This window comes from Labeo rohita, chromosome 7 (genome assembly GCF_022985175.1).
Source record: "Labeo rohita strain BAU-BD-2019 chromosome 7, IGBB_LRoh.1.0, whole genome shotgun sequence".
In the NCBI taxonomy this organism is placed as follows: domain Eukaryota; kingdom Metazoa; phylum Chordata; class Actinopteri; order Cypriniformes; family Cyprinidae; genus Labeo; species Labeo rohita.
The window spans coordinates 7,674,247-7,746,335 of record NC_066875.1 but is presented as its reverse complement, the minus strand read 5'-3'; the positions used below and the strand labels follow the sequence as shown (position 1 = coordinate 7,746,335).

The 72,089-nt window shown below is 35.6% G+C and overlaps 3 protein-coding genes across 6 annotated transcripts; 1 reads left to right on the top strand and 2 right to left on the bottom strand.

Annotated features, from left to right (window-relative positions):
- Positions 1–19,529: 19,529 nt before the first annotated feature.
- Positions 19,530–50,520, top strand: bmal1b (basic helix-loop-helix ARNT like 1b). Of its 4 annotated transcripts, none has more exons than XM_051114615.1 (21): positions 19,542–19,630; positions 23,626–23,663; positions 29,709–29,773; positions 30,008–30,155; positions 32,567–32,587; positions 32,857–32,925; positions 36,494–36,532; positions 36,917–36,943; positions 37,052–37,209; positions 39,297–39,376; positions 39,459–39,551; positions 39,651–39,768; positions 40,175–40,324; positions 41,931–42,177; positions 43,405–43,511; positions 43,598–43,748; positions 43,836–43,924; positions 47,214–47,310; positions 47,414–47,510; positions 49,129–49,225; positions 49,306–50,520. In XM_051114615.1, exons 4-21 carry the CDS (start codon positions 30,016–30,018, stop codon positions 49,464–49,466), a joined length of 1,941 nt encoding a protein of 646 aa, XP_050970572.1. In that variant the 5' UTR covers positions 19,542–19,630; positions 23,626–23,663; positions 29,709–29,773; positions 30,008–30,015; the 3' UTR covers positions 49,467–50,520. The 4 variants fall into 4 exon arrangements, with proteins under 4 accessions (XP_050970570.1, XP_050970573.1, XP_050970572.1 ...); XM_051114614.1 differs by having other exon boundaries at positions 23,596–23,663; XM_051114613.1 differs by lacking the exon at positions 23,626–23,663 and having other exon boundaries at positions 19,530–19,630.
- Positions 50,521–53,127: 2,607 nt separating this feature from the next.
- btbd10b (BTB (POZ) domain containing 10b) lies at positions 53,128–65,099 on the bottom strand. The gene is made up of 8 exons (XM_051114619.1): positions 64,941–65,099; positions 60,505–60,689; positions 60,129–60,411; positions 58,301–58,403; positions 56,919–57,039; positions 55,787–55,984; positions 54,925–55,035; positions 53,128–54,080 (listed from the first exon to the last, which is right to left on the bottom strand). Exons 2-8 carry the CDS (start codon positions 60,656–60,658, stop codon positions 53,749–53,751), a joined length of 1,302 nt encoding a protein of 433 aa, XP_050970576.1. The 5' UTR covers positions 60,659–60,689; positions 64,941–65,099; the 3' UTR covers positions 53,128–53,748.
- Positions 65,100–65,291: 192 nt separating this feature from the next.
- Positions 65,292–66,251, bottom strand: pth1b (parathyroid hormone 1b). The gene is made up of 3 exons (XM_051114633.1): positions 66,204–66,251; positions 66,018–66,117; positions 65,292–65,919 (listed from the first exon to the last, which is right to left on the bottom strand). The coding sequence occupies exons 2-3, from the start codon at positions 66,107–66,109 to the stop codon at positions 65,712–65,714; spliced, it is 300 nt and encodes a 99-aa protein (XP_050970590.1). The 5' UTR covers positions 66,110–66,117; positions 66,204–66,251; the 3' UTR covers positions 65,292–65,711.
- Positions 66,252–72,089: the final 5,838 nt, after the last annotated feature.

Genomic DNA, 72,089 nt, shown 5'->3' with positions numbered 1-72,089 from the left:
AGGTATTTTTGATTAAATCTGACAGATTTCTGACCCAGACAGCAACACAACTGACACTTTCAAGGCACAGGAAGGTAGTAAAGACATCATTAAAATAGTCCATGTGACTATCAGTGTGATCAGTGGTTCAATCATAATAATATCTGCCAGCTCTTGTGTCAGCAGCACCACACGCATGTGTTGACTGACATGGAAGCGAAAAAACTGTAAATAAATTTATTTTTGTTTTCTTTGTGCATAAAAAATAATTTCATAGCTCCATAAACTTACTTTTGAACCACTGATGTCACATGGACTATTTTAATGATGTTCTTACTACATTCCTGGGCCTTGAACATGTAGTTTTGTTGCTGTCTATGCAGGGTCAGAAAGCTCTCAGATTTCATCAAAAATATCTTGACTTGTGTTCTGAAGATGAACAAAGGTCTTACGGGTTTGGAACAGCATGAAGGTGAGTAATTAATAACAGAATTTTCATTTTTTGGATGAACTGTCTCTTTAAGGCCCAATTCTCACTATTAACTAACTATTAACTAGTTGTTAAGTTTAGTTATGGCGAATGATTAAGTGATGTGCAATATGATCAGGCAAAATATGAGCTTTATAAGTAATAAACAGCCAATATGCTAGACATATGCATGTTAACAAGCAACTAGTTAATAGTGAGAATTGGTCCCTAAACTAAAGTGTTACCAAATGCTGTTCTTGAACTTTCTATTCCCTTAAATTTTCCTGAAAGAATCACAGTTTTCACAAATAATGGTATAACATACATTGGTATATCCAAATAGAAATCACAAATTTTAATATATAATAATAATTTTGCATTATTACAGTTTTTACTGTATTTTTGATCAAATAAATGCAGTCTTGGTGAGTATATAATACAGTTCTTTCAAAAACATAAAAAATCTTACTGCTCCCAAACTTTTGAAAAATAGAGTATATATTTAATTTATCTCTTATGTATAGTATGTGTTTGGGTGAGTTAATTAACCAGTTCATTCACTGTTCAGCTTCATATCCCGTAGCAGAACAATCCCTGACATGATTGACTATGATTGGGTTATGTTAAACAATCTCATTTTAGATTATATTTTATATTAATGCCAAGTTCTGTCATTAAACTCTACATAGCGCAAACCAATGATTTTCACAGGATTAAACTACTTGGCACAAGCTGATAGGTTTATGTTGTATACCCAGCCAATGAGTGGCTGGTTAGCATCCACTAGAGAAACTTCCACCTCCCCAGCTCCACCTGTATAGATCTGCTACAGGTTATTATAAATGCTACTTGTGCAGCGGCAGTAAGTCTTAAATCAGGGGTGCTTAACCCTGTTCCTGGAGATCTACCTTCCTGCAGAGTTAAACTCCAACTCTGACCAAATACACCTGAACCAACTAATTAGGACATGAAGGAGCACTTGATAATTACAGACAGGTGTGTTTGATCAGGGTTGGAACTAAACTCTGCAGGAAAGTTTTTGTTCAATGCATTTTATGCACTTTATTCAACATAGAAGGTGTTAAATGTGAAATGTGTGATTCACTCCTTTCTTAGTGCTTTGTAATGTCTCCCTCCATGGCCCTGCCATTTTTAAAAAAGGTGGAAATCTACCATGGTTGAGACTCTGCTGTCCCACACTGTGAATGGGGTCAAAGTCCACAGCAGGGCCCCACAGGCCTGGTACACCTGTCATTACTCTCATACAGCGACGTCTAATGAGGTGGAGCCCAGCGTAATTCCTGAGGACACTTTGCTGTGTCTCCACAGTGGGCCTCTGATCTTTCTGCTCTCAGAAACAAAGCGTTCGGAAAGCCTCCTGCCTTCAGCTCTAAGGGCCCTGTAACAGTCACTGATTCGGGTGAAGTGTGCTTGAGCAGGTCAGCCCATTGCCATTGCTGATTGGCCCCCTGTAGGACTCTGGTGGTTTGGCAGGGTGTTAATGAAAAGCAGCCCTCTTCAGTGCCCGGCTGTATTAGTGACACAGCAGCAGGTTAGCAAGGCGACAGAGTAAAGTGACACATTCCACAAATTAGCAAAGGCTATTATAATGTCAGGAATGGACTGATGTTACTTGACAAGCAAGGAGAACAAAATTGCATTAAATATGAGTAACTAACTACAAGAGAAAATGCATTTTTTATACTCAGAGACCATGATGCAGAAGCTACAGCAAGCTTCACTGTTCCTACCCTTGCGAAAATGAACTGTAGTAATGCACTTGCAGTATTCTAACAATAAAAGTGCAGTTTTATGTACTAAGATATGTAGTAAATGCAGTGCTACAGTGAAAGTGCTTTAAAAATGTAGTTCTTAGATGTTACTGTAGTGTATTTGCAATTTAGTGATGGAAAGAAAAAAGTTATACATTTGCATTCTCTGCAAATGTATTGCGTTCCCTGAGAAATGCTGTAGTTTTGCAAAATAATTGTGTTTTCTCACAGAAGTATTTCATTCCAAGATAAAATTTCCATTCTTCTGCAAAAACGTGTTCTCTACTGCAAAATATTGCATCCCACCTAGGAACATTTTCTTACAAAATGTACGTTTACTCACAAAAGTATTGTATTCCCAAGAAACTTTGCATTCCCTTGTAAAAGTATTGCATTTCCCCAGTGAAACTTTGCATTCTCTAATAAAACAATTGCATTATCTTGCAAAAGTATTCATTCCCCCCCAAAAACTATTTTTTCCCCTTCTATTCATTAATTAACTCATTTTAATTCATTTACATTATCATGTCCATTTAGGACAGTGGTGTCCAGTCCTGGTCCTGGAAGGCCGGTGTCCTGCAGAGATTAGCTCCAAACCCAAATAAACACACATGAACTAAGTTAGTCAAGGGTCTTCAAGAATACTAGAATCTTTGAAGCAGGTATGTTGGGACAAGATGGAGTTAAACTGTGTAGGACATTTAAAAGGAAAAATGCAGAAAGTTTCCTGTGACAGGTAGGTTTAGGTGTAAGTTTTGGTGTAAAATATGGTTTGTGCAGTATAAAAACCATTACGCCTATGGTGCGTCCTTACAAGGATAACTGACCAGACATGTGTGTGTATGTGTGTGTGTGTGTGTGTGTGAATATTTCATATACAATATACATCCTTCTCAACAATCCCTCTAATATTTGCAAGATTTTGGGTTGCTGATATTCAGGTATTTTCAATGTGCACAGGTACATTCATGTATATCATCTTATAAGCGCCAACTGTGACAATACCATGATACGGGAGCGATATTAGAAGGCAATACCACTGTGCTATAAAATATATGCAATGGCACTGAAGATTATATATCATGGTACTTACAGTGGTGCAGCCAAGAATACAATGGTGCTGTCATGCACTTAAAAAAGGGCGTAGAATTTACTTTGAATCAATTTTCACTCAGAAATTAGTACATTTTTTACAGATAATTACATAAACACTTTGAATTAAATGTGAAACGTTTGAAGGGGGCATGAACTGAGAAATTACAATTCCCTTGATTATTTGACATTTAAAAGGTCATCATACTATACAAACATTATGTAAATTTCAAAACCAAAATTTTGTCATTAGTCTAAAAAAAGCTTATATTGAAGCCAGTCTGAAGACATGAAGACAGGTTATGAAATGTCCCACTCTGTAATGTAATACAGTGGCCAAACATCGCCTCTGCAGAAGAAGATCAACGCCTGCTGCCTGTCTTGGCAAGATCCTTATATAGCCCTATTTGAACAGTAACTGTTTCTCATGGGGACGTAAGTTATTTTCACCATTTACAGGGGGTAGTGGTTTTATTGCCATCTGAATACAAAATGTTGTGTTTATCTCTCACCACCCATGTAAAAATCCTGGCCGAATTACCTACTGTTTTTTGACAAACACCAAAGTCATGTTGTTTATGAGAAGAAATCAATTCAAAATTCAATGTTTAATACTTTTTTAAACACTGCTGAACACCATATGGTAACTGTTGTACTTCACTGTAATTTGCATACATATTTATTTCTGAAATGCTGGAAAGTATTTGAAAGAACAATACTTCATGACTGCTCCACCATAGCAAGTGGGTGCAGAAAGAGAAGAAAAGCATGCAAACGTTCAAAATGGGTCTTTATTATGGCAGCAGCAGGTATAAATGAGTACACCCCCTCTGAACAAGTATAAAAGATGTATTTTCTTAATGATCACTAATATAATTCATGGAAAGATGGCAAAATTGAAATGTATTAAACATATACTGATTAAACATAAACAACAAAATATATGCCAATATTTTCTGTAAAATAAGTGAATTAGCCAATTTTGTTTAAATGAAGGATTGCAGAAATGAGTACACCCTAATTCAGCAAACGTATAATATTCTAGTACTTAGTATGTCCTCGAGACCTTTAAGTATACTGCTCTGACCCTTCTTGGAGTGTACAAGTTCATGACAAATTTTCCACATCTGTCCTGTTTAACTCCTGGAGGACGACCTCCTTAAATCCCCTGGTCTTTAATGGGGAGTTTTGCTCAGCTCGTCTCTACAGAATCCCCCACAGCTGCTCAAGACCGAAGAGTGAAATACATGTTCACTGAAGGATTTTCACCTTGGGAGAATGAATATCATCATTGTCATGCTGAAAAAATGTCCAATAATGCAGGGAATGAGGGGAGAGTAGCATCTGCAGTTTTAGTTTTTTGAATTACATCACACAGTGGTGTGATGTACAACTCCCTCCCACCTTCAGCACTCATACATCCCTATAGAAGAGCTTTACTACCACTGAACGTCACTGTGGGTACCAGGCACTACTCACTGTACTCCTCCTCTAGCAACACCATAACATTTTGGGTGCTTTTGGATCCGAAATGATTGACTTGGTCTCTTGAGACCAGAGTATGGATATATTCCCAGAAGTCTATATTTTGTAAATATGCGCCTTGGAAGAGGTTAAATGAGTTTATTGTGCTTTGGCTACAGTAGGTAATTCTAGTGGTGACAACATGGGTGTCGCTAGGCCATTTTTAGGGGCGCTTCAGTCCCCTTTAAATTTAATTTGGAAATTGCAACAGACTTCGATCAGCTCCTCCCCGTCTTTCAGTGCGTTCTTCAAACCGCAGACCGCGGTGGTGCAGAGCGAAAAACAGAGGTGAGTGTTTATCGATAGATTGTTATAATATCTTCATCTGTGCAGTTTAAATACAGTTTACAAAATGTCACGGGGGAACAATTGGTTCCCCATCTACTGTAGCCTACGTTTTCACTGTGTTCACCCCTCATCACACCACAGCTGTTTCCTCGAGCGAAAATGAAGCACTTATAAATGCATGCTTGATAAAACGATCATGTTGCCATTTTCATTTCATTAACTTTCAAGTTTGCATACTTGAGCTAAGGAAAGAGAGTTGTAGAAATATACATACCTGTTGATCAAAAATAGCCTTAAACCTACACTAGCCTTAAACCTACAACTGTAGCACGTCTATCTTCCTATTTTTAACCAGGAGATTTAAATAATCAACTAATAAATAGGATTATATATTATAAAATATGCCTGGAATAATAAGAATACATTTTACATAATAATACGTGTTTTTAAAATACATTTTACACAATAATATAAATTTAATTTGTTAATAAAATTAATTTTATTTCTTGCAGACAATCATGTGATTGGCCACGTGAGCAGCACATTCCCGGATTATGTTTTTGATTCTGAAAAATCTTGATAACATTGTAAGTGGATCTCAGTGTCACGAATCTGGTCGGTGCTCTGCGGTCCGCTCACCACCAGAGGTCGCTCTCACCCCATCATTACATTCAGACTGTTGCTTTGCACCCCGGACTACTATTCCCATCACCCATCGCACCCATTACGTTGCCTCCGGTAGCCAATCAGGCTCACTATAAAAACCCTGGACTTTCCCCATGAAAATCACGGTTTGTTAGATTATTGTTTGTATTCCATAGTTAGCGTTTCTTAGTTCCTGGTTTTTGTTCTCCTGCCTGGTTTTCTCGTTTTTGACTGTCTAGCCGCCTGCCTTTGGATTTTCGCCTGTCTGACTATTCTCTCGGATCTCCCTTCACGGACGTTGTTCGCTCCCGATTGGATTTACGCCTGATTCACGGATTCCGATTGTGCTTAGCCTACGATATCCCTATCTGCTATGGTGTTTGACCCTGCCCGCTCGACCATGTATCTGTCTCGTCCCTTCAATAAAAGCTCGCATGTGGATCCGCTCGTCTCTCGTCAATCACTCCGTGTTACAGAACAAACCGTCACAACAGGATCCAGCAGCTTCACCCCCGGACATTCAGATACAGACACTGACAGGATTCTATGCCGGATAAAGCAAGGACAACGTTCACTCGAGCAGTACACCCGTGAGTTCTTAGTTTTTGCAAATTATTCCACCCAACCGGACTGTATTATAATTGAGATTTTTTGCGACAGTGCAAACGAGCACTTAAGGGCTAGACTCAGACGCGAGGGTCCGCGCTCATCTCTGGCTGCCTTCTTGAACTTTGCTTTATTGTGTGTGGGCTCGCCGTGTACTGTGAGGGTCGCGAGGAAGGAACGCGACAACGCAGACAAAGCAGCCGCGCACCCCTCTCGCAGATTGGCGGTAACGCCGGATCACGACGCCGCAAACAGGTTTTCCGCCTGGATCGCTCGTGAAATGGCGGCCGTGACGGAGCGTGCTCAAGCTATGGCGGCGTCAGCAGAGCCTGCGCACAAGATGGCGGCCGCGCCGGAACGCGTTAACGCGGTAGCGGCGACAACGGTGCCCGTTCACAAAATGGCGGCCGCGTCGGAGCGCGTCCCACACAATGGCGGCGACGGCGGAGCCCGTTCACAAGATGGCGGCGAGAACAGAGCTCCGTCATGTCACAGCCGCCATACAAGAGCCATTTAAAGCTACAGCTGCATTTCCCGAGTCAAGTCAAGTCTCCAAGTCAAGTCAGATTGCAACTGTGTTTCCTGTGTCAAATCAAGCCAGAACTGCTGTTCCTGTGTTAAGTCAAGTTACAGCCACGCCAGAGCCACTGCACAAGATGGCTGCCACGCCAGAGCCACTGCACAAGATGGCTGCCACGCCAGGGCCACTGCACAAGATGGCTGCCACGCCAGAGCCACTGCACAAGATGGCTGCCACGCCAGAGTCACTGCACAAGATGGCCGCCATCTCCAAGCCACTCCACAAGATGGCTGCCATTCCAGAACCTGTGGTCAGTACCCGGACGCCACCTGTGGTCATGATGGCCTACGTGCTGGACACACCCCTAATGACAGTATGGGCAGCTAAAGTGGCGCTCCTTCATGTCTCGGCAGCTACCCCTGAGTCAAGTCAAGACACAGAGTCAAGCCAGGTCACAGCGGTGCCCCACGAGTCAAGCCAAGTCACAGCTGTTCCCCATGAGTCAAGCCAAGTCACACCTGTTCATCACGAGTCAAGTCACGTTACCGCTGTCGTCCCTGAGCCAAGTCACGTTACCGCTGTCGTCCCTGAGCCAAGTCACGTTACCGCTGTCGTCCCTGAGCCAAGTCACGTTACCGCTGTCGTCCCTGAGCCAAGTCACGTTACAGCTGTTGTTCCTGAAGCAAGCCAGGCCTCAGCAGATCCTCGTGAGTCAAGCATAGTTGTCAGGTCCTGTCATAATGCAGTTTCAGCGTCCAGTCAAGCTTCAGCGTCCAGTCAAGCTTCCAAGTCCAGCAACGTCAAGGCGGTCGTACCTGCGTCAAGCAATGTCAGGGCTGATCTCCAAGAGTCAGAGTCCAGTCACGTCCCGCCCGCCCAGAGCCCAGACGTCCCGCCTGACGGCCCAGAGTCCAGTCACGTCCCGCCTGACGGCCCAGAGTCCAGTCACGTCCCGCCTGACGGCCCCCAGAGTCCCGTCACGTCCCGCCTGACGGCCCAGAGTCCAGACTCAAGCCACGCCACGTCCCGGCCCAGACTCAAGCCACGCCCAGACTCAGAAGCCACGTCTCGTCTGACCGCCCAGACCGCCCAGACGCCCAGAGCCACGTCTCGTCTGACCGCCCAGACTCAAGCCACGTCTCGTCTGACCACCCAGAGCTTTACCATGCCCCGTCTGATGGCCCAGAGCCAGGTCATGCCCAGTCCAACGACCCCAAGTCAAGTCACATCTTGTCTGACATCCCAAGACCATGGCCTATCGGGATAGCCAGCGCACTGGACCCACCACAACCTCCCGCTGCTGCTCTTCCTTTAATGGCGGTTGCCATCTGGTGTGTGTGGGCTGCACACTGTGCTCCAGAGGTCCCGTCTGACCACGAGACAGACCCAGAGGCCTCACCGGTGGGAGAAGCCGCGCCTATGCCTCCTGAGGTGTCAGCTTCGGCTGTGGATCCTCCCATGGAGGCGGCGTCCCTCTACAGACTCTCTGCTTCTCCCCAAATTCTTTCTACCTCTTCTGTCTCTGCCGTTTCCAGATCCCAGGCCATAACGCAGTTTCCTGCTCCTCCCCAGCTCCCGCCTGGTCACAAGTCTGCTCCAGAGCGCCCGCCTAGTCACAAGCCAGCTCCAGAGTTTTCGCCTGGTCACAAGCCTGTTCCAGAGTGCCACTTGGTCGGAGAAGCTGCGCCAATACCTCCAGAGGTGTCAGCCATGGCTGTGGATCCTCCCTTGGAGGTGGCGTCCCCCTACAAGCTCTCTGCTTCTCTCCCTTCTCTGTTTGTCTCCTCTGTCTCTGCTTTCCCCAGGTCCCAGATCGTAAAGCGGGGTCCTGTTCCGCCCCGGAGGGCCGCTCCGCCTCCTGTTCCGCCCCGGAGGGCCGCTCCGCCTCCTGTTCCGCCCCGGAGGGCCGCTCCGCCTTTTCCCCCTATTCTGTCTGCCTCCTCTGTCCCTGCTTTCCCCAGGTCCCAGACCGTGACGCGGATTCCTGTTTCGCCCCAGAGGGCTGCTCCGCTTCCTGTTCCGCCTCGGAGGGCTCATGCTCTGCCTCCGGCCCTGCCCTGGAGGGCTTCTGCTCCGCCTCCGCCCTGGAGGGCCCTTGCGCCTCCTGCTCCGCCTCCGGCCCCGCCTTGGAGGGCTCCTGCGTCTCCTGCTCCGCCTCCGGCCCCGCCCTGGAGGGTATCTGCTCTGTCGGTCCTGCCTCAATCACCGGGCCCTCCACATGGACCTGGCCCTCCAACCCTCGCCCTGTCTCCCTCCCTCCCCACCGCTCCCCTGGACCGTTGTTTCCTTCGAGCGTCTGGAAGCCGCTCCTTGGGGGGGGGCTATGTCACGAATCTGGTCGGTGCTCTGCGGTCCGCTCACCACCAGAGGTCGCTCTCACCCCATCATTACATTCAGACTGTTGCTTTGCACCCCGGACTACTATTCCCATCACCCATCGCACCCATTACGTTGCCTCCGGTAGCCAATCAGGCTCACTATAAAAACCCTGGACTTTCCCCATGAAAATCACGGTTTGTTAGATTATTGTTTGTATTCCATAGTTAGCGTTTCTTAGTTCCTGGTTTTTGTTCTCCTGCCTGGTTTTCTCGTTTTTGACTGTCTAGCCGCCTGCCTTTGGATTTTCGCCTGTCTGACTATTCTCTCGGATCTCCCTTCACGGACGTTGTTCGCTCCCGATTGGACTTACGCCTGATTCACGGATTCCGATTGTGCTTAGCCTACGATATCCCTATCTGCTATGGTGTTTGACCCTGCCCGCTCGACCATGTATCTGTCTCGTCCCTTCAATAAAAGCTCGCATGTGGATCCGCTCGTCTCTCGTCAATCACTCCGTGTTACACTCAGAGAACAGTACAAAATAATAAAAACGGCAGTTAATGAACCCTTTAAGTAAAAAGACTAGTAGTAGATTAGTAGTAGTTCTTGTAAAAGATTTCTTTCTTTCATTCTTTATTTTAACAGTCCAACACCATGTCCATTGTAATACTCAACAAACTTAGCAGTGTTAATTCAGCTTGAATAGAAATGTAAGGTCTTATATGTAGATATAGAGTTAATTTAACACAGCCACTCAACTAAACTAAGCCACTCACTCAACAACACTGAACTCCACAGGGTTGATAGTAGGGAAATAATTGCTTGGTAACCTTCTTAGATGGTATGTATGCACCTCTCTCATTATTGCCTAGAGACACACTCATTAAAGAAATCAATGGGGAATTTCTCTGAGAGGACCCTCGAGATTCCAGCTGATCTCACTGATTCATGGATGAGAACGACTGAAGAACTTGCATGGAGAACACAACCGCTTCATCTGGAGTACAAACTGCCTTATGTGCATGGGAAAGTTGGTATAGAAGAGGCATAAAATAGCTAAAGGACAAACCACAGCACCAAATGTATGTGTGTGTTACACCCAGTTTTGCTTCATTGTTTCTTTTCCTCAAAGCTAGTTCTCAGCTAGTTTCTTTATTCTGTTTGCTTTGTTTAAAATACGCCGGTAGAAACACTTTATGCATGTATCTCCTAACAAGGTCACAGAATGTGATACTCTTATTCCTCCAAAACAGGAATGATATTGGTCTTAGTAATTCCAATTATATCCCAATTTGTAAGGATTATGTTTCTTTTTAAGTGTGTTTGAAAATGTCATGAGCTCTACTGCATTATATGCCGGTTATATACGGCAGTAACAAACTTTCATCTTTACATAATTTTGCAGTGCAGGAGGTGCAGCTTGCTTTTGTTAAACAAATGCCTGTGGGGAGATGACAAAGTAGTGTCAAAAACAACCTCCAAGGAAAATATTACAATACAGATATTTTTGAAGTAGATCATACTTGAAAGTGGTGTATCTTTAGGAATTTAGTTACTGGAAAGTACTAGTATTAAAATGTTTTAGTTTTTCCAATGTAAAAGGTGTATTTTATCCTCTACGTTTTATCCACACAACATGTTCATGTTTCTGTCTTCAGGAAAATGTATTCCAAATTTAAGTTTTATTTAAAAATTATTTATATGATATGTCAGAAAAATACAGTTAGATAGCGCTGTCAATTAAAAAATAAAATAAAATAAAATAAAATAAAATAAAATAAAATAAAATAAAATTTTAAATTAAATTAAATTAGCGCAAAACTCCTATATTTAACATTTATTTATGTTGTATTTAAAAACTATTTATATGATATGTCAGAAAAATACAGTTAGCACTGTCAATAAAAAAAATAAATAAAAAATAAATAAATCAAATTAAATTAAATTAAATTAGTGCAAAACTCCTATATTTAACATTTATTTAAGTTGTATTTAAAAACTATTTATATATGTCAGGCATATACAGTTAGTGCTGTCAATGCCAATAAAATAAAATAAAATGAGTGCATTTAAGTTTTATTTAAAAATTATTTATATATGTCAGAAAAATACAGTTAGTGCTGTCAATAAAAAAATAAAAATAAAAAAATTAAATTAAATTAAATTAAATTAAATTAGTGCAAAACTCCTATATTTAACATTTATTTAAGTTGTATTTAAAAACTATTTATATATGTCAGGCACATACAGTTCCTGCTGTCATTGCCAATAAAATAAAATAAAATGAGTGCATTTAAGTTTTATTTAAAAATTATTTATATGATATGTCAGAAAAATACAGTTAGATAGTGCTGTCAATAAAAAAATAAAAAAATAAATAAAAATTAAATTAAATGAAACAAAATAAAATAAAACTGAATAAAATAAAATAAAATTAAATTAAATTAGTGCAAAACTCCTATATTTAACATTTATTTAAGTTGTATTTAAAAACTATTTATATGTCAGGCACATACAGTTTGTGCTGTCAATGCCATAAAATAAAATAAAATGAGTGCATATAAGTTTTATTTAAAAATTATTTATATGATATGTCAGAAAAATACAGTTAGATAGCACTGTCAATAAAATAATAAAATAAAATAAAATGAAATAAAATGAAACAAAATTTAAATTAAATTAAATTAATGCAAACGTCCTATATTTAACATTTATTTATGTTGTATTTAAAAATTATTTATATATGTCAGGCACATACAGTTCATTTTTTAGTGCTGTCAATAAAATGAAATGAAATAAAAACATAAAATAAAATAAAATAAAATAAAATAAAATAAAGAGTGCAAACCTCCTGTATTTAACATTTATTTAAGTTTTATTTCAAAATTATTTATATGATATGTCAAGAACGTACAGTTAGATAGTGCTGTCAATAGAATAAAATAAAACAAAATGATAATATAAAATAAAATAAAAATAAATTAAATAAAATGAAATATTAAATGAGTACAAACCTCCTGTATTTAACATATCTATTTTAAGCTTGACAAAAAGTCTCATTCAGATTGTTCAGAGGCACTGGATTCTGAAATGTATAGCTGTTTAGACTTGTTTGCTCAGCCATACATGCATTTTCACTCACAGAAGGTGAGGTGAAACTCTCTAAGAGTCATATCAGGAGGGCTTTCTTGGTGAAAAGCTTATTGAACAAGGCTGGGATGTTTGCCATACAGAGTACATTCCTCTGGCTCATTCCTCATCCACTCGCCTGCATGTTTGTTTGTCTGCATCAAAGTACTGTCAGCAGTGGCCTTTGACTTTACTGCAAAAAAATACAAGAGAAGCATTTACACAAGAAACCTTGACTTATTAGCCAACAATTGCTTTGTTTTATGGCAGTTTAGTAACTCTGCGTTTTACTGTTCGCATGTGACGTGTGAACCATTTGAACTTCGCGTGTTTGACATGTCGCACATTTTTCAGGGAAAAGTGTTCATTCAGACACAGCTATGTGAGTGGATATCCTCCCTCTCTTTATACGGTCTTCATGCCTGGCAAGAAAGGCCGTGTTTGCTCACCAATCACTTTTCTTTTCTGTTTCTTGAAAAGGAGCTGTCACCAACCCGTCACACGCCGTGCCAAGCAAACAACACCACACAGAAGGCCAGAAAGTGACTGAAACAAGAGAGCCATTTCAATCATTTTCCCTCAGCCGTGACTTTGTCAATTAAAGCAGTGCAACATTTTTGTTTGTGTAATCTTGATGGATGATGCTTTATACAGATTGCAGTTGAATATGCCAGTGTTTTTTCTGTTTTGAAGCTGAATTTTAACTGAAAGTAGTTTGTTTGCTTTGTGCAAATTTCCTAAAATATGTCTGTAACAGCATAATAGTGGGCATAGATATAAGTAGATGAATGATCTCAGTGCCCAACACAGTCACCATATTAACCCTATAAAGCCTACTGTATCATATCTGATATAGACAGTTGAGGTCAAAAGTTTACATACACCTTGTAGAATCTGCAAAACGTTAATTATTTTACCAAAATAAGAGGGATCATACAAAATGCATGTTATTGTTTATTTAGAACTGACCTGAATCAGATATTTCACATAAAAACATTTACATAAAGTCCAAAAGAGAAAATAAAAGTTGAATTTATAAAAATGACCCTGTTCAAAAGTTTACATTCACTTGATTCTTAATACTGTGTTGTTACTTGAATCATCCACAGGTGTGTTTTTTTTGGTTTAGTGATAGTTGATCATGAGTCCCTTATTTGTCCTGAACAGTTAAACTGCCCGCTGTTTCTTCAGGTCCCACAAATTCTTTGGTTTTTCAGCATTTTTGTATATTTAAACTTGAATTCCAAAAATGACTGTATGATTTTAAGATCCATCTTTTCACTCTGAGGACAACTGAGGGACTCGTATGCAAGTATTACAGGAGGTTCAAATGCTCACCGATGCTCCAGAAGGAAATATGATGCATTAAGAGATGGGGGTGAAAACTTTTTTTAATTTGAAGATCAGGTTGAATTTTATTTACTTTCTCTTCTGGGAAATATGTAAGTAGCTTTTTGTAATACTTCTGTAGCTTCTGAAGGGCAGTACTAAATAAAAAAAATGATATTTAGGCAAAATACGAAAAATGTACACATCTTCATTCTGTTCAAAAGTTTTCACCCCCCTCCTAATGCATCGTTTTTCCTTCTGAAGTGTCAGTGAGTGTTTGAATCTTTTGTAATAGCTGCATATGAGTCCCTCAGTTGTCCTCAGTGTAAAAAGATGGATCTTAAAATCATACAGTCATTATTGGAAAGGGTTCGAACACACAAACATGTTGAAAAAACAAAGAATTTGTGGGACCTGAAGGATTTTTCTGAAGAACGGCAGGCAGTTTAACTGTTCAGGACAAACAAGGGACTCAAGAACATCTATCACTGAACAAAAAACACAGCTGTGGATCATCCAGGTAACAACACAGTACTAAGAATCAAGCACATGAAAACTTTTGAACAGGGTCATTTTTATAAATTCAACTATTATTTTCTCTTGTGGACTATATGTAAACATCTTTTATGTGAAATATCATATTCAGGTCAGTGCTAAATAAGAAATAACATACATTTTGAATGATCCTTGTTGTTTTGGTAAAATAATTAACATTTTGCAGATTCAGCAAGGTGCATGCAAACTTATGATCTCAACTGTATAAATACCTGCGAGTACATCAAACTGCATTTTTTTTTGGTAACTTGTAAGACAAAACAAAAGGCATTTTCTTTCCTTTAGTATAAGACTAATACATCAAGTTGAACCGAGCTCGTCTACAGTTTAGCTATGTCTTACTATAATATTATAGTTAATAGAATTGAGGAGTTAGGTAATTTTTTAATGCTTTCATTACACTGCTTTCATTTAGCTTTAAAACTGTCAATTAATTAGATGCGTTTACACTGTCTGTGCTTTGCCAACCCTGAGTCACCTCAGTAATCATGAACACATTTTTATGTGTCATGTAGTGTGTGATAAACTGTACAGTTGCACTGTGTAAATAAGATGACACTAATCTGACTGAAAGTCATTTTAATGAACGGTTGTAGAGAAGCTTTATTCCTGCTGACATCTCTCTGGCGTTTACTATTTGCACAGTCATAGCTTGTATAACAGCCACAAATTCAGCCCAACCAAGACAAATTCAAGAATTACCTACTTACAAAAAGGCAGTATTTTATTTTTCCTTTTTTTTTTTTCTTCCTGAATTGAATTCAGGAAGAATTGTAGGAAGAAATTCTTCCTACAAAATGAATCCCCAGTGTCACACTTTATTTCAGTACACTTAGTACACTTCCATAATGTACTTAAAGTGCTTTTTTTTTCATGCACTAATTTTGTACTTAATATACTAAAAATATTATTTAGTACTTCTTAAGATAGTGTACTAAACTGTGCTATTTTGGGACACCATGAATAAGAACTAAAATGTGCTTTTAATATACTATATCTGTATTTAAAAAAACAAAACAAAACAAAAAAACATGTGTTTATTTACCACTTGCTGAAACCATTTTTCATACACTTTTAAATATAGTCATCATACATAAAAATGCACTTATCAATTATTTAAAATATAAGAATAATATGTAATAATATATACAAAATGTATTTATAATGTATTGCCCATATGTTCGTATAGATTAAACAATTCTTTTCAAATGTATTGTTATTATGTTAAAATTGTTACATGATAAACCTAACTACATGTTTATGGTGTCTTTAAACAGTACAGTCAAGTACGCTATTAGCTATGTCATTAGTAGCAGTTTTTCCACATATAGCACTTCAAACTTTATGCTAAAAGTTTAACTTACTGTTAAATTGTAAATTTTGGTACAGATCTAAACACATTCTAAAATTACACCTACTGTGTAATCACTTCATGAAGCTGTTCTTTTCCATCATTAATAAATTAAAGGAGAACTCCAGAACAATTCACAAATAATTTACTCACCTCCTTGTCATCCAAGATGTTCATATTTTTCTTCCTTCAGTCATGAGGAAATTATGGTTTTTAAGGAAAGCATTTCAGGACTTTTCTCCATATAATGGACTTCACTGGTGCCCCGATTTTGAACTTCCAAAATATAGTTTTAAATGCAGCTTCAAAAAGCTCTAAACGATCCCAGCCGAGGAAGAAGGGTCTTATCTAGCAAAACGATCTGTCATTTTTTTCAGAAAATACATTTTTTTATACTTTTTAAGCACAAAAGCTCGTGTAGCACAGGCTCTGGGATGCATGTTCATGACGCTACGTACTATTGAATCACATCGAAAAGTCACGCAGAACGTAAGCAAAACTACAGACCCAGTGTTTACAAAGCGAACGCACAAAGACTAAGAAAGTGCAAGTAAGTTTGTAAACACTGTTTACAAACAAAAAGGTACAACAATGTCCTCCTCTCAAGCTGTAGGAGAAAATAAGATGGAGTTTTTTGCCATACTCAGAACACAGACGATGAACTTACATGTGATTTGTAGTAGTGATGGGAAGTTCGGATCATTTTACCGACTCTGACCTTTGAGTCTCGTTCAGCAAAATGAACGAATCTCTTTTCGAGTCATTTCGTTCACTTTAGCAAAATATAATTAAAATGTTACGTGTTACTTCCCTAACACATCTACTGCTTACACAAATGTTGATCACACTACAAACAAGACAAAACTATAATGCTATAAGAAACAGAAAAGATTAATTCATTGTTTACCTGGGTCTTTAGTCTATGATTAGCTCACCTCACCTCTTATCTGACAAGTTTTCGGGTTTGAGTCATTTGTTCCTCATGTGACAGCCCTATAAGATGAACGAACGACTCGAAAAACCCGAAGACTCGAAACAGGTGAACTAATTCCAGTACAGAACTTAATAGGATGTTGCGCATACGCGACTGAACAAAACCCTCCCCGAGAAGACTCGTTCTTCCCGAGTCACATTAAAGATTCGTTCAAAATTAAAGAATCATTCAAGAACGACCCATTACTAATTCGTAGCATCATGGACGCGCATCCCAGAGCCTGTGCTTCACGAGCTTTTGTGCTTAAAAAGTATACAAATTTTTATTTTTGGAAAAAAATGGCTGATCGTTTCGCTAGATAAGACCCTTCTTCCTCGAATGGGATCATTTAGAGCTGTCTGAAGCTGCATTTAAACTACATTTTGGAAGTTCAAAAATCAGGGCACCAATGAAGTCCATTATATGGAGAAAAATCCTGAAATGTTTTCCTCAAAAACCATAATTTCTTTACGACTGAAGACAGAAAGACATAAACATCTTGGATGACAAGGGGGTGAGTAAATTATTTGTAAATTGTTGCTCTGGAAGTGGACTTCTTTAACTACTTGAATGTTAGAAATAATACATTTAAATTACTGTAAATGTAATTCATGTAAACGTGAACACCCATAGACTGAAAGGATAATTACCCTTTATAACAAATAGCAAACAGTATAACAAAACAGTTTCTCTTTCGTCATAAACACTTGAAATTTTTTTTGTGATCCCTTCACACACCACACAACTCTAAACAGACCTTAAGTTATATATTTCTACTGTATTTTTCATGAAAATCCAAACTTAACTTAGTGATAGCATATATAAAAATCCACTAAAATTGTATGTAAAGTGATCACAGCACCTTTAAGCAATGCAATTATAAAACACTTCTGGTGTACTTTATCTGACTACACTTAAAATCAATTTAAGTGTTAGTGCTAATAAGTGTATTTACATTAAGTGTACTTAAGTATCACAGTTGGAAAAATGTACTTATAACTATTACATTACTAAAATATTTTAAATAAAATCTAAATTTAAATTTAGGACAACTATATGAAAGTATATTAAGATTGAACTAACTTTTAAATCATTCAAAGAACACTTTTAAGGAGTACACTAATAAAACTCCTCTGTATATTTTTTGTGGTAGTATACTTTATTTTAATGTACTAAAAATCAATTTAAATATCAGTGGTATGTAGTATACTGTACTGTTCCAATTGCACTACTTAAGTAGAAATATACTTTTAATTGGTGTATTTATAGTGTATAAGATTTACAATTTTATTTAGCACAAAAAAGAAAGAATGTACTGCAAATGTACTTGTATTTAAGTATTTTTTTACTGCATTCAAGTACACTTATACTTGACACTTATACACTGGCTCCATAAAGTGACACTAAAATGCGATTGTTATGTTTTAGCGCCCTCCAGTGGAAAACATGTTTGATTGTTTTGTTGTAAAACGAGCGTGGCCTTAATGTGCAACAGAATAAATTGTAATAAAATGATTATTACTCATATATTCAACATAAAAATGTTATTAGACACGAACTTAACAACCTTTACTTGAATGGTGTCTCACCTGCCAATAATAAGTTAGGAAATTATAAATTTACTTGTACTTGAGAAGTTTAGATTTTTATAGAATAGATTTATTATTATTATTATTATTGTTGTTGTTGTTATCATAATCATTATTATTATTATTATTAGTAGTAGTAGTATTAGTAGTAGTAGTAGATTTTTAGAAATCTGTATATAACGGGCAGTCAAATATAATATATGGAATTAATTCACTATATATATATTATTTTATTATCATAATCATTATTATTATTAGTAGTAGTATAGTAGCAGCAGCATTATATAACTGTACATTATTTTAATAATGGGAATTATGATGCCACAGAGCCAAAGCACAACATCTTTTTAGAAATCTGCATACTACCTGCACTCAAATCTAATATATGGAATTAATTCATTATATATATATATATATATATATATATATATATATATATATATACACACACACACACACACACACACACACACATATATATATATATATATATATATATATATATATATGTTGTTGTTGTTATTATTATTATCATAATCATTATTATTATTATTATTAGTAGTAGTAGTAGTAGTAGCAGCATTATATAACTGTGCATTATTTTAATAATGGGAATTATGATGCCGCAGAGGCAAAGCACAACATCTTTTTAGAAATCTGCATATTACCTGCACTCAAATCTAATATATGGAATTAATTCACATATATATATGTTGTTGTTATTATTATTATTATCATAATCATTATTATTATTAGTAGTAGTAGTAGTAGCAGCAGCATTATATAACTGTACATTATACATATATACACACACACACACACACACACATTAATTCATTATATACATACATACACACACACACACACACACACACACATATATATATATATATATATATATATATATAATATAACACAATATAACACAATATCACATTTGCCTACATAAAAATAGATATGAAAAGTTAGTGCGAGTGTTTCATTATTAGTCTCAATGTTCACATGTATTCATGAGGGACAAAAAAGAAAGCATTTCAAAGCATTTGGAATGACTCACATTACTCTCAAGTAAGCATTACTTGTGAACTGTAAAACGACAACCGCATGCCTGACCTTAAGAGCCCTTTGTGTTTAAAATAATTCCTAATAATTAGCCTGACACACGCACAAACGTTAGGTAGCGTTGTTTCGGAATCCACCACCAGCCCTTTGTTTACTGTCGTTATAAAGCTGCTATATTTTGGCGAATTCTATTGGCTACGCGTATTCCCCGTGTTTTCCTATTGGCTCTTAGACGTGTCAAGCGTTTTCTGATTGGACAAGGGAGTCATCGCTTAGTCTGCATCGTAACGCCATTGGCTCAATAAGTAGGTTAGTGGTCCTTTAGTTATCAGAGCGAGAGGAAAGTAGGTCATAGAGAATGTATACTGATACTGCCTAGCGCCGTCCATATTCGCCTGGTTATACATGTGCTTTTCTGCCTTCTTTATGTAAGTAAGACTTGTTTGATTTATAAACATGTTGAAATGTGCTGTATGGTGTTTATATGTAGTACGCCTGGTTCAATACTTCCCTAACGTTAGTCACCGCGAAATACATTTAAGTTTTTAAAGATCACGATCGGGTATGGGGCAATGTCATTTTCCACCTTTTTAAAATATAACATGTCTGTCACGGTGCTTACAATAGTGGTATTACAGAAACATTGAATTTGCTTGACACTCGCACTTTTCTTTTAAATCCATGTCAGGTTATATGAGGTCACCGTCTCGGGGTAAGAAGTCAGTGTGCTACTTTGGAATCATAACGCTGATTACAGTGACGGTGTCATATTTCTGATGAAAATATAATGGTGTTTACGAGTAAACACATTACGATGCACGTGTTTCAGTTGTACTGTGAAGCTCAAATATGAGTACGACCCGTAGCGTTAGTGAGTGCATGCGCGACACGTCCCGGTGCGGTGTGGCAGGACACTGTACGCTCTCATGCCCTTTTCCTAAGGTAAACACAGAAGCTGTATCTCGAATCCAGCTAGGTGGCTAACTAGGGAACAAACTATAGCATTATTCGCTCATTTTTCATCATTCAGGATCACTTTGAGCATCATTACGCATCAGGTGCGTGAACGCTTTGGACATCATAGTTGAATTTTAACCTTTAATGGCTTGAGGAACATTTCTGGAGATCATTGGGTCATCACAGTGAGGAACAAGTATGATTTTTAGGTAGCTGCCACCAGGTAGGTAGCATTTTTAGGCATTTTGGAACTCTGTTAGCTCGCTTTTTAATGTCCGATGTAAAATATAAAGCAAAATCAGTAGAGATTCAGAGGTGTATGTAGAGATTCATCATGCTGTAGGTGCATTCAACATTTTTGAGCTAGCAGTGAGGTATGTGCATTATTTTGTGAATCATAAATACATGCAGTGTTTTTGGACATAACTGGCACATGAAAAATTTTAATAATTTCTTGTTTTTAATATAATAATAATAATAATAATTAATTCCTCATCGTGGAATGTTTTTGTGGAAATGGTGCTCTTTTCTTCTTCATCATAATTCTTGTCACTTTTGCACTCTTGCTGAGTAAAAGTATTAATAACTATAATAATATAGTTACTACAAAACAAAAATGTTAAACATATTAAAACTTAGAAATTTACTCTCATGCCTCTCAATGTAAAATATTAAAGCAAACTATTTGAGAACCACTGTGCGTGTGTTCAGTTGTAAGCAACTGACATTTTGTTGAAAGATGTTTTTTACTGTTACTCAGTGAGCTTCATCAGCTCTGTCAAAGTAAAGGCATAACAACTAAACTTCACTCATCAGGCATCATATGTGCATACAGTTGTTTGGGGCAACATGGTTGCATTTTTAACTTTCACTTGTGTGTGTAGCATATTTGGGCATGACATTCAAGATTTTAGGCAGTTGTTTTGGGCATTATATGTGTATTCAAGCATCTTTAAGCATCATATAGGTGCATGAGTTATTTTTTAGGATCATAAATGCATGCAGTATTTTTAGACATCTTTGGCACAGGAAAAAATTGCTAAAATTTGTAGTACTTACAGGTGAACTGTGCATTATAGGTGTGCACAGCATTGTGGGGCATTATAGGTGCACACTGCAATTTTTGGACATCATGGTTACTGTATTTTTAAGAGAGATATTTTTAAGAAAAACTTTTTTTAGTAGTTTCCAAAACTGTACAATAATAAAAAAGTGGAACTATGTTAGTACACATCTTGATTTCCAATGTAACATTCTAAAGCAAAACCAGTAATTCATGTCAACAAAACCTACATCCACAGTGTTTGGAGTATCTGCGTGCAGTAAAGGTGTTTACCTTTACACCTGGGTGTGTTTGTATTTTGTATGACCATTTTATTATGCTTTCGTTATGATATTCTGTGACAAGGAACTAACTGGGAAAAAAAGAATGTGAGAAACATGTTTTCCAGAAGGGACATGATGTTTTTGTTGGCACAATAATATATGGACATGTTCAGGGCAGACATGTAGAAGTTTAAAATAAAGCTGCTGGATAATGATTATCTAGAGAAAGGCAACCCGTTTTGAACCTCACCTCAACATCAAAACAATGGCAATACCCTGGTACAGTGGTTTTTGTTTATACTCTATTTATGGTTGTACTCAGAGGTACTTCAAAGAATACCATGGTTTTACTATAGAACATGTCCAAAAACCTGTGGTACTGTATACTTTCACTCTGAGCTTTGTCGTCACATTGCCTTCTGTGTGAATGCAAGTCAAAATCAGAATGTTAAAATTAAATCTGCTTAATTTAAGACTCTGGTAATAATACAGATTATCAATTTTTGTCTTTGATACTAATATTTCAATTTTTTTTAGAAAACACTGTTTTACACTGTTCTGTTTCAAAATGTGGGGTCAGTAAGATTTTTAATTGTTTTTTTTTAAAGAAATATCTCATGCTCATCAAGGCTGCATTTATTTGATTTTAAAAATACATGAAAACTGTAATATTCTAAAGTGATTAATCACAATTAATTGCATCTAAAATAAGAATTTTTTGTTTACATAATATATGTGCATGTTTGTGTGTACTGTGTATATTTATTATGTATATATAAATAAATAGACATACAGTATATATTTTGAAAATATTTACATGTATATATTTACATTCATGAAATTAGTATTATATATAAATATATTAAATATATACATGCATGTGTGTGTATTTATATATACATAATAAACATACACAGTACAAACAGATACTATGTAAACAAAAACTTTCATTTTGGATGTGATTAATCGTTTGACAGCACTCTTCTAGTTTATATAAACTATTTCTTTTTAAATCTATTTTAAAATATTATTTATTCCTGTGACGGCTATGATGAATTTTCAGCATCATTAATAGAAATTATTCTAATTGCTGACTTGCTGCTCAAGAAACATGTACTATTATTATCAATGAAAACAGTTGTGCTGCTTAATATTTTTGTGGAAACTGCAGTAATAACTGCAATTTTTTTCTATGACGAGTAAAATTTACAGAACAGTATTCATATGAAAAAGATTATTGTAGTTATATAGTAAAATAGTTGTCTTTCCTGTAATCCATATAATGCACCATTGCAGAATAAAACATGCATTTCTGAAAAATAAATAATACAAAATAATAATAATAATAATAAAATAAAGATAAGTGGCTAAAAACAAAAATGTTATACAAATGAAAACTTACCTAAAAACTTCATACACACAATTTATATTTGTTTTCAAAAGTAATTTTGAATATTTTATCATTAAGGCTTTAGATCAAAAATCTAAGATCCTATTTCAGAATTAAGAATTTAAATTAAGAATTTTATGAATTAAAGATCATGGAAAACATATGCTCAGTTGTGTCTAATTATTTCTGTAGTAGTGTACAGTAACAGCATGACAGGAAGTCTTCTGTGAGAAAGATCTGGGTAAAGATAGACACACAGTAAAAAGTCTTCCCCTTCATCTTCACTGATAAATCTTACTCAGCTTCAGTAATCAGCCTGGTTCTCATGCTGTGAAACACCTGATTATATGCAAGGCTGTGCTGAATCAGAGCACACTAAGACACCTGTCTGACGGGCTTCACGCTGTGTAGGTGACGTCGCTGCACTTCTGCTCTGGGTGGCAGCGGTACGGTTAAGCAGCTTGCAGTGTGTCCATCCCAACTCAGAGCCTCTGTCCTCCCATGATCCTCTGCTAGCTGTACAGCATGTGCACAGATCCCATCTGCTGTCCCTGCAGTCACAGACATTACTCATCACAACAGATGATACTACCAGTGACTCCTCATACAATCAGAACAGCAGTTTGGTGGAACAATGCTGCTCTCCTGATGTTCATACGCTCTTTTTTGTTTTGTTTTTCACCCTGTCCCTGCCTCTGTCTACGGCCTGTGCTCTCTCAGGTTCAGTGCCTGTTTTGTGTATTTCCGCAGAAGCCAGAGCTGTGGAGAAGAGACAGCTGTTTTCTGAGGTATGTGCTCTAGGATATTTGGAAACAGTATGTGGAATTCATGTCCCCAACGAATTTGAAGGGATAGTTCATCCAGCAATGAAATCTGTTATTACTTACTCACCCTCAAGTCACTGAATGATTTTTGAATGATTAATTAATTAAATGTCAGTCTGTTTCTCATGCAAAGCTGTTTCATGGCATCATATGAGTTGGGACATCAAATAGAGTATGGACTATTTTTATGTTGCTTTTTTTGAGCTTGAAAACATAAGTTTCTGAGTGAATGCAACAAATAGGTAAAAAGAAAAGAAAAAAGAAAAATAAAAGCTGCAAGCAACATTGAAAGGGCCCTTGTACCTGGGCTCACCACCACCCGGTGGCTTTAGGAAAACAGCCAATGGTGGGCAATTTGCATTTAAAGTGGTACATATAGAAGAAATACGTCAAAGTCATTTATATGTGCCAAATGTCCTGCTACCAGGTGGTGGCGCTATGATTATAACTGGATATTGGCATGTAGAAGAAGTCTTCAGGCCAGCACTTTTATCAAACAAATAAGGTTTTGTGCAGATTGAATGGTATGTTTGAGTCATTTCCTGTTGCCAGCAGGTGGCGCTATGATTATTACAGAATTTTGGCTTTTAGATGTGTTCATGCCAGGACTCTTATCGAACATGTGAAGTTTGGTGCATCATCGGATATTGTATGGCTGAGCTACAACACCTTCTATTCAGAGTATATTCTGTTTAGAGTAGACTGACCAAATATAATGTTGATGTCATAAAATTTCTATGAGGAGTTCATTAGAGCGTAAAACATGCCACTTCCTGTTGCCAGCAGGTGGCGCTATGGCAATAAGTAAATATGGTTATAGGCTTGTGTTTAGGCCAGGACTTTTATCAAACGTGAATTTTGTTGCAGATTGTACATTGTATGCCTAAATTATAATCCACCACGGCCACCACGGACATGCCCTTTAACAAAAATTAAAGATCTTAGCAATTTAATGTCACAAAGGGCTTTAGATTACACTGACCAAATTTGATGTTGATTTGTTTAAATCGCTAGGAGTAGTTTGTTTAAATGCAAAAACAAAAAAAAATAGCAAAAACGGCACAAAACTTGCAGAGAAAATTCAAAATAACAGACTTCCTGTTGGGTTTTAGACTTCGTACCGAGAACTTTTTTGTTGGTATTGGTGTGTTACATGTGTCTACCAAATTTCGTACATGTATCTGTAACATAGTTAGAGAGGATGTTTGTAGGTGGCGCTATTGAGCCATTTTAACACACCCACTTCTGAAACCCATATCAGATGTAAATTTTCACCACTTTTGGGGTGTGTGCAAAGTTTGGTGCTTGGGCCCTAAAAAAGAGATTGCTTTTACACTGTGAGATAATTTTTCTGCAAGTATACTGTAAGATTAATGGGGTATTTGGGTATGTAATATGCTCTAGGTTCACTTTATTTACATTGACATTCGCATAATTTTTAACTTTTTGTAGATAATTTACAGCATTTTACCAACATTCCATCAAAACAAAATGTCACAAAAGGGTTTGAATGTTTGAAAGTGAAGACAAATGTGTGAACACCCTTAAAAGTATTTCCATTGTTCTCTATGTCTTGATGTCTCAGCAATAGCAATATAAGCTATTTTATTTGAAATTAATATTGCAAAATTATAGAAAAATAGTACTAAATGTTTTTTCCATTGACAAGATGGTTTGGGAGCCCCTGTAAAGAATAATGTCGCAATGCAATTGAAATGAGATTTATTTATTTATTTATTTTGAGATTCACCCTAAGCATTTACTTTGAATGTATGGAAAAGAGCAGCATGGACGTTCAGCTAAATATCTCCTTATATGTTCATCAAAAAAAATAAATAAATAAATACTTACCTTTATTATAGATAATTTTGGATCAATCCACCTTTTTCTTCTTGTGGGAGCCGGCGCAGCCATTTGTAAATTTTATGGGTCTGGCTTCTGGTCTCATCCGCGTCCAGCTTTTTTAGCTGTACAAAACAGCTTGTATCGCTGCTTAATATCACAAATTGGTGTATATGCAATGTATTATTCTAATTATAAACACAGTGGTTTGTGGTGCTGTTCTCGTTATTTCACTACAGGGGCTAATGAACCAGAAGTCTCACCCATAGGATTACTTCGCGTTAAAGGAAAAGGTAGAAAAGTAGTTAAAGGAGAAGTCCACTTCCAGAACAACAATTTACAAACAATTTACTCACCCCCTTGTCATCCAAGATGTTCATGTCTTTCTGTCTTCAGTGGTGAAGAAATTATGGTTTTTCTCCATATAATGGACTTCATTGGTGCCCTGATTTTGAACTTCCAAAATGTAGTTTAAATGCAGCTTCAAAGGGCTCTAAACAATCCCAGCCAAGGAAGAAGGGTCTTATCTAGCGAAAAGATCGGTCATTTTTTTTTCGGGAAAATGAAAATTTGTATACTTTAAAAGTAAATGATGACAGAATTTTTCTTTTTAGTTGAGCTATTGCTTAAAGCTGTGTTTTGGACATCCATAAACAGTGAACTCTTTCAAAACTAGTGGTGCAATGGATTACAAAACTCACGGTTCGGATCACTCACGGTTTTTGGATCGGACCATTTTTCGGATCAGCAAAAAAGGGGAGGAGTCAAATGTAATTTGCTTTCTCTTTATTACAAGAACAGTATGGCAAGAAACCCGCGCCCCCCTAATATAATGGCAGGGGAAACACTGTAATCTAAAAGTTTTAAAAACAAGTTAATCTGCGGGTCACATGCGTTCCAAACCGTGGGTTGTGATCCGCACGATCATCATTATTATAATACCTTTGATTTGAGAACATCGTACGATCTTCCTCTGAAATATTTTGATCATGGACTGTGGGGTAAATAGGTCAGATGTTTTGAAATACCAAATGACTCTCTATATGTAGTCATTTTGTTCATGAAAACCATAATCAACACAAATCACATCAGACCTTTTCCTGTCTTTTAATAAGGATAATAACATCCTGTAAGTGAGCAGACCTACTCAACTGACCTACATTCACTGCCGCTTTTGTGAACTTCTGCTTGTTTGCTTTCCTCTACGACCTGATATTCACATGCTCTGCCTTTGGTTTCCTCTCTGCTCATGTAACCTACATCATCTTGATGATCTTGTGGTTGATTTGATCATCTGATTTAGCATTTGTTTTTCAGAGCACTATTATAACTTTATACTAACTATTATTGTATGTAATCGAAAAATACGTACATACATTTTACCCACCTGTTGAAAGTTCAAGAGGTTAACTTTTGAAACTTTGACTGCATGCTTACTTCGTAAAACAATTTTATTAACTTAATTTGGCTTTGTTTTTTCAGCAAATATGATTGGTTCTTGCTCATTCGAGATGCACCGCCATGATGCATGCTTATTTTTTGGGTGGTTTCCAGGGCATTGCCATTGCTATCCAGTTGCAAATGTATTCTATGTGGTTGCCAGCACATCTTGCCAGCCCTCTTCCAAGTCTCTATGATATTCTGGAAAAACATCAGTCTTCTGCAAGTCTGTGGGAGTTTTTCCAAACATTTAATGTACCCCCGATGAAAGTTGAAAATTAGCTTGCTTAAAAAATTCCTATACCACTAGCAGTACAATTATAGGTGTCATTTATTAATATTAAGTTCAAGTTTCATTTGACTTACAGTTTCTGACAGAAATATCATGGAGGTGCTTGATTTGTAAATGCAGAGAAGGTCAGGCTCCAGTGCTTCTTATTACCGTAAGGCATTCAGTTCCCATAATCCATTTGTCACAGACTTGTCACATTATCAGTGTCCTTCTATACTTGTCTGTAAGCTTCACGTTTCACGATGTAAATTACTGGCGTGAATAGAAGCAGGCGTCAGTCTGACCTATAACTGTAAAGAGAACAGATTGTGCCAGAACATAATCGAATGTGGGCCGCTGATGGCGTGGGGCGATCAGGGTGTTACATAGCAGGTTTAATTGGGTGTCAAGGCACCCTGGATCTGTTAGGTCACCTGGATCAAGTGTCAGCTGGTGAAAAATAGGTCAAAGATAATGATGAAGTCGAGGGGAGCAGAGTCTTAGTGATATGTAAAAAAAAAATTATTTCAAGATGTGTTGTTCCCTGGAAAACAGACTGTGTTGCAGTGAAAAGCTAAGCAATTTCAAAAGCGTCAGCATAATTGAGTTCATCTACAAATGTGGTACTTTTTCCAAATGGAGCTGCACTGGAGACTAATTGCTAATTATTTATTCATTTATGCCATATATGTTTCTATACAGTACGATATAGGAGATAGGGCTGGGTAAAAATATTGATTTCTTGATTTTAATCCAATAAATCGCAAAAAGCTTTGGGCTTTGCTACTTTTCATATGAAACAAAGTCTCAGATTTCAAATTATGTCCATTGTATTACAGTATTCAAACAATAAATACCGTTTTGGCACTGTTTAATGTGGTGACAGATAGCTGTAGCACCTCAGTTCAAGAGAAGCCACAGCGCAACGTACGTGTGAAGTGATCGTTTCCGCTTTAATAATATAAACATTTGAAGGTTAAAAGAGAGTACAACTTAACCATATTCCTTATCTTGTCTCATGTAATTTCTGTGTTTCAACCACGCAAGGACGTCAGCTTGTAAACAATGTCACGTTACATCACGATTATCTCAGAAAAAAAAAAAACTTATGTGATAACCATACACTTGGTAGTCAGCTAAAAAAATGAACTCGATAAAGGAGCAATTTGCTAAATACATGCATCATATAACATAGGCTATTCATTATCATTTTTACCATTTCTTCAGATAATTTATGCATTAATATATCCATCACGTTTTTATGACAACCACCATTTAATGTTTATATTTCAAAAAACGAATTGGAGTGGAAATATAATTATGTAATTGTAACTTCATTATTATAAAAACTTAACTGAGTGTCATTTAAGCATTTGTATACAAATCGGTTAATATTAACCTTCAATTTTATAGTAATGTAGTACCAATAACTCATGTCTATTTACAGCATTAGTTGAGAGATTTGCTTGAGAAAATTTGGTATGTACTGTACCTGATACAGTATAAACTATATAACTGAATTGAATCAGAAGTCGAATCGGATTGCAAGCTTGTGAATCTAAATCAAATCAAATAGTGAAATTAGTTTCAGACCTGACAGGAGAATATGGAGCTCATACTCCAAAATGAGCAAAAACATGCAATTTGGTGCAGTTGCTGGCATTTATATGGCCAATTAGTAAGATGAAATCAAAGATGAAAGTAAGATGAAATTCCGATAGCTTGTAAAGTAAATCAGTGGGATCTTTATAACAGTGTAACAGACTCCTTGCATAAAATGCATATGAATACCAGTTTATCTCCCAATAAAATGTCTTAGTAAAATGAAATTTAAATGCTTGGTTTTTAGATAAAAGCTCTGTACATTGTTGTAGCAAAACATATTATGCAATGCAATACAATGATTGAGAGATAAACAAATGAATGTTCCATAAAAGCCTGTTTCATATTTAATACATTTTACCAAAATTACCATAAAGTAAGTGTTCAACTTGAAATATTTTTAATAGTATAAATTTCATTCTTATGTTTACTTATGTTAAATCACCAAATATGTCATAACAATTGAATTAGAATTAATAAAAGGCCTTTTGTACAGAAGGCATGTAATAAATTGAGTACAACAGCTTTTTTACATTTATCTATTTATCTTTTTGATGATTCAGAGGCCTTTTTATGTATCAAATATGATACAGTAGGCTTATGAGGTTAATTTCAGGGCATGTTTTTTGTTACATTTTAATTTTGTCAAACCTTGGTTTATTTTCAGGTTAAAAAACACAACTGATTTTTACCATTCTCTTACTGCTGAACCCCATTGTATATGACACTGAGGAGTGGCTGTCTGCTCACTTACATCATCTAAACCCCTCTCTTGTGTCTGGTTATGAAATGCTCAAGCTCTCTTAGGGTGGAGGTTATATATCCTGCTTTACCACAACTTTCTTCTCTTGCAGAGGAGGATCGTGTCAGACAGCCTAAGGAAATGGTGAAGGAAGAACTGCCCTTGTCTGTCTCTATTGTGAGTTGAGAAGTATTACCTTTATATTTCTACTTGCTGTTTTAAAAATCTTTAACATTTTATACTTTTTTTTTTTTTTTGTATTGTATTAGGTCTTTAACTATCACGTTTGCTTTACTTACATGTTTGCTATCATGAACTTTAAGAAGTTTGTGAAATAGACTTTCAATATTTTTTTTCCCCATAACAGAATACAAGAGACTAAGGGGTTAAATTGATGTTTGTGTTTTGCAGATGGTCTAATGGCAGACCAAAGAATGGACATCTCCTCCACGATGAATGAGTTCATGTCTCCCAGTTCCACTGATCTGATCAGCAGCTCCATGGGAACGCCGGGCATGGACTACACCCGCAAAAGGAAGGGCAGCATCACCGACTATCAGTAAGAGCAAGTTCTAACAAATCCTCTAACTCTCTGTCTCTAACTCAGGATCGCTTATCATCATTCACATATGTGTGCTCGTAATGGACTCAAGCAGAATTCATGATGATATTCAAGACCCAGTGTCTGGAATTACATTATAAGTTTGGGGTTAGAAAGATTTTATTATTTTTTTTTTCCAATCTGTAAAATCCTGAAGAAAAAAAAAATCACATTAACCACAAAAATATTAAGCAATGCATTGATAAAATAAATGTTTCTTGAGGACCAACTCAGCATATTAGAATGATTTCTGATGGAACATTTCACACTGAAGTCTGGAGTAATGATGCTGAAAATTCAGCTTTGCATCATAGGAATAAATTACATTTTAAAATATATTAACATAGAAAACAGTTATTTTAAACTGTAGTAACATTTCAAAATATTACTGTAAATTGTATTTTTGATTTAAAAAAAAGCTTTGCTTTACATAAGAGACTTCTTTCAAAAGTGTTAAAAAAATCTTACCAACCCCAAAAGTTTGAATGCTAGTAAATAGTATGCTTAAGTGTGTGAGTGGTACGAAGCATGGAGCAGAATTGCATCATTTTGCTTGTAACAAGTTTTTTCATTCTGACTCTGACATCACTCGAAAAACAAACATTACACATACATTTTAATTTCATCATGCTAAAGGAATCCATCACGCTAAACACAGCATGCATAAGCTGTTAGCAATACGATTAAGACATTTGAATTTATGAAATATCATCATAAAGATAACAAACATACAAATGCTGAAATGCATGTGAAAATGAATGATGGATTAATGTGAAGGGTGAGACTACAGAATAATGAACATATGGAAATAAAATCTGTTGTAAAAATTAAAAAGGTGGGTAATATATCACTATCTGCTCTTACATATGTAGTTTTTCAAACAGTTCATCATTAACAATCATACAATTATTTCAAACAATCATGTCATCATACTAATGCATCCCGCTCAACATCTAAATTGCAAATGAGAAGCAGAAAATTGAACATCTGGAATGGATTGGAATTTGAGTAATTACAGAATTGATTTCGATTTGAAGGAAACTTGGTGTCTCTTCTCTCCACTCACATTCCCTGTTTTGCATCTGTCACAGAAGTTCATTGTTGATCGTTTATAAATCGTAAACATTTACCATGAGTTTGGAATGTTTTGTATTTTTAAAGGACAGTCAACCCAAAAATTTTAGGGCTGCCACTAATGACAATTTTTATAATATTGATTAATCTATCAACTAATTTAGTGATTAATCAATTAATCTAAACAGCAAAAAAATCACAAATTTATTTAGGAAAAATGTACAAATTTATTTAGGAAAAATGTAAATACACAGTATTTCTGACAAAAAAAAGAAAAAAGTAATATTCTTTTTTTTTTTTTCAATAAAATCAATTAATTGGAGCCGCTTTTAATTATTAAAATGGAACCATTAAAATGGAATCCCAAAAAACGTAATGGAAAACACAGAATTTGGTAAAAATAAAACTGTAAAACTCAATTAATTAATCCTTATCCTGACATTTAATGATGAGAAATGAATCAGATGTGTTTTTAACCTAATCATTTATGGACTGTAATCCAAATCAAGGAAGAAAAAAATATTTTGTTTTAAAGAGTGTTTTTCATGCGCTTCAAATCACCCTAGTAAAAAAGTAATACATTTGAAAATTAGCTTGTTGAATAAAACATTTAATTTAGCCATTAAAACAGAGTATAGAAAAATTCAAATGGAAAAAAATGAATTTGGAAATTAAAAAAAAAAAAAAAAATGTTGTGGTAATAAAAATAGATGTAAGTGAACAGTAGCCTTTAAAATTACTTAAAAATTCATATATAATAGCAATGAGGCAATAATAATTAGTTTAAATAAAGTATCAAAAGCAAGAAATCATATGGTTTTATTTAACAAAACTGTTAAAATACATAATGTATTACAAACGATAGAACTAATGTACATTACGCATTATAAATAATGCCTGTAGAGGGCGCCAACAACCTGACGATTGTTGTTACACTTTACTACGCGATCTAATCTGTTTAATATTGACATTTCTTTACGACAAAAATGCTATAGCCACTGTAATTTAATGAATATGTGGACATCAAAATGCATCACTTCCGGTATTTTGCCGGTTTTTGACGCGGGAAAAAAGAAATCGAGGATCTTTGAAAATCTAATAGTCGACTAGAATCAACGAATCGCGACAGCCCTAAAAAAAGAATTTATTTTTGTCATTTACTCACCTTTAAGAATTTTGCGTGACTTTCTTTCTTTTGTGTGACTTTTCTTTTTTTTTTTTTTTGGGAGGGGTGGACTGTTCCTTTAATGTGAAATGATCTGAAATTAAATTTTTCAATATCTTTGTTTTCACAGAATTGATGGATTTTCTTTCGAGTAAGTATCAAAACATTTAAATGACTTATGCTTTACAACAGTCCAGTGTAAAAATGTTCAGTTCCTTTCACAAAAACTCTATAACCATGGCATACCCATGGTACATGAACAGTAAAAACCTGATAACCATACTGTCATCACTGAAACATCACTAAATCACTAGACTGTACTGTAAGTGTGCCTTTCTTTGAGAACAGGCACATTATTCATATGATTAAAAAAATGAACTCCGTTTCTTTTTGAGAAAAATACCAATTTTATCCTCTTAGATCTGAGTCTTCATGGATGAGATTCCTCATCCCAAGCTCACAGCTCACACAGTCCTCTGAGAGTGAACGGTCAGTGAGTATGGATGAAGACATACCAACTGGTCAAACTGCTCAGTCTGTTCTTATTTTAAGACAAATGTAATCCAGCACCTTTGATATCCCAATATGATATTTTCACTTCATGCAATGAGATGGAGTGCAGAGTGTTTCAAGGGCAAATATTGTGCATACATATTTGCAGGAAATTTTAGTGAATCAGGTGCTAAAACAATGCAAACAGCTTGTGCGTATAAACATCATCTGCGCAATTTAGTCACAATTTATTCTGGGTGAATTCACCCCTTGTAATAGTTTATAACTGTTAGTGTCTAAATATCATGCATAATGGCAGTTATTGTGTTATATGTTGCTATAATTTTGAGGTTTGTTTTGAACAGAAACTTGTGATGCAGAGTTTTGCATCCAAGGGGGTTCATGAGATTCTAATAAAACTGACATATTATAAAAATATCAGGTTAGTTATTTTAATTGTTTGCAAACAAGGACACGTGTAGTTCCATTATATCATCCATCACGCATATCATTGAGGTCATAGGGTTTCAGGTGACTAAAACCAACTGGGAGAGAAAAATCTGTGGTAGATTTTATCAGTGTCAAGCCCTCAGGTAAACAGCGTGTAAAATTTCTTTCATTGTGGTCAGTTATGAAACAAGCCATTATGTAACAGCCAAGCTGGAGCTGATGGTGCGTGAAATGGGAGTTACATCATATCAAGTCATAGCATATTTGTAACTGGTACTATATTGTGGGATCGTTATCCTGTAATGACATTTAGTGCTGAGAAATGAATCAGATGTGCTCTTAACCTAATCATTTATGGACTGTAATTATAATCAAGGAAGAGAAAAAAATATTTAGTTTTAAAGAGTTTTTCATGTGCTTGAAATCACCCTAGTAAAAAAAGTGATACATTTGAAATACATTTATTTCATAGTAACTATAGTTTAAATGTATTAACACATTTGCTGACATATCACTCAAGACTTACTGATATAAAAATTGTATTGAAACTTTATTTGGAGTACTACTTGTGCACAATGCACATTTCGTACAGTTTTTCTCAGTCGCTTTGGTGCATTTCTCAAATCATCCTTAATATTTGCAAAGAAGTATGTGCATTTCTCAAAACAATTTGTACAAACAGCACAACACAATGGATTACCTGCAAAAGCCTGTAACTTACTCAAAATCTTTAGTTCATCTATCAAAAGTAAGTATTTATGTCAATGAACATATCAGTGCCATCGGGATGAAGAGTCCTTGTGTCATTGTTCACAAACAAGATAGTCAAAATGCTTAGTCATGTTGTCAATATAACACTATGGCAATAGTTTGCATGACAGTAACTGTATTGAAACGCAGAAGGCTGCATTTCTTATGTATGCGATATATACATTTCAAAAGTACAAATTTACACATTACTGTATGTGAGATATTGATTGAAATAGACTGGATAGGATTCACAGTTACACTATCACTAGTGGTCTGACAAAAAAAAAAATCTGAGTGACTTTCTTAGTCATGTTGTCAATCTAACAGTGTATTCTATTAGCATTACCTGATGTAAACTATAGCAATCGTTTGCATGACAGTTACTGTATTGAAATGCAGCAGTTCTTATGTGTGTCATATATCCATTTCAAAAGTACAAATGTACACATTACTGTATGTGAGATATTGATTGAAAGAGACTGGATAGGACAAAAAAAGAAAAAAGAAAAGAAAAAACACAGTCATTGTGATAGACAAGAAAAAGAAATATCGCTGATAGTACACGTACATCACTAAGACGTCTATTTCACGTCTACATTTACATCTGCAAGATTTATTTTTTAGAGTGTTCGCTCATCTGCACGTTTCCTACCAGGTGTCAGATAGACTTTTATTAGATGTCTTTACTGTTTATGATTTAGAGTGTATGTAAAAGTGACATCTTACAGATGTCTGTCAGATGTTTGTACATGACAGATGCACAAAAGCGAAAATATAAAATTAGAAAGGCAAACACAGGAATCACCCCTTAGGCAGAACTTCGCTTTTGCATGCAGCACTCTATGAGGAATTTCAGAGAACTGGTTTGTTATTGTTTTATCTACATTCCCTTATTAGTGAAAGTCAAGATTCACCTGCACAATGCATGGCGAATTTATAAATAGACTAACAGGAATGTGTATAAAATATACTTGACAGTTTATGACAACTATATCAACCATTTTGCATTTAATGACTTATACGATGAACTAATGACTAGATATTTTGAGGGGTAAGACTATTGCACAGAGAACTATATAATACATTTTGAGCAACATGACACTAGCAACTGATAATGTAGGAAAACTGAGACAAATGTACAAAAACCATTGCATGAATGTACCAAAGCAATCTCAACTTGTTCAAATAAATGAGAAACTGCTATTATGATGTGCACAAGTGACTAGATGATGTGGAGGTTGAACAAGTAGTTTTGAGAATTTCATTTCTGATCTGAGAAATGCACCAAAGTGACTGAGAAAAACTGTAAAATGTATGTAAAACTGACATCTTACAGACGTCTATCAGATGTTTGTACACTGCAGATGCTTTTCAGATCAAGTGATCTTTAACAGATATATGTGTGCTATCTGGGATGGGCACAAAAACAAAAATACAAAATTAGAAAGGCAAACACAAGAATCACCCCTTAGGCAGAACTTTGCTTTTGCATGCAGTACTGTATGAGGAATTTCAGAGAACTAGTTTGTCATGGGTTGATCTACATTCTCTTTATTAGTGAAAGTCAAGATTCACCTGCACAGTGCATGGCAAATTTACAAAAAGTGTGTAGAAAATATACTTGACAGTTTATGACAACTAGATCAACCATTTTGCATGTAATGACTTGTATGATGAACTAATGACTAGATGTTTTGAGGGGTAAGACTATTGCACAGAGAACTATATAATACATTTTGAGCAACATGACATTAGCAACTGATAATGTAGGAAAACTGAGACAAATGTACATAATCAATTGCATGAATGTACCAAAACAATCGCAACTTGTTCAAAAGAATGAGAAACTGCTATTATGATGTGCACAAGTGACTAGATGATGTGGAGGTTGAGCAGGTAGTTTTGAGAATTTCATTTCTGATCTGAGAAATGCACCAAAGCGGCTGAGAAAAACTGTAATAGTAAGCTTAAAATGTGTTTTAATTCAAATGAGAACTGTATGATCTTTATTTAAACTGAAGTATACTTGCAATAGTTCCACTTTAGCATAATTAAATCTACATCAGTATAACTTTAGTATGCTATTTCTGCTTAATTAAAGTGCATTAAGTACAAAATTAGTTGTTCCAATTTAGCAGACTTTAAGTATCCCAGTTTAATATACCAAAAGTACAATTGCAGTGCATTTTTATTAAGTGCATAAATATATAAATGTATTTGTAGTATACTTAGCATGAAATAAATGTATTTCAAATACATTTTAGTATATTTATTTCTCATTAGGGTGTCTTCCCATTCAAATTACTTTATATAGGTTGACGCATGAACTATTTAAGCTAATGTATTTTTACTGTTTATTTTTAAGGGACAGTATGGACATAGACAAGGACAAACAACTTGTAAGGTAAACAGAATTATTGATATACATAAATATACAGTATAAATGGCCACTACTGAAAATGCTTTTTTTTGTTTTGTTTTGTTTTTTTTTAAGTTTGTAGTGTGTGTACTATGTAGTTTGTGCCTCTTTTGCTTTAAGGGGCTGTTTTAAGGAGAATTGTATATATTCATATTGATTTCTTTGTTTAAAATTTTCCAAAATCCCTAAACTTTGTTCATTTTTAAGTTTGTTTTAGATTTTGAATCCCAGATTTTCAACATTTGTTTTCTTTTTTAAATATGGTTATTCCATCTATAACTGGATCTGTTTATGTAGGTTATTGTGTTTATGCTTAGCCTACATGATTAATTATTTCTCAGACGTTAAAATCTTTTTTTCTCTCAACAGGGTCGATCAGCAGATTAAGAATGCAAGGTGCATTTCTGTATTTTTTAATTATTAGTGAATAAATCACATGCTGTTGTAGATCCTATGCCTTTTCTTCTGAGTGTAACATTGTTTTGGACTCTTGTTTGTCAAAAGGGAGGCTCACAGTCAGATAGAGAAGAGACGCAGAGACAAGATGAACAGCTTTATTGATGAGCTGGCTTCATTAGTGCCTACCTGCAATGCCATGTCCCGCAAGCTGGACAAACTCACGGTGCTGCGCATGGCGGTCCAGCATATGAAAACACTTCGAGGTGAGATTTACACTGTCATTCCTAGCAGAGAACCCAGCTTTTTGATGTAATTTTTATGCTAAAGATGTGCATTCAAGTAATTTTGTAGTTGAGTACAGTAGTTGATTATTATTATTTTTTTTTAAAGATTAAATGAGTATTATGCATTACATGGTTATTTGGAACAGACCGTTGCATTTATGCAACATTTTCTTACGATCTAAAATAATTTGTTAAATGATGTATATTATTATATGTGACCCTAAACCACAAAACCATTCATAAGGGTCCATTTTTTTTTAAGGATGCAAAAAAATCTAAATATTAAGAAAATCGCCTTTAAAGTTGTCCAAATAAAGTTCTTAGCAATGCATATTACCAATCAAACATTACGTTTTGATATATTTACTACAATATCTTTTTGGAACATAATCTTTACTTAATATCCTAATGATTTTTGGCATAAAAGAAAAATCAATAATTTTGACCTATATTGTTGGCTATAATTTTTCCTGTGCTACTTACGACGGTTTTGTGGTCCAGGGTTACATATTTGATGTTATTGATATTTAAAATAATCATAATGAATACTATGGTTTTATTAAGGTACTGTATTCTAATGATCATGTAGTTTCATTGAATGAAATTGCATAATAACAAATAACAGTTCTAAAAAAAAAATACTAATTACATAAGGGGACATGGTGATAGAAAAAATATAATATTTCAATGATTTTGCATTTGCTCACAAAAGTTCTCCATATTCCTGAAAATGGCTTTTTGAGAAAACGCAAAACTAGTGATGGAAATAATATAAATGGAGTGTTAAAAATAACTATATTTTGTAATACACAATAACAATTTTTGAGAAAATGCTAAAGTTTTGTGAACAAATGCAAAGTTTCTCAGGGGAGCTCAAAAGTTTTGCAAAGTGAACACACTTGGGAACGCAAATGTTTTGTGAGTCAAGGGAAAAGCATGTGATATAATGTTTCCTACCATAATTTTTTCCATAACCAAAGTCTCTTTAATGGGCTCCTTACTGTAATTGTCTATCCCGAAAGCATGCCATTACATAAATGTCACATATAAACAGTGCCACTCAATACATAAAAGGAGAACTCCACTTTTAGAACAACAATTTACAAAAAATTTGCTCACCCTTTTGTCATCCAAGATGTTCATGTCTTTTTGTCTTCAGTCGTGAAGAAATTATGCATTTGAGGAAAGCATTTCAGGATTTTTCTCCATATAATGGACTTCATTGGTGCCCTGATTTTGAACTTCCAAAATGTAGTTTAAACGCAGCTTCAAAGAGCTCTAAATGATCCCAGCTGAGGAAAAAGGGTCTTATCTAGCGAAACGATTGGTCATTTTTTTCGGAAAATAAAAATTTGTTTACTTTTTAAGCCCAAAAGCTCTAGGATGAGCATCCATGACACTACGTACTATTGAATCACGTCGAAAGGTCACACGGAACGTAGGCGGAACTACAGACCCGGTGTTTACAATTAAACATGCAAAGACTAAGAAAGTGCAAGTAAGTCAAACACTGTTTACAGACAAAAAGGTACAACGATGTCGGACGATTCTGAAGTTGTAGGAGAAAATAAGATGGAGTTTTTCACCATACTCTACCTTTTTGAGTCGGAGTACACAGAAGATGAACTTAGACGTAATTCATAGTGTCGTGGACGCGCATCCCAGAGCCTGTGCTACACAAGCCTTTGTGCTTTAAAAGTACACAAATTTTTATTTAAAAAAAAAAAAAAGACAGATCGTTTTGCTAGATAAGACCCTTCTTCCTCGGCTGGGATCGTTTAAAGCCATTTGAAGCCGCATTTAAACTACATTTAGGACGTTCAAAATCGGGGCACCAATCAAGTCCATTATATGGAGAAAAATCCTGAAATGCTTTCCTCAAAAAACATAATTTCTTCACGACTGTGAAGTGGACTTCTCCTTTAATGTATACTTCATTGGTTCCCACAGCAGGTCAATTAATTCAAGTACTTCAAATTATGTTTTGTCTATTTGACTCATACAAGTACTCACAACAAGTTAATTGATTACTTATACATATGCGTATTTTATACTGTCTTTTTAAGGTGCTGCAAACCCTTATACTGAAGCTAACTACAAGCCAGCCTTTTTATCAGACGACGAGCTGAAGCACTTAATATTAAGGGTAGGTGACCTAGAGAAAAGAGTCCTTTTGTGCTATGACAAACCCTGGCTGTGACTCACTGGTGATTCACTCTGCGTCTCAGGCTGCTGACGGTTTTCTGTTCGTTGTGGGCTGTGATCGGGGAAAGATCCTTTTTGTGTCAGAGTCTGTCTACAAAATTTTAAATTACAGCCAGGTAAGGCCTTCTAATGCTACCATGATTCACCATTCAGCATATACGAATCATTAGACTGTGAAGTGACTCACTATATTACCTGCTCTCTTTTCCTTGCAGAATGACCTGATTGGCCAAAGTTTGTTTGATTATTTGCATCCTAAAGACATTGCAAAAGTCAAAGAGCAGCTCTCGTCATCTGACACAGCCCCACGCGAAAGACTCATCGATGCTAAAAGTAAGTTAGCACCTTGAAGCAGACAATTTTTCATACTTGTTTTTTTTATTGGCATATTGCTGACTTTGTAAATGATTACAGAGGAAAAATACACTAAACAACTGAGGATCGCACAACAAACTCAAACAGAAACATGCATCACGTTGCATGGAGAAACGTGACAAATGAAAACATATTCTTTGTTTTCATGTCCTGTGGCTGATGGGAATTTAGAGTCTAAAAAATCAGAGTCTGTTCCCATCATACACTACATAATTTTATGTGAATTCTATCAACTCTCTAGAATCTGACTTTAACTTTCACCAACTAGCATCGATGGTGTATGCCAGCCTTTAGTCACATAAATATAATTTCTTTGATAATTTTTTTGAGCTTATCTAATTTTGATGTATTTTTATTTCATCAGCTGGGCTGCCGGTCAGGACAGACATCACTCCTAGTCCCTCCAGACTGTGCTCGGGGGCCCGACGCTCGTTCTTCTGCAGAATGAAGTGCAACAGGCCCCTTGTCAAAATGGAAGACAAAGATTTTCCCTCAACTTGCTCTAAAAAGAAAGGTGAATCGGTTCTTTCGTTTTCTTTACATATTGTTAAATATTCAAAGACAATGTTTCATATACAGTGATGTTTCTTCTGAGGAGGCAAGACAGGCAGTGCCTCTGCAAAATATTGGATGAAAAAAACAATCATAGTATGAAAATAAACCAATGGCAACATTACAAAATATGGAATGCGAGAGCAAAAAAAGTTCATCTTGAAATTTGTTTGCTGTGTATACAAATAAATACTAGCAATCTTCTTTTATTCAAAAAGTGCAAGTGCAAAAAAGTGCTCAGTGCATGTTAAAATCAACAGATGGACCTTCCTTAGTGTTCACATTACATATTTTTTTATTCAATATCTTACATATCAACACACATGTATCTAATCAAATAAATTAATGAATCAGTGACAGACCATTTACTTAATTGGCAATTTACAAATATATACAAAGTAGATACAAAAAATATCAATCAAAATATGTTGGTCAATTATGTTATGATGGATTATGTGGAGATTTTGATTGATATTTTTTGTATCTTTTTGATTTTGGATCTTTCTGTATCTCCTCTGAATATATTGGCAGCTCAATCTAATGTTAACCTAAAAAAATATGTGCTATTCAAGTGTCTGTGCGGAGGAAGCTGAACATTAGAGCGCTTACTGCATGACAAATGGAGGCACCGGTGCGATCACTTGCTCTTAAAATACTCCGTCATTTTTAGTATTTTAGATGTAATAAATCTTTTGAATCTGTAAAGACTCTACATTTATTTGTGTACACCCAGAATAACAATGGAAACATTGCGCTTTTGTAAAATAATGAAAGCAAATGGGATCTGCTTTCTGCCGTCTCGGTCTCTGTGAACTTGAGCGTGAAACTCTGTGTATACTCATTTTACAGACATGAGAAATATATCTGTAGAGATTAAAATGTCTAATCTGACCTAGAAAATCGCAACTTTTTCATCCGTCTTTGTACACAATGTAACTACAGAAGAGTCAAGTTTTAAATAGAAAAAATATTGAAACTCTTTGGTCATTTGGTCATTTGGTGTAATCGGATTCAATGATCTGTGCTAAGCTATGCTAAAAGTGCTACCGCCAGACTGGGAGATCGGCTGAATGGATTCGAAAACGGTGAAACTCGACTGTTTAACTTTAGGGGGGTTGGAAAATGAGCCTGTTTTCAAAAGTGGAGTGTTCCTTTAAAATGAACGACTACTAGTCGTCCAGAAAAATCTTAACTCGCTCTAGCAGCCCTACTTATTATGTTAATAAGTTAACTATTAAAAAGAATAGCTGAACAAAATTTCACAAATATATATTGTTTAAATTATTACTGCCTTTAATTATTTTTTTGAAATAAATGTAAAATACTTAAAAACTTGATGAGATTCAATACTGATTACATTGTTAATGTACAAATATACAATTTATTTTATTTTTATTTTTCTGATAGTGTAAATAATGTTTATTTAACCAAGAAAATGTGTCTGGGGCATGAATTTACATTTGATTTAAAAAAGAAAAAAAAAACAACAACTTTGAGGACTTTGCCTCCTCATTTCAGAACACCACCACACACCACAGTTCATAACTATTGTTTTTTTCTCCCTGTAGCTGATCGCAAGAGCTTCTGCACCATCCACAGCACTGGCTATCTGAAGAGCTGGCCTCCCACAAAGATGGGCTTAGATGAAGACAATGAGCCTGATAATGAAGGCTGTAACCTCAGCTGCTTAGTGGCCATTGGCCGATTACATCCTCATATTGTCCCTCAACCCATGAACGGGGACATCCGGGTGAAGCCGACAGAGTATGTCTCGCGCCATGCCATTGATGGGAAGTTTGTCTTTGTGGACCAAAGGTAATTAGGGACCATTGGGCGCCCTAAAATGCAGCCACAGTTTAAAGTTGCAGTCACATTTACCCTTTAACAAGCCCAGACAATTTCGATGCCTGATAGACTTCCGCTGAAAATTAAAATGTGTCCATTTTTCCATTTTTTTTAAGTCCAGTTCTTGCTATTAACAAACCGTTAACTACGACTTTTGCCTTGACAAACTCCTAATTTGCTGCTTATTAATAGTTAGTAAGGTAGTTGTTGATCTGCAGTGGATGTGGCACTAGTTCTGGGAGTGTTTACTCACCACACTATAAAATTATAAAAAAAAAAAAATTCCATTAAGAGGCTGTTTGAAAAGCAGTTATTTACATTTGGTTCGTTTGCTAGCTGGCAAGAACAGCTTCGAATTTTCCTCTTTCCTTCACAGAGCAATAACGGTAAATGTGGCCGCGCCTTAACTTGGTTAAATAAACTTAAACAATGCCAGTGCACTACAACATGCTTGTATAATTTTATAGTATAATATAATATAGTATAATTTTCCTGACTCAAAATTACATTAGTGTAAGTGCAAGCAAACTGTTAAGTAAAAATTGATTTATGGTTGGGAGACATATGTTTTGTCTGCTGATGGATAAACTGATTTGTGAACAAACGTTTGGTGTCCATGCTGACCTTATGACCAATCTTGATGTTAGCGTGACAGCTTATTTGATTTTGCGAGCACAATGCAGGTCAGTATCCAAATATAGCCATGGATAATTGGTGCGGATGGATGTAAGGTCACAGCCTGGCTAGTGGTGGAAATATAGGGCACACAATGCACCTAAAAATACACAGTGACAAAGTCACTGTTTGGCTTTTATGTGTCATGGTAAAAACAGAAGTAGCGACAGACTTTCCATATTGTGATGTACTGTTAAACATACTGTTTCTGCTTATCCATCCAAACAGAAAAAAATGTAGGACGGGGATTTTCCATTTATCAGTTGAGAACCGTTGCACTCAAAAGTAGAGGCGGATCTAAATGTGAGCTTGCAGTCAATTGTAAGAAAGAGCGGAGGTTGTGCAAACTAAATGATATAGAGTTCATTAGTGTTATTTTATCTGAAACAAATTTTTTTGAAAATGAGGTGTTCCCTGTGGAGCGTTTTTGGCGTTTGAGAGAATAAATAAGACGTCTGCATGATATTACTACTGTACCTGTTGTGTTTATCTGTGTGTGACAGATGCCTGTTTTCATTTCAGGGCCACAGCCATTCTTGCTTATCTACCTCAAGAGCTGCTGGGCACGTCGTTCTATGAGTATTTCCATCAGGATGACATCGGACATCTTGCTGAATGCCATAGACAGGGTAACAGCATAGCGATGCTCTCCATACAGTGTAGCATGAGCAGATTTCTGTGGCTGATTTTACAATCTGTATGTGTCTGTTTGCAGTACTGCAGATGAGAGAGAAGATCAACACTAACTGTTACAAGTTCAAGATTAAAGATGGTTCTTTTATAACGTTAAGAAGTCGCTGGTTCAGTTTCATGAACCCTTGGACCAAAGAAGTAGAATACATCGTCTCGACTAATACCGTCGTCTCGTGAGTGAACAAAATCTCTAATGATAAAATATTTTGTCGTAATGTTCTGATAGTTTGGTTTATTGACTGGAGTGTCTGTGTTTTCAGAGGCAGTTCTCTTGATGGAGCAGAACCTGGTTATCCTCAGCTCACCGCCTCCCCCCAGAGTATGGATAGCGTCCTTACAGCTGGTGACAGTAAGCCGATTTCATTTACTCTCCACACAGCAAATAAACTAGTGACTGTAAAAGCTTGTCCTATTCAGACACAAGTTACCTGTGACAAGTCATTTTTCTGTTCAACATCACAGTCAATCAGAAGATACATTTACAGTTGAGTTTAAACGTTTACATACACCTTGTAGAATCTGCAAAATGTTAATTATTTTACCAAAATAAGAGGGATCATACAAAATTGTTGAATTTGTAAAAATGACCCTGTTCAAAAGTCTGCATATGTTTGATTCTTGATACTGTGTTGTTACCTGAATGATCCACAGCTGTTTTTTAGTGATAGTTGTTCATGAGTCACTTGTTTCTCCTGAACAGTTAAACTGCCTGCTGTTCTTCAATAAAATCTTTCAGGTCCCACAAACTCTTTGGTTTTCCAGCATTTTTGTGTATTTGAACCCTTTCCAATGACTGTATGATTTTGAGATCCATCTTTTCACACTGAGGACAACTGAGGGACTCATGTGCAACAGGGGCGGATCTACCGGGGTGGCACGGGGTGGCAACTGCCACCCTAAGAAAAAGCTGTGCCACCCCACCTGCCACCCCAGAATTATCACAAAATATAATATAAATGTAAGCAGTGTTTCATGTGCTACTTTTCAGCCGCAGCAATGACAGCGTAATGCAAAATAATGGCAAAAAACACGTCTTTCGATAGAATGTGCACGATAGTTGCACACGCACGCAGCGCGCCCAGTGTATTCAAATTCTTTAACAAATGGCTCTTATGAACAGGTTCGTTTTGAGTCAAAAACGAAGCGCTGCCCAGTTCACTAATGAACTGCTTTACATGTGTTCGTGAATCAGATAATTACTGCTTCTCGGCTAACTCAGAAGACTCCGAGACATCTAATCCCGCCCGGAGATCCATCGCGTAATTGTTCGGTGATCCGATTCTCTGACCGCTCGCACCATGTTCATCATGGATATAGGCCTTTTTGCCGTATCCGACGAAATAATAATAGCATGAAATCAATAATAAAACAATGTCTCGATTGTGCTGGTTTAAGCTGGTCCTTTGCTGGTTTATGTTGGTCATGTTGCTGGTCAAGGACCAGCATAAACCAGCAAAGGACCATCTTAAACCAGCACCAAAACATACCTTACCAGCATCCCAGCATCAAAACATACCTACCAGCATATGCTGTTTTTTTCACCAGGGTTACACATACAGTATAATTATAGTACAGGACCAGTATATTAGATGATGGAAGTTTCACTATTCTGTATGTACAGTAAACTGTAGTACATGTTGTACACCTTCAGAAGTGACTGTCAAATTTTATTTGTAACCATTTTTTATGTGTAGCCTCCTGCATTTTTGTAGAACTGAGAAATGAATACCTAGAGATATAGTCTTGTGTCAGGAGACCAGATAGTACTGTATACTCTAATGACATTTAGCCAAATGTGCAGAGGATGCTGAATTTAATTTTTAATTTTATTTTTTACTGTACTGTATTGTGGTGCATACCAAGTTCATATACAGTTCTTTGTTATTTGAACTTTTTATTGCTTTTCATCCGCTGCAAGATTACTTTACAGTAGTAAAATAAAAATATTTTTCCCAAAAGTTAATTGCTGAATTAGCAATCTGTAATTTAATTTATGTTGTATACTGTAATTAACATTGAGTTGCAAATGAATTCCTAATAAGAGTTTTTTGTTAGTTTTATTGATCTCATGAGTGTTCACTGGGCAGGAGAGTCATCGTTGTATTTGAATTGTGTGTAATCATTTAAGAATACCTGTAGTAACTAGATTAAAACATTTGAAAGACAAATTTATGCTGGCTTGTCTTAAGACTTGTTTAAAAACATAAATAGTTTGGTCAGTTACATGTTCTAGATGTTTGCTAAAGTGTTGCTAGTTGGTTGCTAGGATATTCTGGGTGGTTGCTAGGCTCTTGCTATGCAGTTGCTGTGGTGTTGCTAGATTTTATGGTTGATTGTGTGTCATGAGTGATTACAGACATTCCCTCCTCTGTTAATAACAGAAAATCAAACATTGTTTCCAAAACTGATCCAGTTTCAGTGCTTTGATATTATAATTACAATTGTAATAAATTTCTTTCTAATGTTAGGAAATTAACATTAAATCATCGACATTAACATCTTAAACTTGCACTGAAACGTGATTTATACCATCTAAGTAGTAATTTAATACAATCGCTCAGAAACATTTACTGTATAACCTGTTGAAGTTTTTTTTTTATATATTGTTTATTGACTTGGTGCCATGATGGACATTGCAATGTTGTTATTCATTTTTCATTTTAAACATAAATATAGAATATAAATATAAAATATAGATTACTTAATGGTAATGCAATATTTGTGAACACGACTGTGTATGTCAGACTATTAATCCTCAAAAACTATGCATGGGGGCTTTCTTTGGAGTTGCCACCCCTCATAGACCCCATGCCACCCCTTTGCCACCCTAAAAATTATTTTCTAGATCCGCCCCTGATGTGCAGCTATTACAGAAGGTTCAAATACTCACTGATGCTTCAGAATGAGACACGATGCATTAAGAACTAGGGGGTGAAAACTTTTGAACAGAATATGTTCTTTTTTTCTTATTTTGCCTAAATATCTTATTTTTTGTCATATGCCCTTCAGAAGCTACAGAAGATACTTACATGTTTTCCAGAAGACAAAATAAGTTCATTTTAACCTGACCTTCAAATTCCAAAAGTTTTCACCCCCTGGCTCTAAATGCGCCGTTTTTTTCTTCTGAAGCATCAGTGAGCATCTGAACCTTCTGTAATAGTTGCATATGAGTCCCTCAGTTGTCCTCAGTGTGAAAAGATGGGTCTCAAAATTATACAGTCATTGTTGGAAAGGGTTCAAATACACAAAAATGCTGAAAAAACAAATAATTTGTGGGACCTGAAGGGTTTTTCTCATGAAAAACTATCACTAAACAAAACAGCTGTGGATCATTCAGGTAACAACATTATATGAATGGTACTATTTTCTCTTGTGGACTATATGTAAATCTTTTATGTGAAATATCTTATTCAGGTCAGTACTAAATAAAAATAGCATGCATTTTGTACAATCCCTCTTATTTTGGTAAAATAATTAACATTTTGCAGATTCTGTAAACGTTTGACCTCAACTGTATATGCATGTAGGTAGGTTGTATATCACTTCAAAAAAATCATGTATATTCATGTATAGAGTCTGTTGGTCATCTTTTGGCATTTGTGATGAACCATTAACAATATTTCCGTGTTCTTCTGCAGGCACAGGGAAGACTGTCCCTGGAATCCCTGGAGGCACAAGACCCGGAGCAGGAAAGATCGGCCGCATGATTGCTGAGGAAGTGATGGAGATACAGAGGTGAGCTGATCGGATTACACAGTTTAAGTCTCATAATCTGCATTTGAGTCATGATCTTGATGACATTGCAGCTGATTTTACCTTTCATTGATATGATTGACAGGATAAGAGGCTCATCCCCATCTAGTTGTGGTTCAAGCCCCCTTAACATCACCAACAGCACCCCTCCTCCTGACACATCCTCACCGGGGGGAAGAAAGGTAACATTTGCGCTTCACTTAAAGGGAAACAGTAGATTGGAATTTACAGTATAATGAGGAATGTCGTGGAATTTGGCAATTTTTGGATGAATAAATCAAAAGTAGGGCTGTACATTTAATAAAATCACAATATGGACTAGTGTCTGTGAATATAAAAGCACAAAAACACATCTAATGAAATATGAAGTCAGCATCTTCTGCCCTTGTCACAAGTGAATGAGTGGCACAGTTTGTGTACTGCTATACACATACTAAAGCACACGTGATGCTCATGGTGTTTTCAGTGTCTGCCGTCTCACTATATTAAGAGGACGTAAACACATCACATCACAAGCATTTCACCATTTAATTTAAAATCTTTCACGGAGGTTTTCACAACCCATCAAAATAAAAGTCTTAAAGAGATTTTGACAGAAATAAATTATTATTGTACAGCAGAATATACTTCTCAAAGTAATAATGATAATAAAATAAAAACTATTTTTTAAGACAGTGCCACACAATTTTAAACATTAAAAAATGCAAAAATGCTGCTTTATGATTCTGTATAATTAGGCATGCCATTTTGATTACTAAAATTTAATTACACATGCCTTTTGACTACTCAAATTTAATTTAACCATTAAAACGCAATTAAATTAAAATAAAAAACAAAATGGAATCCAGAATAATTCAAATGAAAAAAAAAAAAAAACAATCTGGAAAAAATTATCAAAATAAAATAAAATACAAAATAAACTAAATTAAAACAAAACAAAATTAAATTAAATTAAATTAAATTAATCAATCAATCAAACAAACAAACACAGATTTCATAGAGCCCTATGAATAAACAAACAAACAAATAAATAAAACAGAGCCCTAAAATACATATATTTTTTTTAAAATTGTTTTTATTTTGCCATCCTCACTTTACATAAATGAACTATAGTGCCCTGCACCCACTAGTAAAAACAAATATAAAAAATGATATCTGTTGTCTGAATAATTTTTGGTTTGACTGTATATTTTTACACTTGTTAAAATGTTTCATGATTTCAATTTATTAGACGTGCTTTTTTGATTACTAAAATGTAATTAGATAAACTTTTGAACTACTAAAATCTAATTTAACCATTAAAATTGAATTTTAAAGAAATGACTCCAAAAATGAAAATTTTCTCACTATTTATTCACCTTTTTCAGATGTATCACTAGGTATTCTGGGCCCATTCTGGGCTCTCAACATAATGCTCAGGCCTATTGGCCCTGTGAACTCTGTCCCAATTCCCCCCTGGTTGTGACGATCCTATGAGTAATTTTTTCTTCAGATTTCACAAACGTGAAAATTTAGATTAAATTGATTCATCTGCTTTAACCTGTGGGTTGCCTTCGTGTTTGCTTTGATGTTTTTGAAACTTTCGGGTTAATATATGGACTCAGAGATGAATTATTCTTCTAATAATCTTAATTTGTGTTCATTTAAAAAATAGAAAGACATCTCGGTAAAATGAAGGTGAAAAAATTAGAGAATTCGCATCTCTGACAAACATATTTAGATGTACTGAATGTTCATGTAATGTTACATTAATGTGATAATACTAAATGTCATCTGTTTTAATTTTTCCTAACTGCTCAGATTTCAAACGGTGGAACTCCTTCAGACATTCCTTCAGCAGGGATGGTGTCAGGCCAGGACAGCATAGGATATCCTTACTCTAACAGCTCGATTTTAAGTAAGTTAACAAGGTGATTTAATCACTTATTTGTTAGTATTGCTTTTGAAATGGTTCACAATACCGCCTCTGATCTGTAGGTGATAATTCACACATCGGTATCGGTGACATCATGGACGAGCCGGGCTCCAGCAGCCCCAGCAGTGATGAGGCTGCCATGGCCATCATCATGAGCCTGCTGGAGGCGGACGCAGGTCTGGGAGGTCCCGTGGACTTTAGTGACCTGCCCTGGCCGCTTTGAGATCCCCGAAGGAGACATTTACCCATCATGTGTACAATCCATCTCAACGGCGTTCGAACCAGCTATGACCCTGACAATCAACACGTTTTTTTTTTTTCTTTTTTTGGTGACGTTGCATTTGTTTGTGTCACGGTGCCTCAGGTAGCTCCACCCACAGCAAGTTCTCATTGGTCCACCACCTCATTCCACAGCTGTATGTTCAAATGTGTCAAACATAGACTGTTAAAAAATGGATGACGTGTGTCCACTTTTTTCTGCTACAGGAAAGTGAAGCCAAAACATCTTAATTTGGAGCCCAAGCGTAGTACTGGAGCTGTGGTATCAAAGTCCACCCAAAATCAGGCAGACCCAATCACAAGCTCATAATCATGACACCATACCCCTTTTTTATAAAATCAAATAATGAACTGAAAGCAAACTTTCAAAAGCAAATGAACATACGGCAGCATGATAGAAAGTACCTAAAAGTATACCAAAAAGTGATGGAAAGCACCTAAAATAATGGACACCATCTTTGGGAAAAATATATCTTTAGTGTAGTTTGATTTTTTTACATCAGCTTATGACCCATTTGTTTACATGGTGAGGGTGTGAATTATGACCTATACTGCAACCAACCACCAGGGGGCGATTGAAATGTTTTGGCTTCACTTTTCAGGACGTGTGCAGCACACTTGGTGTCAAATAAATGATACTGTCACTCTTTCACTTTTTCAAAAATTGGTTTATAGCACCTGGTTTGGACACAATGTTAGATCGCTCAACATTATCATTGCTGGTATGGTCTAAAGATATTGTTTCAGTTCACAGAATGGAGCACTTAATGTCAAACAACTAAAAACCACAAAACCTTGAGCTTACAGATTTTTTTTTTTTTATATCCACCTCAGCATTTCTGATCTTTTCTGATATTTCCTTATTAAAGAAATCAAATGTGTACCATAGATATGTGTAATCTAAAATGTATGAGTTATTTTATCTGAATGTATATGATTTAACTGAACCGAAAGGGCAACAACATATTTTTTAAAATAAAAGTATTTCGTTCTCTTTACATTGTTTTTTTTTTTTTTTAACCTGATTCAGGTAGTAATGAAACAGTTTAGTTTTTCCGACTGAAAATGTTTTAAAGTGAGACCCACTTTTTTTTAGCTTTAACGCTTCACGGAGGGCGTGTCTGAAGCTTTGCGCTGATTGGCCAGCGTCTGCACCAAACGGGATTGGCTAGCATCTGCGCTAATATATTTGCATAAGGCGTTCTGATTGAAAAGTTGAAAAATTTCTGTCGCGAGTCACACGATGCAACCGACCCATAATTCAGTTCGGCAACGCTTGACGTCACTCCATTCAAAGTAAATGAGAAGCCTTAACGCTGACGAACCGTGTGAATCGGGCGTTATCGCTGTAGCTGAATAAAATGCAGAAAGAGAAATTTTAACTGAGGAAACTTTAAAATAAACACGATTTCTAGAATATATGGTTTGTCTGTGTTCTTCAAGCAATCTTGGGTATTTTTATGAGGATAAAGTATATTTAATAATGCAATGCTAATCAACATAGCATTTACAATACTATAAAATAGTATGATTTCTGCCTCATTCTGTGATATAAAGCCATGCCTGATCGCAAAAGGTTACTTCAAACAGTCGACTATGTTATAAAGTGAATTTAGAGAAAAAACATGTCAATAAATCATATCATTGTTGGACAACAGGTTTGTAAACAGGCTCATACACATGCAAAACTGTTTCGCACATGTGCTACTGTAGACGCGGGAAGACTAATTATTATCGTGGGGAAATTTTTTTTACCGGTATATTGCAAACGATATATCGCCCATCCCTATTAATTAGATTAAAAACTTGTTTTTAACCATGTATAGAGGGTATGCATTGACGTCACTTTCCCACCGGGACACGCCCCCTCAGCCAGACTGAGTGGCAAAAGAGCTTTCAGCGTAAATGGATTTAACAGGGAAGATGCGAAAATGCGAGTAAAACAAACGATTATCAGTTTAAACGAAATGTTGCTGAACCTGATATAAGGTTCCTAACAACTTAACAAATATTAAGTGGTCAATGGGTATTGATGCAGCCAGAAATCGTGTTTTAACTCCAGGGAAAATACATAAAGCAAATTTGCCTGTGAACTCATTTTCAGGCTCGTTCTTGTTTTGTGTGTTCTGTCGCAGCACTCAATGCTGCCACTCAGTGGGCGGAGCCGCAGCCACTTCAGCTGATGGTGACGTCACATTTGGCTGCGTCTATTGGATCCGACACGTTTACTCACTGACACGCCCCCAACTCGGAAACTCAAGGCTTAAAAGAAGTCCACTTACTCACCTCCTTGTCATCCAAGATGCTGATGATGTCTTTCTTTCTTCAGTCGTAACAAAATTGTTTTCTGAGGAAAACTGTTCAGCATTTTTCTTCATATAATGGACTGCTATGGTGCCCCGATTTTGAACTTCCAAAATGCGGTTTAAATGCGGCTTCAAACGATCCCAAATGTGGTTGTAAACGATCCCAGCCGATGAAGAAGGGTCTTATCTAGCAAAAAGATCGGTATTTTTATTAAAAAGTACAATTTAAATACTTTTTATTCTCAAACACTCATCTTGCCTTGCTCTCGTTAAACTCTGTGTATTCTGGCTCAAGACAGTTAGGGTATGTCGAAAAACTCCAATCGTATTTTCTCCCTCAACTTCAAAAATCATTTCAAAATTGTTCCACATTGCTGCACAGTCTTTGTAAAGTAAACATGCAAAGAAGATCAAACACCCATAGTAGTATATAAAGTATATAAATTGTATTATTTTTATGAAAATAACCAATCGTTAGGCTAGATAAAACCCTTCTTTCTCGGCTGGGATCATTTACAACCACATTTGGGATCGTTTGAAGCCGCATTTAAACTGCATTTTGGAAGTTCAAAATCGGGGCACCATAGCAGTCCATTTTATTTAGAAAAATGGTGATTTTTTTTTTCTCAAAAAACAATTTCTTTACAACTGAAGAAAGACATGCACATCTTGGATGACGAGAGGGTGAGTACATTATATGTGAATCTTTGTTTTGGAAGTGGACTTCTTTAAAGAAGATTTCGAGTTTTCCACTCATAACAACAACTTTGTGGTGGGACTCGTGCGTTCAGCTCGTAAATACGATCTATTTGACATGACTTGAACACACTATGGACCTTTCTCACATTTCCAAATTTACCATTCCTCCCATAGACGCTGCATTAGAAACACTCCTGCATAGCGTTAACTAGTTTTTTTGTACCTAGATAAAAAAGTGATATAATACAAAGTATAATGTTATAAACGTACATACATATTTTTAAAATTCAAAATATAAAAAACTTCAAAGGATTTATGATGATAATGATGACCCGAGAATGGTCCATTAGACCAGCTGGTCTGGCACCAACAACCAATCAATTCATTGTTTGGTAGCAATTGCTTCAGATATAATGTTTTCTACATAAAATATGCATATTTTTACATTAAGATCCGCTTTTAAACTGAATATCAAGTATTCCCAAACTTGACTGCATCTATTCTGTAAGTGGAACTATTTTTAGGCCCATGTGTTACACTACAGCTTCTGCTATAATGTTTGAGATCAGCGAAACACCAAAAAACAACCAAAAATTTAACTTAATGTCAAACACAGTATATTATATATCTTTATTAATACAATGATTTTCAAGCGCTTGAACAGACAGATCTTGAGCAGATAAATTAATGTCCATCTAAGAAAAACACTGCATTCATTCACCAGGCAAATGGACCTCCTGAAGAGACACAGGAGTATTGAGGAGATCGAGCTTTCCAAAAAAAAAAAAAAAAAAAAAAAAGAAGTGGCACCAAACCCAAATGCATCAAGTGAAAAGAACTTCAAAATTATAATAATTAAACTTGGTAATAATATAGTAAAATGGAAAAGAACAATAGTAATAATAATTATTATCATATAATAGGCCCAATTACAAAAGAAGTGAGGTTGCTAACTTCATTTCAAACAAACAAAAATAAATTTCCTTTGGTCAAGTTAAAAAAAAAAAAAGAGAACAGCGAAGACGGAACAGGACAGCACTGCCCATGCCAGTATCCCAAGTCTATGATGTTGTGTTTTGTGTTTTTTTTTTCTTCTTTTTCTTTTTAAATACAGTAACTAGACAGTTGAGGCTCTAAGGCTGTGGAGGAGGTGCAGAAGGCAATCTGGTTATAGTGTCACTCTGGTTCATGCTGCAGCATGCTGTGAAGGGGCGTCTGCTCTCAGACGGCAGGTGAGGGGGCGTCGGGGTCAGGCTCGTTGTTGAAGTTGTTGCTGTAGTGCTGACCTGGGGGAGGGTGGTTGGGAAGAATGTCCAGTTCATCCACTTGTGGTCCGGGGTGCATCACCACAAGCTGGTCCTGGGGAATGTCTGCCGCGGCCGCTGCCAGGTTCGTGATCGACTTGCTCTTCACGCACTGGAAGTCCACATGCCGACTCTTGCCTTCCTCCTTCTCCCAGGACATGCGGATGAAGGGTCTTTGGACGTAGTTGTAGATGACTTCGGGTCGGCCGCCGGGACGCTTTTTCACTTTCTCTTTGTATGTTGGATAACCTACAAGTGCAGATTTGATAATCAAAAGATGTGTTTTTACGATGTGGGTCATAATGGGAAAAGGTGGTTAAAACTAAAATTCTGTCATTATTAGAGATGCACAGATTGACTGGCCAGGGACTTAACTAGCCCGTTTTCTTAATGATCGGCCCAGACCAATGACCGACCGGTCAGTCTACCGATTCTGAGCTGGTCCGTTTTGACGTCACACTTACGATGACTGATAATGTATTTGTTTCATGCAACATTTATTTGTAGGTTTAAAAAAAATATTTAAAATATTAATATTACACAATTATTTATACATTAAACGGCCAAGAAAATTGCAATCTGTGCATCTCTAGTCATTATATTTACCCTCATGCAAAATCTTGCACTTCATAGTAGCTTTCAAATCAAATATGGCACCTTTCAACTAAAGGAAGACTGATTGCCAAAGGCCATTACGTCTGGCCCTAGTTCTATTGACTTTGTGAATGTAAAGCAGAGAATTTCTATTTTCAAGTTTGTAGTGAATTTTGAATAAATGCGGTGTAAAATAAGTTAACATTTCATTTTAGCAAATTTGTTTGCATCTCATTGGCTATCATTACATTTCAGCCATCAGCCATCATGCTGCTCAATATCAAGTCAAATTTGGAGACAATAATAAACATCTTTGGTTCTCAGATTTGCAGTGACCAAAGGTCAAACCTGACACCTGTTGCCATATTTGATTCATTGCTACTTCACAGAATTAATTTTTTTGGGTGAACTATCCCACTAAATTATTAAAATGAGATGCATATTTGAATTATTAGGTATAATGTTGTAGAAAATAGCATGCAATAAAAAGGAGTCTTACCTTCGATACCCAGCCTAATTTTCTTGAGTCCTCGCTCTTTTAAAACTGATTTGGCTACATCACGGTTTTCAATGTACTTGAAGAAACGATACAGTTTTGTACTGTATATAACTACAAGAGGGAAAAATAAATATTTTAGTATAATGAAGCCACACACAAAAACACTCGTGATGAAATTTCAGCAACTAAAAATAGATCACATGCTTTTTGCCAACCTCCCAAAGCTGTTTTTGTCTACCGAAAGTATTTTTTGTAAAGATGTTCAAGTCTGCTGTTAAACAACAGTACAATCCATTGAACATACTGTACTTCCATCCCTCACAGCTATGTTTTTGTTCTTATCAAAAATGAAGTCTATAAGGTCTATAAATTGCAATAACTGCTCAATCAATCACAGAAAGACGTCACTAAAACAGCTTGTAAACAATGTCATGTAACATTATATTTACCTAAGCAATGCCATTCAACATCCAGTTTATTAATTAGCAAGAAAAAAAATTCTAGAGAAGTATTTTACTAAACAGACGCATTATACTATATATTCATTATATTTTACTTAGCATGTTGTTTTCATTATTTTATGTATGCTTTAATAATAATAATGATGATAAGACAACTTTTTAATTACAGCTAACATTTAAAGTGTAGATTTCAACCATGAATTGGAATGCATAATTATATAATTTAAAATATTGATATAAAACTGCACCAATTCAAATTAAGTTTTTATCTGAGTGCTGATTATTACATTAATTTGATTAAATATTTGATTATAAAATAAACTTTATTTACTTACTTCTTTCAGTTTCAGTAAAATACTTATAAAATGTTTTCAAGATAACTCAAAAGTGTGTGTGATTACTTTGTGAATACTCCTCTCCCATCTGAGGTGGGTACTCCTCGTCCCAGTCCACCACGTCATCGTCTGTGAGCACAACTATATGACACTCCCTCTCTCCGCTCTGAGCACTTGCCACCATTAGAGGAAGCACCATCTCCTCCAGATAGAACTCAAACTGCCGTCGAGCACCATCATTGGACAGCTCATGCATCAGGGCACCTGAAGAGACAAGTCATGTCGATCAAAAAAAAGAAAATCAGCCATTTTGTAGAAAATATTGTTAAAATACCACAGTTGTCAGATCACAGTACTGGCATGGACACTGACAAAAGGTTAAAGGGGTCATCGGATGCCCATTTTCCACAAGTTGATATGATTCTTTAGGGTCTTAATGAAAAGTCTATAATATACTTCGGTTAAAAATTCTCAATGGTTGGACGGATATATGTAGATGGGGAGGCGCATTCCCTTCACACACAAACTTAATCTACTGTATCTTCAGCGGCTCAGATGTCGGGAGTAAATGACGACCACTATGTTCATTATTACATGCAGCAACACAACACCTCAATTGCTCAATCGGAGATATTCTTGTCTAACTTTCATCCCTGCTCCAGCATCAAAACGATGGAGGTCAGACTGTTGTAAGGCCGGTCTGAGGTAAGACGCTCATGTCAATCAACTATCATGGGAGCGGCCTCTGTCGGTGTTACGCCACACCGACAGGCATCTGAGAATGGCTCGATATGAAAAAGGGGATATTATTTTTACATTAATCATTAATCATAATCATTCATTTTTATCATTATAGGGTAGACTTGTTCATACACTGCCAACACACATTAATGTTCAAACAACATGTAAAAGTGAACTTTGCATCTGATGACCCCTTTAAAGGAATAGCTCATCCAAAAATGAAAAACAGTCAGTCAGCATTAATTCATGGACTGGAGTTGAACTCTCATTCTGACAGGACCCATTCACTGCAGAGGATCCATTGTTAAGCAAGTGATGTAACGCTGAATTTCTCCAAATCTATTCCGATGAAGAATCAAACTCATCCACTTCTTGGATGGACTGAGGGTGTGTACATTTTTAGCATTTCCTTAATGTGAATCTCAAGTATCAGAAGGGCATTTCAAGAATTACTCACTCAGGTCTCGGCACTTGATAGTACTGTAGTCAAAAGAGATGCACAGATAGTCGCACGCTTCTCTCAGCTCTGGAATGGAGATTCCATCAGGACAACGGATTATCCCAGATTTATAGTAATCCTGCCAGTTAGAGAAAGAACAGACAACACAAAAGATGACATTACAGAAGCAGCACCGCTTAAAGACACACATGGATGTAAGCCAGATTCACGTGCACTGCCGCTCACTGTCAGCAAACTAGACAAGTGCTGATGACTTTTAACTTAACACTACGGATGCACAATATTTCAATACTATATCAGTTATAGGCTATTTCTGCAATTTTTTTTTCATTTGACAAAACTTATTTAAAATGCAACTGTGCATGCTCATTTTTACATGTACAGTCACCTAAAGCAAGAACCAAGCACTCAGTTAATCTTTTGAAACATTCATAATTTAATAACAGTTAAATATAACCTTTAGCAAATATCATAATGAATATCCAATTCTTATATTGTACATTATGCTGTGATGCCTAAATTCAATTCCAGCATTTAAAATGATTTTTTAGAGGTTATTTTTATTGTTATTTTTTTATTATTTATATTATAAAAAAAAAAATCATAAAACTTAAATATGAGCTATTTATTGGTTAGCATCTTTTACATGAAAATAATGGCTTATTGCATCAGACAAAATTGTGTCTGATGCCACATGTCCTTGATACGTTAGAGCCAAAGAGCTCACAAAGGTGATGCAAATTCAAATCCCACTCCTCATCCCCTCTTACATAAAAAAATAGGGATTATTGTATTGCATTTAAACTGGTCCTGCAAACAGCACGCTTGAGCTCTCACACTCAACACATCCTCTCTCTGGATTACTAGTCAGTGTCATTGTTTGAATGCACTCATCTGATTTTATCGATTGTCTACAGTGCTCTGCGCAGCAGCATAAGAGACACTGCAGCGAAAGATCATTACAGCAGGATATACAGCAAAGCTGATGACAGGCTTATGCTGCACTTAACATCATTATTTAAAAGCTGTTGCTGGAAGCTCATTATGAGATGTTCCCAGAGCCGAAGCAGCCCACAGTAAAAGCCTGTTACTAAACCACAAACCTGTCTTTAAACACTAATTCACCCATACAAATCAACTTTATCAGTGCACTGTGTCCAAATTAACAATTTTAAAATGTTGTCACTTGTCCTGCTACCTAAACAAAAGAGTCCATTTGGAATATCCTTGATAAAAGTTACTTAAGATAAAATATTTACTTTAGAATCCAGAGCTAAGCATCACATATAAAATGAATCATTCTGTACATGCATTTTGTGACTCGCCTAAATGTGTGCAGTAAGACAGTAAAAATGAGACGTCTAGTGACAAAGACCTACCAAAATGGCTCTAAACACAGTGGAACTGATGCCCTCTGCGACCTCATACTCTCCCTTCTCATTGGGCCGAGTGAAATTGTGTTCCCGTCCAGATCCAAACATTCTACAGAAAAATACAGAAATGTTTTTGAGAAACAACAATAAGAAAATGTATTTAAAAAGATTACAGGCTGAGATAGAGGGCTAGTTCTGTCATCATCTACTCTCCCTCATGTAATTTTTCTGTTATTTTTTTTGTTTGTGTGTGATCATGAAGCATCTTAAATTCAGTTAGATAAAATCTAAGGTAGTAAAGTCTTAAATGGGGTTACTTAATAAAATGGGGCTACATTATAATTAGTCTTGAATAAAAGACTATTTTCCCTATATATTTTATCATTGAGGATTTCTTAAGAAAGTTTAAAAATCTCGTCTCGTCTCATTCCCGTGAACCCAGTCTCGTGTCGTGGGATAAGTGTCTCGTCACACCCCTATATATTAGTATGTAAACCATGTTTAATACATATTGAAATGCGTTGATGAACCAGTGGCTTCCTTGTTGTGCAGTTGAATGTGTTCCCCAAGCTGCTTAATCAAGTAAAATAATCATTAGATACATGATTTATTCAGAGAATACAGGTTTGTTCTATATGGACAAATGGTATTTGTTTTATTTAATATCTTGAAAAAAATGCATGACTTAAAAGGTCTTTTAAAAATTAGATTTCAGTGGTCACAAATACTTTCAACAGCCTCTGAATGTGTTTTAAGGAATCATCAGACCACAAAATGATTTGCACCCTACTTGTATTTATCAGACAAAACTAATCTTTAATACTAGGCGTAAATGTGGTCGTATATGTTTTAAATGACATGAAGGTAGGGCTGGGTGATACAGCAAAAAAATTAAAGTTTCAATATTTTCAGAACGTCTAATTGCTTTTAAATTTTTTACGATTTTTTAAGTAGTCAGCTTGAAAATGTAGGCTAAAAACAATATGATTCAAGCAGGCTAACTTTTTTCTCTATTAACCCTTTTGTTAAAGAAAATTCTATTCCAAGTGCACCACACATGAAGCTGTCAACATGATGTAAATGGTAAAATATCTTTGCAGAAAAGATGCATGAACTACAACTACATCTTGTACGAACATCTTGTCTTACATATTATATATATTAAACAAATAATATGAGGAAAATGCTTTTTAAAAAATCTTAAATGTCAAGGTAACTCAAATTCAAAATAACTAAAGGTATAACACCAGTAGACTATTAACTATAAATGTTCTGTAAAAACATTGAACAGCAGCTTTCAGACTGTCACCATGATGCAAACATAAAATAGCAGACATACAGTAGTAGTTCTTCACAAGTTTTTTTTATTCAACTGCGCTGCTTTTCCATTGTTTTTTCTAAGTAAACATGGACGCGTTTGACTGTTGCACTTGCGTCTCCTGCAGCATCTCATGCATGAACCGGTGTTATAAAAACACGGCGCTCAAGTTAAAAGTTGTCCACTTCCATGTTCTTGCACGTTTTTCCTATTCCACTGCCTGCATCGCATCTTTGTCAACACAATAGCACATTCTGTGTGAATGGTTCCTAACGATATGAGCACGTCACACGTGAGCGGTTAATCATGTGTGCCAACATGTGGTTGGATCGTTCTTTCCTCTTTACTGTTATCATTGGGATGTTGTCAAAATGTCTAATTCTAATGTTCGATAATATTTTTATTCAAAATCGCGATTCCTCGATTTCTAAAAAAAATAATCAAAATCAAAAAAAAAAACCCTGCACTACATGAAGTTGAAAGAACTTTTTGACAGCCGATTGGTCTGCTGCTTACCTGCCCAGCATGGTGTTGGGCTGTGCTGTGAAAATCGAGGGGTCCACCACGAAACGAGTGTTATCCACAATAAGTGTGACCTTCTCTGATGTGCGAACGCTGCGGGCTCCATCTTTGACATTCTCGTAGACGAAGACCATCTCACCAGGGCCCATGCTCTTGTATGTGCCCTCTGAACTGGACAAGCTACTGTTGCGGCTGCTGGCCACCCCACTGCTGCTGCTGCTGGGAGAGATCCTCTGAGGCCTGGGGCTGCTGGGTCGTGATGAGCCGCCCTCGCGATCTGCTCACGTGACACATATACGACATGATGACACTTGCCGACACTTATATGAACAGCCACATCAAAACCGAAAAGACAAATGTTTTTTCTCACCGCTGTTGTGTTGCCGTGTGGGTGAGGTCACGTTGCGAATACAGGGTGTGAGCTGGCCTTCTCCACGTTCGTGTGAGGAGTCCCGAGAGCGGTCACTGGAGCGACGTCGATCTCTGGATCGGTCACAGCCTCCACTGGCACCATGCATGTTCATTTTCACCTGGACAGTCTAACACATCTGGCCACTGCAAGAAGCGAAAAACAGAGAGAGACCTTAGAAAACACCTCTGAAGACATGACCCAGTGTCATAATTCAGCGTCTCTTGAGAGGACCAGACTCCCGGTGTAATTTAAGGTGAAACGACTCCCACAACACCACAGAGAGCTAATGTCATGATTGTTCACATCTCTGCATAGTAAAACTGAGACCAGAGTTATTATAATTAACTAAAACCATTAAGTTTTACGTTACTTGAAACAAAATAAACACTGAAATAACATACTAAGGAAACATTTCTCATCTTTGTTTGGTTTAACTTGATGCACTAAAATAACTAAAACTGAAATTATTCATTAAAGCTATATAGATATTTTAAAAATAATTTATATACATACACACTGCCATTCAAAATTTGGGATTATATAAGATTTGTAATGTTTTTTTTTTCTGCTCATCAAGACTGCATTTATTTGATCAAAACTACAGAAAAAATATTATTGTAATTTAAAATAGTGGTTTTCTATTTTAATACACTTTTAAATACAATTTATTCATGTGATGAAAGCTGAATTTTCAGCATCATTACCCCAGTCTTCAGTGTCACACAATTCTAATATATATATTTTTTAATTATTATTAATATCAATTATCAATGTTGGAAACCGTTAAATAAAAATTTAAAAAGAACAGGATTTATTTTAAATAAAAAATATTTTCTAACAGTATAAATTACCATCCAAAAGTTTTTTTTTTATTGTTTTATTTATTTTTTATTTATTTTATTTTTATTAATAACTTTTTTTTTTCTCAGCAAGTATGCGTTAAATTGAAAAAAGTGATAGTAGAGACTTATATTGTTAGACAAAAGTTTCTATTTTAAATTAATGTTGTTCTTTTTAGCTTTTTATTCATCAAAGAGTCAAAAAAATGATCAGAGGTTCCAAAAATTAAGCAGCAAACTGCAACATAAATCAGCATATCAGAAAGATTTCTGAAGGATCATGTGACACTGAAGACTAAAGTAATGACGATGAAAATTAAGCTTTTTATCACAGAAATAAATTACATTTGAAAGTATATTGAGATAGAAAACTGTTATTTTAAATTGCAATAATATATATATTTTTTTTCATATTTTTGATCAAACAAATGCAACTTTGAGCACAAGTGACTTCTTTAAAAAAATGTTAATAATCACAAACTTTTGAACAGCAGTGTGTGTGTGTGCAGTTTAAAATTAATATTACTATATGACAATTAAATAAAAATGAAAAATAAATCAAAGTGAAAACAGAAAATATAAAAATTAAAATCAATTCTAAATATTAATAAAAATTATAATAGTATCTCAATGATCTTAAAATAACACTGATTGAGACACTTTTTTCCACTTTGCTGGCAAGCGCAACAAGTCTTGAACTTTATAGTCCTGCCTATTAACAGAAATGCAGCAAAAAGTTGGTTACCATGCACTTTAGAAATACACTACAATACCCTCTAATACTGTGCAACAGGACGTGGTCAGTAATAGGGGGGTTACTGATAAAGATGGCAATCTTTAGGCACCTCATGATTCAATTCAGGCGCACAATTCACTGCACAGGGCCCTATGAATTCTGCAATGCAAAAACCGCAGATGGAATCGCAAAATCCAGTCATAAAAATAGAATTTACTGTACAATACAAAGTGTCATGGCATTTGTCAAAGTTTGGATGAATTAATCAAAAGTTCGAAAATCGCTCAGAGACCGATTCATTGTTAAAGTTCATTGTTAAAATTTGTTTCATAATCACAATTTTAATTTATAAATTTGTAATAAATCTATAACACCGAATCAAGAAAAAAATAGAACAGAATTTGGGACACAGGACCTTATTGTTAACATTCTGATAAATTACTAACTTTGGGAGTTTTATCTTACATTTACAAGACACTTTACTAACTAAAAGCATTGCTACTGTGTAATGTACCCATAAAGACCACCCTCTGCCATCTACAACAACTATGAAAGTGTGCTGTAAAACAAACACATTTACTGAAGAGGCAAAAGACAAAAAAGGCAGATAAACCAATAACACACGCCCAAGACAACCTTTAATGTAATTCACACCCCATTTATGATATTTGTTTATGCCAGGTGCTCAGGCAGGAATGTAGCATATTTACAGTGACTACAAATATTCAAATAAACAACAGAGTGAATATGGCAGCGGATGAGAGCGATCGCACAGGATTGAGTGAGGGTGTGTTTTAATGGCTTCTGTTCCAGTTGATCAGGAAATGCCTGGGGTAAATTCAGCTGGATGTCATGAGTGCAACAAACAGGAGAAACGGGGCCTGAGCCCTAGTGTTTGTCAAACTACTGACTCACTGTGTGCATACACACCTGTAGAACATAAATGAACAGTAGCACTACTGTATCACTATGGTTCTGGTTGACCCTTGTTTAAAAAAATACACAGTACCATGGTAAATATCAAAGTATCATTGTATTATAATCGGATACATTACTGCACCACGGTAAGGACACTTTGAAAGTCAAATTATGTCAAACATACGTAATCCTGAAACTTACTGGACAAATAATACGATGCAATTTAAGATGGGATATGAATCAGACGTTTGTGTATAGCACCACTCCCTCCGTGCACAGCGCTTCTATTTTTTTTTCAAAGCTCAGGAAATTCCAAAGATAGTTGTCCATTTAAACCAGTTCCTTAAAATAAAACAACAAATACAGAGAGCCAGAGACCACCCCTTTCTTCCTCGCCCATGCACTGAGCAAATAACATAGCTGAGGACTTCTGATAAAACCTTGGCTAGTTTCTAATTCCTACATACAGTGCCAAGTACTATATATTCTACATTAGATAACAAAAGAGTCGGTGAACTAAATAAAACACTGTTGCTGCACAAAATTGTAAGTCAAAGTTCTTATAATGTATCTTAAACCACAAACTGTTAACCTTTGAAATCTGGTGGTTAAGTGACTCACAAGTAGACAAACCAGTAGTTTCAGTAAACACTTACAAGGAAGTGAATTGCTACATTTATCATCCTGTAGTGTGTGAGTAATTTGCAGTGTTTACACACTTTACACAACTCATGTGATACTGGTTGTGCCCCAAAAATACAAGCAGACCATTCATTCAGACTTTTTTCTCATAACCTGATATAATGTCATTAAATAACAACCAATGTAATGCATTTAGCACAGCAATCGCTTTTACATTGTTTCTTTGCTAACAGAAATGTCTGCGCATTCGAATTAAGATGTTGGACACTTAAGTCACAATTAAACATTTCTAAATGGTATATAACATATAACATGTTTAAGTATTTAAATATGTACATAATTTTAAAGTGTGGCTTAAACCCCTGATGCATGTGGTCATTCAGCAAAAAGGCAATTTTTAACCATTTAGGATGTGATGAAGAAACGGTTACAGCCAAACCACCACGACATTACTTATTTTTACTTTACACAAATTCCTCACTTCTGATGAAAGTGGTGCCCCAAATAATACTGAAAATAATATTATATTACAAACACATCATGTAATGAAAAAAGAACTATAAATTATTATACTCTTTGCAGCAGAAGGCAAGTAATTTTAAGAGGAAAAAAATACACAATACATTTTAAGCATATAATTTTGTCAACCTTATTAAGCCACATTTGCCTTACCGACTTAAAGCAACGTAATAATGTTCTAATGTTCTTCTTCTAAAGCTTTCTTGTTTACTCTAAAGTTCTGGTAACAACGCCTACCAGTTTTAGGTCAATGTATTGTTTTGTAAAAAGTCAAAAGAAACATTGTTTTTCTATGTAAGCTCTTAATTCATGCATGAGTGGGTTGAGTATACATATAATTTTAGGGCCTGATCTGATCTGTAAATAGCGCGATTTCATAACATTATTCATTTAAAATGGTTTTAAAAACTCTTCAAGGCCAAAAGCAACAGATTGACATCCGTCCAACTGATCAATGACTGATCGAAATCTCGCGGATGGTGTGTCATCCTGCCAGAGAGTCGATACATGGCAAAAAAAAAGAAAGAACAAAAGAAAAAAAACGCTATTTTAAATGCCTTACCCATTAATTAAGCAAGGATTTATAGTTAAATGTGCGACTATATGCCTGGTGTGTTGTTAAGCAGCGGACTCATCTTCACACACAAAACCTCAGCGGACGTTACAGAACTATTAGCTAGCCACCGAAGCTAACCAACAAAACAACAGACGTTTGGATTATGAATTAAATAAAGTCTTACCTTTTTACAGTGTCGTGAGCATAGTCTGTAAAGTAGTTAATTACTAGTCTTCTCCCGTGAGGTAAACAGAAAAGAATGACCGTCAAATTTTGAAGAGGACCATCAGCTTTTTCTGAAAAAGCGAATTTGATCTCCACCAACTGCTGACAGGAAACGCGACTTCACTGAAGTATCGCGAGAACTGCGTCATGTAGTCAATGGGCTTTTTAAAATTGATCAGATTACAAGTTGTTAACCACACAGAAAGAAAGAAAGAAAGAAAGAAAGAAAGAAAGAAAGAAAGAAAGAAAGAAAAAGAAAAGGTAACACAAAGTAACTCAGTCTTGCTTAGTTTGTTGTGTATGTAATATAGTGTACAGTTAAAAACATCCATTTGGTCCACATTTTAGTGCAATTGTTGGATGTCTAACAAAGAAAGGACAAATATTTCTTGCAAATACATTTAAAGTGTCAGGACAGTAAACCAAAACGAAAACAGTCACAACAGAGAGGCCTACTACAAGGTTAAGACATTGTCCTTTGTATGTCCTACACAGTGTCTGAAAATTATCTTTCAGTATCTAAATAACAATTGTTTAAAAATAAATAAAAATACATGTGAAAATAAATAAAAAAGGCATAAGGAAAGCAGTGCACCTTCTTTCTCAGAGTACAATAATATATTTTAATTGACACTTACTGTGTCCTCCTCCTCCTGCACTGGCGTTACTGAGAAAACACTTTTCATTATTTAGAGTTCATTAGCTTTTCAAAACATCAGTTTTGACAATGTCAGTTTAAGATCCACGCCGCACCTTCCCCCTTTCTTAAACGTCTGACGGATGGGTTGTTGGTTTTTCCTTTTTGCTCATTTTGGGAGTCATTTATTGAGGGTATGATGATATTGTTGAGCTTCAGCTGAAGCCAGTCCTGTCTTTCTAACATCTCCTTGTGTTCCCGAACATTGTGCATGAGCTGAACTTCACTGATTGAACTCTTGCTGTTGCAAATGGAAATATGGAGTGATCAGATTTGAATTGAAATCACAAAATGAAAACAAAACCTTGGAGCAATATGTTGCATCCTGTTCTCTCTTACCTAAGTGGTAATCCCTCCAGATAGAGCAAACTGCAAAGACCCCACAACACAATAAAAAGCATGATTTTCTCCAAAGAACGTATGGGTAACATAGTGATACCTGTAGGATAAATTAAGGATAAGATAAGTTCTATAATTTACAAGATAGAGCATCCATGATAGAGAGACGTTGGGCTCTAAACTTACCAAGTCTTGTATTTCGTAGTTGCTGTGCTGAGAGGGTCCATGTGTTGTTCGGTGTCGTATTTGTGCTTTGGGGCTACTCTTCCTCTTTTTATAAGCACAAGCCCCCTCCCGTTGGTCATTGATGAGCTATCTCCATTATTGATGGTGATGTCATCCATGCTTTGATGGAGACTGGCATGCACATGACGAAACATGACTACCAACACCCCCACTAATTCTGTTTTCAACACCTTGGTCAAGACCCCCGTGATCACAGTGCTGGAGAACTAGTGCCATGTACGGCTATGACGGTCAGGCATGGTGCCACCTTCGACAAAGTGAGTATATATTTCATTATATTATGTTCAGTTGCTCAAAACGCAGTCTTAAACGCTCTTAAAAAATTAATTAGAAATCTTTATTCTTAATTATTACATCAAAGGCAGATTTAAAATGTTTTTAAATATATTTTTATATAATTATTTCATTTATTTGATTTTTATTTTTCAGTGGAAAGCTGCATATAAAGGATTCATCAGATTTTTTTTATTATTATTATTATTATTGTTATTATTATTGTTGACTGCAAACTTTTCTTACACTTAAATTCACACACTGAAACTCATGTATTAGCGGCACTATTGGGAAACGACAAATACAACCTGTCTGCTGGGGGGGAAAATACTTTGGCAAGGATGATTTTTTTTTTTTTTTTTTTTTTTTTCATTTATATAGCAAGCATTTTTACTCAGCTTATTTATCATATTAAAATGATTCCCTAACTTAATTACGAGAACGCAGAGGAAATTCTGTAACTCTTTTCTCATGTTGTTCATAACACATCATACGATAGGGTAGAGCATATGATTTATTGTTTTATGTTCTTTCTTTCGGGATTTCAGTCTTGCGGTTTACCACGTCAGACTGAGGAAATAAAACAACACTTTTGTGCCAGACATCATTGTGCAAGCCAGGTCCACCTGAAGTTTAAGTGATCTATGGGAGGTGTATAACCTTGTCATACTCTCATGGGACACATTAGGTAACCATGAGAGAAGTTTTCTAAATGTGGAAGAGGAATGGCTATGTCATGACACATGCAGTTAGTTCTAGCGAGTAACCAAACTGAAAGAACCAAAACAAATGTCTATTATATCAATAAAAACTGGAAAGAGATGTTTGATTATATAACCAGCACTTTGTACCTAAAGTGAATTATAGTTTAAGTATAGTTTCAGTCAGTGCTACTCAGAATCTGAATTTATATTCAGAATTAAGAACTGAGGAATAATACATATTTTATAATAAATAATATTAAACAAAACCTATTTGTTTAGCATCTGTCATACAGCATAGCAGGAAATTCTCCACTAAACATAATAATGATAAGTACAGAAATGAAATGTATAACTAGATATATAGATTTATTATGAACTGACAGTAAATTCTGTAATAAAACAATACAAATCGACAAGGTTTTTACAACAATTTTCAAATAAATTTAAAACTTTTTAATGAGATGTAAAAATATTAATTCAGATGTTTGATTCATTTCTGATTTGCAAGCTCTTGACTCAATTCGATTAGAAGAATATGTGATTATTCCTTTAATAATATTTATTAGTAGTAGTATTGTTATTACATTCTTACATTCTACTGCACAATAGTAATATATTTTTGTCACCGTTTCTTCAAGTTACACCAAACTTTTATCTTGACGGGTTGCCGGGAAGAACCTGCAGCTGCTGTGTATGTGAAGTGACGGTAGTTTTTCTTAAATTAAACAGTAAAATGTTAATGAAGTGACTCTCAGAGGAGCTGGAAATGATGCTCGTGTTCATATCGTCATATAGTGAGATGGCAGAGGATGAAAAAACTGCATCATGCATGTTTCAGGTTGGCTTATGTGTGTATTAAACAACTGAAACACCACTCACTCGTGTAGGCGCATATGGCAGTTAGCGGAAGTTGGAGATTACGGTTTATTAAGTTTTAAATATGGATATTTTTCGCATGGATTCGCTTCAGGAGGCCTTTATTAACCCCCTGGAGCCGTGTGGAACACTTTTATATGATGGATGGATGCGCTTTATTGAACTTCTATATTGAACATCAACACCCGTTCGCTGCCATTATAAAGCTTTGAAGAGCCAGGACATTTTTAATACAACTCCGGCTGTATTCGTCTGAAAGATTCACAGATTTTGAGAATCGATATTTAATCGACCACATTTAAAAAAAAAAAAAAAAAAAAATATATATATATATATATATATATATATATATTTGCCCTACTGTTCAAAAGTGTATTATGTAAATGCTCTTGACTTACACTTGGTAGTATAAGTGTGTCTGTTTCGCTGTATCCTTAAACCTCAGAGCATGTCTAACATGTTTTCCCTAATTGATAAAAAACATGATTGATTGAAATTTTCATTAAATACGAACCTTGGATTTTACACTAATTGTTAGATACTTAGGACGATAAGTCTAAATAAGTCTTTTTTTCTGTATTTAGCTATGTCTTAACATTTAAAATGCATACACATTTAAACCATTAGGATCATTAAAAATGAAGGATAAATACAAATGTAAGTAATATGCATTGCAATGAAAATGTACATTGTGGTGCTAAACCACGTATAGCTGAGTGGAAGTATATACATAGAAAACAATATTGGTCGCAACACAGAGCCTTGAGGAACACCACAAGTGATTGATGAAACGTAGACAGATACAGTGCATATCCATTTAATTAATACCAAACCTCTCTTATTTTGCATTAACTTTTTAATGTGTATTGAACATTCAATAATTATTAGTAGTGCTTTATTTCATACAAAATTACAGATATATGTTATGTCAAGATGTTTTTTCCCCAAAACCCTGTTATTGTTGAAGCCTGGCATTGCCCAGACAAGGTCCAGGATCTCTTTTAAAGAGTGTGATGAGTGTCAAAAAGTATTGCAGTTACTATGGTGTCAGATGAGTTGAGGAGATTGAGTGCAAAGTATCACGCACAGGCTCCCTTGTTTTGTTTTTTTTATTGCGCAGACAAACAAAGAACAGAAAGCATATCATGCTGTACATAAAAAAAACACTTTATGTTGTTGCCAAATTTTTACATTACTGGAATTTTTTTTTAGCAGAACATTTATTAGCATACAATAATCATTCCTCTCTAATATATTTAATATTTCTTCTTACTTAATGCTTTATATTAAACAAGTGGTAATTTCGGACATGATAAAAAAATCAGAAAATTACTTACTTGTTTCAAGATCCGTCCCATGTAAATACATATGCTCCGATTAAAATAGCAACAAGCACAGACAACTTACCTCATGTCATACATTAATAACTTATGTGTTTGTCCACCTGAGAGAGGACTGGTATGGAGCACAGACTTAACTCAGCGCTGCACATGTTGAGTCAACCCAAGCAAGCTGTTCTCATTACCTCATGTGGTCACAATGTTTGTCATCTCACTAATGGCATGTAGCAGCCGTAGTGTTCGGGGGAACCGCTGAGGATTAAGGTGAAGAATTGCTTACAAACCATTAACAGGGGTCACCCCCATGTAACAATGTCAGAAATGCCACATGAAAATCACGCAGGTCTTCTTTAAAATGGGCTTTAGACATATAGCCGTTTAACCTTTGGCTGAAGCCAGTGCTTTGTTGGGCCTGTCAATAATTGGTGAGGTATTTTTAGCCGGGCATGTGTGAGAAATTGAAATGATGAATATGCAACCCCACATGCATTTCAGCTATTCTTTGTAAGACATAAATAATGAATGGCTGGAGATGAAACATATTGCTCTGTAAACGTCTTGCAGCTGAAAGTGATTTTACGACCTTGTGCTGCTCTACAGTTCACTAGCAAAATCCTGCTCCCCTGGATTTGGGTATTAATGGATTATCACATTTTTAGAAAACATTTTTAGATATTTTGTTTTTGATTAAATTGACATGATGATTCTCCCCTTCCTTCTTTCCTTCCTTCCTTTTTTTTAATCTGAAGGCTGTTTGTTTCACATTTGTCCCACCACAAGAGCAGATGTACAGTATGTACAGATGTACTGTACAGTATGTATCACACTCAAGTCAAAGTGAATATGTGCAGCTCAGTAAGGATATCTGAACCTGTTGTGCACGTCTCAATCACAGAGCATGTTGGTGCATACATATATAGGATATGTTGTCACAATGGAAACCTGTCATTTATGGATGCTAATTTGAGGTGGGGGAAAACGCTTTTTTTTGTTTTTTGTTTTAATAAGGAAGAAGAAGAAACCTATTTTTCAGCAAATCTGTATTCTGAATGTTTTAATAAGGATTTTTTAAATAAAAAAGGAACAATTCATGAAACATATGGAAAACAATAAAATAAAGTAAGACAAAATAAAATAATAAAATAAAATGGAGTAAAAACACAGAATAAATAATTCATAATAACAAATTTTTGTATTTATTCAACTGGAATTTTACTCAAAACCCACAAAACAAAACAAAAAAAACCCTATTTTCCTACTTCGTTGACACACATAAAATGCAGTTTTCATATCAATTTACTATTTCTGCCTCACTTAACATACTAACCTTTAGTATTTAACTTAAGTATTTAAATTGCCATAATGGTTGTTTATATTTTTTTCATAGTTTCAAGGTCAAGCATATACAATGTCTGTACTGCAATTACAAGTGAAACATTTTAATTTTTGTGGCATAATTCATATGCCACAATATTTCAGAATGCTTTGTGATGCCTTGCTAAAAAATAAACGACATGCAAAATGTCCACAAGGTGTCAGTATGTGATAATATGTAAAAATGTTGATACTCAAATGAATTTCACTTAATGATTAATAGATTATTGAAACAAGTCAATGTAAATGCAAATAAATGCAGTGCTGATGTAACAATGAAATGATCATTTTTTGTTTCTAGTTATGTGTATAGGCTACCTTTGACAAAGGAGTGCTCTTAATTGTATTGAATGTGCATTCAAATCTTAAAGGTCTATATTTTTTAAAACTGTAAGTGCAGATAATACAATATAAAATAAAACGCCACTTAAGTACACTTAAAGAGAGTACACGTTAATGACTACAGTTCTTAGCACACTTAAGCACACTTTTTAAAAAGTGCACTTTGTAATTGTCAACTTTGCATTTTGAATCATGATGTTTTAATATTTTGTCATGCATACACTACTGTCTTGATGAACTAAATAGCTTGTAAAATATATCATTTTCATTTTCACAACTGCCTTAAAATTTTAAGTTCAGTCAACTCAATAAGTTTAGTCAACTTAAAATATTAAGTTTTACTACAACTTAGATATTCAAGTTGACTAAACAAAAAAATGGTTTGTTAAACTTAAAAGCTGTGTTTATTACCCGGCTGCCTTAAATTTTTAAGTTGACATCTCAAGCTAACTTAACTTTTTATGAGTTGACTGAACTTAAACTTTTAAGGCAGTGAGGTAACAAATTATTTTAAGTTCACTCATATAATATATATATATTTTTTTACAGTGTAAGCTGTTTGATATTGCATTTAAAGTTATTTTTATATATATTTACTAAATTGCAACTCCACCTTTAATAAAAATGTTTAATACTTGAAAAGTATTAAGAAATGACTTTAAAGTACTGTAGTTTACCATAAAAGCTTGTCGATACATTCAGCAGTATTTGAAAGGCAATTCAAGTAGTTATGAAATTAAATATAAAGATCTACTTAAAAACACCCTAAAGTTCTATAATATAAACTTAATAAAAATGTACACTATAATGCATTTCCATTTAAATGCAAAATGATACTTTTTGTAAAGAGCATGCATAAATTGTATTTCTTTTTTCACAAGGGTACATTTGAGTTACATTTCTTTAGTTTTAACATT

Bases quoted from the DNA above. Each gene is read 5' to 3' on its own strand.
- pth1b (XM_051114633.1), bottom strand. From the start codon at position 66,109: ATGTTACCCATACGTTCTTTGGAGAAAATCATGCTTTTTATTGTGTTG. The intron at 65,920-66,017 runs GTAAGAGAGAAC...CATTTGCAACAG, and splicing joins CTGGAGGGATTACCACTTAG to CAAGAGTTCAATCAGTGAAG.
- bmal1b (XM_051114613.1), top strand. From the start codon at position 30,016: ATGGCAGACCAAAGAATGGACATCTCCTCCACGATGAATGAGTTCATG. The intron at 36,944-37,051 runs GTGCATTTCTGT...GTTTGTCAAAAG, and splicing joins CAGCAGATTAAGAATGCAAG to GGAGGCTCACAGTCAGATAG. The intron at 49,226-49,305 runs GTAAGTTAACAA...TCTGATCTGTAG, and splicing joins CTCTAACAGCTCGATTTTAA to GTGATAATTCACACATCGGT.
- btbd10b (XM_051114619.1), bottom strand. From the start codon at position 60,658: ATGAACATGCATGGTGCCAGTGGAGGCTGTGACCGATCCAGAGATCGA. The intron at 55,036-55,786 runs GTAATCACACAC...TCCCTCTTGTAG, and splicing joins GGGAGAGGAGTATTCACAAA to TTATATACAGTACAAAACTG. The intron at 54,081-54,924 runs GTAAGACTCCTT...CTGCACTTGTAG, and splicing joins AATTAGGCTGGGTATCGAAG to GTTATCCAACATACAAAGAG.